Raw genomic sequence first — 72,089 nt, 5'->3', positions numbered from 1 at the left:
TTAAGCCACTGAGCTCCAACTCAGGGATTAAAATACTATTGAAACAACTGCCAATTTCCACAACTGCAAACCCTTTAATTACCTTATTTGAACATAAGTCAATCCAGGCAAAAGTAATTTGAAAATTTCTGAGAGAGGGACCTCATAACATACTATATAAAATCAATAAACCAACAAGAAGAAATATTAAAGAAATGAATCAGGGCAAGAGTCCAGCTAAAAACGCCCCAAAGGTTGAAGCATAAAATAATGAAGTCAATATCCAAACACTATTTAAGGAAATCATCACAGGAGTGAGTAAAGAGTTTGAAAGAATTGTCATCAGAAATGCAGAAACAACAAATGAGTCTCTGGAAGAAAACACTAATTATCTCAATGTTATTAGAGATCTGAAAACATCAAAGACATAAAGGTTCAAGAATCCCAGAGGGTCCCAAACAGAATTAACTCAGACTTAAAGACACATCATATATAGAATGGAAAGGAATAAGAATAAAGAAAGGATCCTGAAGGCTGCAAGAGAAAAACAAAGAGTCACCTACAAAGGAAAACCCATAAGATTAGCAGCAGACTTCTCCAGACAAATACTATAGGCTATAAGATAATGGTAAGATATCTATCCAGTGCTCAATGAGAAAGGCTTTCAACCAAGACTACTGTATCCCGCTAGACTGTCATTCAGACTAGATGGAGGCATCAAAACCTTCTCAGGCAAGCAACACCTGAAAGAATCAACTATCACCAAGCCTGCCCTGAAAGAAGTTCTGAAAGGTCTCATATAAACAGTCAGACCACCATAAATATGCCATATATCAGAACACTCTTTAGTGTTCTACAAGAATGGCATTAAAATATCTTCAATCTTTGATATCAATAAATGTCAATAGCCTAAATCCACCTATTAAAAGGCACAGAGTAGGAAGATGGATCAGAAAACACAACCCAACAATATGCTGTCTATAGGAAACCCACCTAACTCAACAAGACAAACACAGACTCACAGTGAAAGGATGGAAAACTATCATACAAGTCAATGCCCCACAAAAAATGGTAGGAACAGCTATTCTCATATCTGATATGATAGACTTTATAATAAAATTTTTAAAAGATAGGGATGGACATTATTTAATGCTCAGAGGATCAGTCGATCAGGAGGACTTAACAATTATTAACATCTATGCACCCAATGAGAAGCCATCTAAATAGATCAAACATCTACTGAAAGAGCTATAGCAGTATATTAACAGCAACAAAGTAATAATAGGGAACTTCAACATACCACTCTCTCAGATTGACTGATCATCCAGGCAGAAAATCAATAAAGACTTGAAGGAGCTAAATGAGGAGACAGATACACTACAACTATTGGACATTTTCAAAGTCATTCATCCCAAGAAACTGGAAAACACATTCAAGTCCACATGGATCATTCTCAAGGACAGACCATATGTTAGGCCACAAAGACAACATCAGCAAATTCATGAGCATTGAAATCATACTAAGCATCTTCTCAGACCACAGTGGAATTAAACTAACACTTAGTAATCAACAGAAGATTAGTAATAGTACCAAAATGTGCAAACTAAACAGTACACGATTTAAGAACTACTGGGTCAAAGAGGAAATCAAGGAAGAAATCTAACTGTTTTGAGAGTTAAATGAAAATGAAGACATGGGCAGGGGTAGATAGCATAATGGTTATGCAAAGAGATTCTCATGCCTGAGGCTCCAAAGTCCCAGGTTCAATCCCCTACACCACCACAAGCCAGAACTGAGCAGTGCTCTGGTAAAAAAAAAAAAAAAATTGAAAAAAAAATCACAAAAAAAAAAAGAAAATGAAGACACAATCAAAATATTTGGGACACAGCTAAGGCAGTACTGACAGGGGAATTCATAGCCATACAAGCACATATTAGGAAACAAGAAAAAGTACACATAAACAGCCTGACTGCACATATTAAAGACCTAGAAGTAGAACAAAGGAACTTTAAAGCTACCAAATTGACAGAAATAACTAAAGTTAGAGCAGAAATCAATAACAATGAAAATAAGAAAACCATACAAAAGATCAATGGAAGCAAATGTTGGTTCTTTGAAAGAGTGAACAAAATCAACAAACCTTTAGCCAGACTCACAAAACAAAAAAGGGAGAAGACCCAAATAAATTGCATCATAAATGAAAGAGGAGATAACACAACAGACACCACAGGAATTCAGCATATCATGTGAGGCTTCTATGAACAACTATATGCCACCAAGCTAGCGAACCTGGAAGAAATGGATGATTTCCTAGATACCTACAAACTTCCACAATTAAGCAAAGAGGAACTAGATAACATGAGCAGGCCCATCAAAGCTAATGAAATTGAAACAGTTATCAAAAACCCTCCCAAGAAAAAAAGACCTGGACCAGATGTTCTTACAAATGGTTTTACAAAAAGGTTTTTACAAAACCCTCAAAGAAGAACTAATACCTGTAATTTTAAAAGTCTCCCAAAAGATTGAAGACACTGGAATATTCCCTTCCAGCTACTATCACTCTGAAGCCAACATCACTTTGATACCAAAAGCAGACAAGGACACAACAAAAAAAGAAAACTACAGACCAATATATCTGATGAACATAGATGCCAAAATATTGGACAAAATTCTAGCCAACCAGATACAGCAGTATATTAAAGAGTGTTCACCATGACTAAGTAGGGTTTATCCCAGGCATGCCAGGTTGGCTTAATATACGTAAATCAATCAACGTGAGCCCCTCATCCATAAAAGCAAAACCAAAAACCACATGGTCATATCAATAGATTCAGAGAAAGCCTTTGACAAAATCCAAAAATCCTTTATGATCAAAACCCTACAAAAACAGGAACAGATGGAAAATTCCTGAAGATAGTGAAGTCTATATATAGCAAACCTACAGCCAACAACATACTCAATGGCAAATAACTGGAAGCATTTCCCCTCAGATCAGGTACTAGACAAGGCTCTCCACTATCACCATTACTATTCAACATAGTGATGGAAGTTCTTGCCACAGCAATCCAGCAGGAGCAAGGAATTAAAGGCATACATATTGGAAAAGAAGTAGTCAAAATCTTCCTATTTGCAGATGACATGATAGTATACATATAAAAACCTAAGGAATCCAGCAAGAAGCTTTTGGAAATCATCAGGCAATACAGTAAGGTGTCAGGCTACAAAACTAACATTCAAAAGTCTGTGGCATTCCCCTATACAAGCACTAAATTAGAAGAAGGTGAAATCCAGAAATCAGTTCCTTTTACTATATCAATAAAAACAATATAATGTCTAGGAATAAACCTAACAAAAGAGGTGAAAGACTTGTATATTGAAAATTATGAGTCACTACTCAAGGAAATTGAAAAAGACACAAAGAAGTGGAAAGACATTGCATGTTCATGGGTTGGAAGAATTAACATCATCAAAATGAATACACTACCCAGAGCCATCCACAAATTTAATGCTATCTCCATCAAGATCCCAACCACATTTTTAAGAGAATAGAACAAATGCTACAAATGTTTATCTGGAACCAGAAAAGACCTAGAATTGCCAAAACAATCTTGAAAGAAAGAACAGAACTGGAGACATCACACTCTGTCACACTCAAATTGTATTATAGGGCCATTGTCATCAAAACTGCTTGGTACTGGAACAGACACACTGAATAGACACACTGAACAGTGGAATAGAATTGAGAACCCAGAAGTAATCCCCACACCTATGGACATCTAATCTTTGACAAAGGTGCCCAGACCTTTAAATGGAGAAAGCAGAGTCTCTTCAACAAATGGTGTTGGAAAAAATGGGTTGAAACATGCAGAAGAATGAAAATTAACCACAATATTTCACCAAACACAAAAGTAAATTCCAAGTGGATCAAGGACTTGGATGTGAGACCAAAAGCTCTCAGATACTTAAAGGAAAATATTGGCCGAACACTTTTCCACATAAATTTTAAAGGCATCTTCAACTGAACAAATCCAATTACAAAGAAGACTAAGACAAGCATAAACCTATGAAACTACATTAAATTAAAAAGCTTCTGCTCCTCGGAAGTTGGGTGGTAGCACAGCTGGTTATGCACACATGGCACAAAGCGCAATGACCAGCATGAGGATCCCAGTTCAAGCCCCCAGCTCCCCACCTGCAGGGGAGTTGCTTCACAGGCAGTGAAACAGATCCACAGTTATCTATCTTTCTCTCCCACTCTTTGTCTTCTCCTCCTCTCTCCTTTTCTCTCTGTTCTATCCAACAACGATGACATAAACAATAACTACAACAACAATAAAAGCAACAAGGGGAACAAAAAGGAAAATAAATAAATTAATATTTTTTAAAAGCTTCTACTACTCACCTACTTCCTATTACAGTTCTCTCACTCCAAATCTAACCTCATCAAAGCAAGGACTGCAAAATCTGAATAACGGCAAAAGACTGGCATACTTTAACGATGACTCTATCTATCAGGCCACCCCATCAGCTGGGGCCCTATTCAGAGAGTCCTGAGGTTCCCTAACAGACATGATGGGCCTAGACCTTGAATAAATCTCTCTCTCCATTGTTACTGGTCATTCCTAGCAGGAACAACAAAGTAGACCCCTTTGTGGGCCCACATAGGACCTTGCCCTCAACTTAGATCAACAATGTTAGCAAAACAAAGGTCATATATAACAAGCCCATTGTTAAAGTCACACTCACAGTAAGGCTTAAATGCTTTTTGTAGATTATATGACTTATATAAGGATGCTCTAATCCTACACAAATAAAAAAAATCTGTAAGAATAACTTAATGCAGCAAAGTTAAGAACAGAAAATCAATGTTAAAAAAATTAATTGCATTGCTATATACTAACAGTGAACTGCTGGAAAGAGAAATTAAGAAAATAATTCTATTGCAGTTGCATTAAAAGGAATAATAGTAAGATTAGCTCTTGTCTTCTGCTGCAATGCTGGGTAGAATTGTAGGGAAAATATTCGTAATGTAACAGGACAGAGCAGAAATATGAAAACAGAATGGTTTCACTCTTATGTGATTTTAAAAAGCTTACTTACACATCAAATAAACGTGTCATTCTCTGAATGGTTCCAAAGAATCTCTGGTTTTCAGTCCTTCTTTTGCAGGCTGGAGCATTAAAGGACACCACATTTCTGATCAGTCTTCTACGTTGTCAAATGTGTTAGCATACAACAGTTCATAGTAGTCTTACACCTTAATCTATCTGTTGTAACAGTAATGTCTCTTATTTCATATCAAATTTTCTTTACTTGAGATGTCTTAGTCTAGCCAAAGATTCATCAGTTTTATCAATCTCTTAAAAAACAAACAAACAAACAAAAAACCTTTAGTGACTGGGAAGATATCTCAGTGGGTAGAGCTCTAGGTTTGATTCCTAGAATCATGCTGAATGGAACAGTACTCTGATCTCTGTACAGCTACTTAGTTACTCTCATAAAATGAATCTTTGAGAAAGAACAGAAAGGGAAACACAAAGCAGAATTTAACTGAGTTTGTAGTATTGCACCAAAGTAAAATCTTCTGGGTTGAGGTTGAGGGTAGATTTTCAGCTTCACTATAGGGAGATGGGGGTAGGGACACAAACCTTTGGTGGTCAGAATAGTGTTAATATACAACCCTTTTGGGTGGGGGTAAATAACATAATGTTTATTCAAAGAAACTCTAATGCCTGAGGCTCCAAAATACCAAATTCCCTGCACTACCATACACCAAAATTGAGCGGTGCTCTGGCAAAATTAATTTAAAAAAAAAAATTCTGTACAGCAAAAGAAACCACTAACCAAATAAAGAAACCCCTCACTGAATGGGAGAAGATATTTACATGTCATACATCAGACAAGAGGCTAATAACCAAAATATATAAAGAGCTTGCCAAAATCAACAAGTAAACAAATAACCCCATTCAAAAATGGGGAGAGGACATGGACAGAATATTCACCACATAAGGGATCCAAAAGGTAGAGAAGCACATGAAAAAATACTCTAAGTCTTTGATTGTCAGAGAAGTGCAAATAAAAACAGCAATTAGGTACCACTTCACTCCTATGAGAATATCATGCATCAGAAAAGGTAGCAGCAACAAATGCTGAAGAGGTTGTGGGGTCAAAGGAACCCTCCTGCACTGCTGGTGGGAATGTCAATTGGTCCAACTTCTGTGGAGAACAGTCTGGAGAACTCTCAGAAGGCTAAACGTGGACCTACCCTATGATCCTGCAATTCCTTTCCTGGAGATATATCCTAAGGATCCCAAAACACACATCCAAAAAGATCTGTATACATATATGTTCTTAGCAGCACAATTTGTAATAGCCAAAACCTGGAAGCAACCCAGGTGTCCAACAACAGATGAGTGGCTGAGCAAGTTGTGGTATATATACTCAATGCACTACTACTCAGCTACTAAAAATGGTGACTTCACCATTTTCAGCCAATCTTGGATGGACCTTGAAAAATTCATGTTAAGTGAAATAAGTCAGAAACAGAAGGATGAATAGGGGATGATCTCACTCTCAGGCAGAATTTGAAAAACAAGAAGAGAAAACACAAGTAGAACCTGAACTGGAATTGGTGTATTGCACCAAAGTAAAAGACTCTGGGGAGGGGGGGAATACAGGTCCAAAAGGGATGGCAGAGGACCTAGTGGGGGTTGTAGTGTTATATGAAAAACTGGGAAATGTTATGCATGTACAAACTACTGTACTTACTGTCGAATGTAAAACATTAATTCCCAGATAAATAAATAAATTTTTTTAAAGATATTAAGACAACCCCAAGGCTAAGTGGGATTCATTCCTGGAAATGAGGGATGGTTCTGTATCCACAAGTCAACTGATATAATCCACTATATCAACAAAAAGAAATATTTTTAAAATGCATGATTATATAAGCAGGTGCTGAAACATCAATTTAAAAATAATCAACATCCATTCATTATAATGACCCACAAAAGAAAACTATGAATAGCCCAAGCACTTGTAAGAAGAAAGAAGAAACAAAGAAAGAGAGAAGAAGAAAGAAAGAAAAGGAGGTATATCCCACTTCAGTTTATACAACAAATCAACAGTAACTGAAGCAGCATAGTGCAGAACAAAAATGGACACGTAGATCAATGAAACAGAATCAAGAATACAGAAATGAACCCACACATAAAAAACTACACAAAATATGACAAAGGGACCAAAATGATTCAATGAGATAAAGAAGGTCTCTTCAACAAATGGTGCTGGGAAAACTGAACAGCCACATATAGAAAAGTGAAACTAGACCACGACTTAATACCATACTGTGAAGTCAAATAAAAATGGATTGAAGATATGGATATTAGACGAGAAAATCTAAAATCACACTGAGTCATGACTCCCAAGAATCTCTCCATTCCCAAAAAGACCTAGACAAATAGATAAATCCAGCAAACTGTCACAGCACCACGTTAGCTCCACAATGAAATCACATTAAATACACAAACATCCAGGAAATACTATCATTCCATTTAAAACTGTGATAGAACCTACAGAAAAAAGTGCACAGAAGAAATTAAAAAAAAAAAGTACAAGAAAGATATGTGGAGGACATATCAGAGAAATAACTTGGAAAATTCTTTCACAACAAATGGAGCCTTTAACAAAACAGAAAGGCACCCCATTGAATAACAGTATTTTTTACAAACAAAGGGCAAATAATCAAAAAACTATTAAAGAACCATAAAACTCACCAACAAGAAAGCAAACAAGCTATTTAAAAAAAAAAAATGGATAGAAGACATGGTCTGAATCTTTACCAAAGAAGATTCCAGAAGACCACCAGACATAAAAATGCTCAAAGGCACTGATCAGCAGGAAAATGCAAAAAGAGATAATAAGAGATATTACTTCATATCTGTATGAACATAATACATCAGAAAGAACAGAAAACCAAGTGGTGGTGAGCTTGTGGGGGAAAGAAATCCCTCCACATTCTTGGTAGGAATGTAGATTGGTCTAACCTTTGTGGAAAACAGTCTGGAGATTCCTCAGAATACTGGAAATGAACCTTCCTTATGGTCTAGCAAATTTCACATAGTCTAGCAAATCCCTTCATAAGGTTCTGTCCAAAGAAACAGAAGCACCTATCTAAGGTGATATTTGTACACCGATGTTCATAGCCATCTACTTCAAAAATGTGAAGACTAAACAGCATTCTTCCAAATAACTACTGAGTCAATGAAGAAATCAAAAGAGAAATTCAAAAACTATCTGGGCAACAACAAAAATTGAGAGATAAGTTATCAGATTCTATAGATGAAAGCGGTACTACATGATACAAGCCTACATTAAGAAAAAAGAAGAAAAAGAATGATCTCAAATGAAAAAAAAATCTAACATTACAAATGAAGCAACTAGTAAAAAGGGTGGCAAGGAGACCCCAACATTAGGAAAAAGAAGTAACAAGAGATCAGAGGAGACACCAAAGAAACAGAAACCTAAAAGAAAATTCAAGGGGGTGGGGCAGAAGGTAGCGTAGCGGGTTAAGCACACATGGCATGAAGCGCAAGGACCCACTAAGGAACCCCCGGCTCCCTACCTGAAAGGGAGTCACTTCACAGGCAGTCTGCAGTTGTCTTTCTCTCCCCTTCTTGGTCTTCCCCTCCTCTTTCGATTTCTTTCTGTCCTATCCAACAACAGCAAAGGCAACAATAACAATAACAATAACAACAGCAACAAGTGGGGAAAATGGCGTCCATGAGCAGTGGATTTGTAGGGGAAAACGGTTTCCATGAGCAGTGGATTTGTAGTGCAGGCACCGAGCCCCAGCAATAACCCCCTGGAGGCCAAAAAAAAAGACATAAACTGTTTTTACTTTAAAGGGATAAGTAAAATAAACTACTGTCTACTTATTTCTCTAAGGTAGATAAAACTGGTTATCCAAAACAAAAAAAAAAAAACATTTCTCTCATCTGATAAAAAATGCGAGCCAGTCAAACTAAGTAATATGAGGTTCTCAGATACACCAGGCTGTTGGGGATGTCTGTAAGACATGCATGTACTAGTCAGAGTGAATTATGAGACAAAAATATCTAATCTAATTTTTTTATTTTAAATGTCAATAAACATTATATACATGAATAAAAGTTTTTGAAGAATGAATAGAATTGGTAAACCTTTAGCCTGGGTGGGAAAAATAATATTAAGAGAAATAAAATACAAATTACCAACATCAGGAATGAAAATATACGATCATCAAAAGATTCTACAGAAGTAGAGAAGGATAATAAAGAAATGTCTTGAACTTGTTGACAACATAGGTGCAATGAAAACTTGAGAAATACAAACAGCCAAAATTCGTTCAAGAAAACTTAATGTAAATAGCCTTGTTTACAATAAAGAAGTTTATTTGATAGTTTAAAACCTCACATGAAGAAAACTTGATTAGGATTCACTAAGGGGGGGCCATAAAGTTTGCCAGTAGAGCCTACACCTTGCCTGTACCTCAGTTATTAATTCCAGCAAATGTGACAGGTGATGTATAATACCTGGCCTTCTTTCTATCTGTCTATCTAAATGAAAAAATAGCCCAGAGTGGTGAAACTCTGCATACCATGTGCAAGAAGTCAGGTTCGAGGCCCCTGTCCCTTCTAGCGTGACGAGGGGGAGAGGGGTACCTTCCTGAGCAGTGAAACAATGCTGCTTCACTACCCTCCCTCTCTATAGGCCCTTCCTTTTTCAATTTCTCTTTGTCTCTATAAGAGAATAATAAAGTAAAATATCAGACATATCTGTACGTGTCTATTTGAAAGCAATTAATTTAAGTGAATAATAACCTTCCCCTGGAGTAACCCTTTAAAATTCTGCCTCAAAACACAAATGGGAATCTATCTGCCCCCTCTCCTTTTTTTTTCTAAATTCCAACTCTCAAAACTTTTGGCATCTCTCAGCTAATAAAAGTGAGCTCCCAGCTCCCGGTTACACAAAATTCTACCAGGAACACTCATTTAATGGTGTCTACTTGGCCAGGCCTGACATAACCAGTCAGAGTTTTTCTCAGGACCAGAGAAAGTGCCAGAGGAAGAACTGGCAGGCAGCCAATGTCAGGGACAGAGGGGAGCCAACTTCTGAACCAAGGACGCTGAGGCAATGGCGGGGTTTGCAGGCCAGACTGAGTGGCACTCGCACTGTGCAAAAGCCTGGCTTCCAAAGCAGCACTGGTCACTTAAAATACCATCAGAGGAAAACTTGTCATGCACAAAAGAGGGTAAATACCAGGTCTAAATGCCAACTACATTTAGCTAACAAAGGGAAGGTTAAACTTGGCAAGAATTACCAAATTAAAAAAAAAAAATCTACAACCCTTTCAACATTCCAGCAAATGTTGGACATCATCTAGCACCAAGAGAGAGAACAAGGTCAGTAACATACACCACTGCCCCCACCACAGAGGTGAGCCCTCCAAACTGGACTCAGAGGGCACTTGTGACCAAGACTTCCAGTGCAATAGGGAAGCATGTGAAAATCCAGTAATAGGCAGTGACATGCCTTATGTCATGTCAGTTTTAAAATCCAGTGAGATGGAGATATAGATGTCAGCTCCTAGGACAGGCTGGCTTCATCGCCAATGGACATCACGCTGCCAGCACCTGTCCACTCAGCAGGTCGTGTGCCTTCAAGTGGAGGCATTTGCGTGCATATTCCCCGGCCTCTGCTCCCTAAGCAGCATCAGGCATAAAGGGGGTGCCGCCTCTCAGTCTGGGCCAGCACATGGAGAGCAGTCAGGAGAGACTGCTCATAATTATTTGATGCAGATGGTCGCTTTATCAGTATAGACACCAAGCAATCCCATGTAGGGTGTTGAAGGGCTCACCAGTTCTGCTCCTGCACAGACCTTCAGGCTACCAGTCAATATACGTGAAAGGAAAAGCCTTCTCACAATACTTTAGAAGCCCATTTCTGTGACCAGCAGAGGTAGAGAATATTGTCAAAAATGCCAAAAGAACATGTTCTTCTTAAGTTCATGGAACTGAAGAGCCAGATGCAAATGCAGAAGTTCACTTGTTTTAAAATGGAACCATTGGAGAGCACAAAACTTGTCCTTGTAGCTGGCAGGTAAGCCTGTAGCAGGTTCTGAATTGTGTAAAAGGACCCTCACAATAGCACTGAGTTAAAACTTAGTCTCATAATCAACAATTTGTTTGGCTTTGTATGTTAACTCTCTTTTTAGCCACCAGGTTCCAGATGCTAGCATGATGCCAACCAGACTTCCCTGGACAGATAACCTCACCAATGTGTCCTGGAGCTCAGATTCCTCAGAACCCCACCCCACTAGGGAAAGAGAGAGGCAGGCTGGGAGAATGGATCCACCTGACAATGCCCATGTTCAGCGGGGAAACAATTATAGAAACCAGACCTTCCACCTTCTGCACCCCATAATGACCTTGGGTCTATACTCCCAGAGGGTTAAAGAATAAGAAAGATATCAAGGGAGGGAATGGGATGCGGAGTTCTGATGGTGGGAATTGTGTGGAGTTGTACCCCTCTTAACCTATGGTTTTTTTAGTGTTTCTTTTTATAAATAAAAATTTAAAAAATTAAAAAACTTTATCTCTTGGTGTATTGCACCAAAATAAAAGACTCTGGGGTGGGGTGGGAGGAGGGTTCAGGTCCTGGAACATGATGGCAGAGGACCTAGTGGGGGTTGAATTCTGATGTGGAATGCTGAGGAATGTTATGCATGTTCAAACTATTGTATTTTACCACCAACTGTAAACCATTAGTCCTTCAATAAAGAATTTTTTTTAAAAAAACTTGCTCTGCAGCCTCCTTTTGACCATTTACCTGTTCTGGTACAAAGAGGAAACCAGCTCTCAGGAGAGGCTTGAGTCTTGGCTCTCAGAATTTTAAAGGGAAATAGGAACTTAAGAAATGCACATTCCTGAGGCCAGGAGACAGCTCACCCAGTGAGAGTGGATGCCTGATGTGTGTCCTGGGTCAGAGGCCTGTCACCACGCTGGAGCACCAGGCATAGCCCTTGAAGAGCTTCTCAGGTAGTAGAACAGTGCTGTGGTGTCACTCTAAGCCTCTCTCTTTCTCTTTCCTTCTTTCTTTAAATACTCTTCTCTCAAACAATTTTTATTAATGATTTAATATTGATGTACAAAATTTTAAGAACACAGGTATAATTCCATACTGGTTCCACTACCAGAGTTCTGTGTCCCTATCCCCTTCATTGGAAACTACAGTAGTTCTCCCAAGGTCACAGATAGGGGTTATCTAAACTAACTTTTAAACACATTTGAACAAAGTCTTATCAAAAAGCCAGAAACTTGGCCAGAGATATCTCACTAGAAAGAGTGACAGCCTTTTCATGTACACACACGAAAAGTGCTATGGCACTGGGGAAAATTACAGTGTATTGTGCAGTCCTTTCTCTCTCTCTTTCTCTCTCTTTCTCTCTCTCTGTGTGTGTGTATACATGCATATGTATACATATACATATCTATACATATTTTCTTTAGTCATCTCCAGGCTTCATTACTCTGAGATAACTTTTTCAGATAGAAAGAGACAAAGAGGCCCCACCTCCAGAGGGAAAGCTTCACAAGTGGTGAAGCAGGACTGCAGGTGTCTCTCTGTCTATCCCTTTCTGTCTCCTCCTCCCCTCTCGATTTCTGGCTGTCTCTATCCAGAAAATAAATAAATAAATAAATAAATGGAATACTTTAAAAAAAACTTTTAAGAGACAAAGAGGTGGAGGACAGTACAAAAGCTTCCTTCAGTGCAGTGGGGGGGGGGCAAGCTCAAACCTGAGTCGTACACTATCCAAATGAGCAATTTTGCCAGCCCTCTGTTTATGCTGGCTCTTCAAAAAGTAGATAAATAAGTAAAGAATTTTTTAGAGGGAGGTGAAGAGAGGACATTCAGTAGTGGCATCACATATGCATAAGACCATGAATTGATTCAGAAAGAGAAACAGAGAGAGAGAGAAAGAAAAAGTCCAGAGTTTTTCAAACATGTTTCAATAATCTCATCTTGCAAATAACATCTTTAAGTGAATTATAATGTATAGAACAGAAAAAGTATAACTGGTTTTGAAGAAGGGTCTGGGGCCCCAAAACTCCATCTATCTCCTCCTTCTGGTCCTAAGGTGCCACACAAAGCCTTCAGAAGTAAACAGGACCTCCCTAAATCACAGTTCAGAAAGCACTGACTAGAAATTTTCTCACTATGGAGAAGGACTAGAGTCCCCTCACCCCACCCCACCTCACCATAAATAGAGTGACTTGTAGAAGGTCAAACAAAATAAGCTCTTCCAAAGTGTCAGGGGAAAGAGAAAAAAAAAAACAAAAAACTTGAGACCCGTAATCCAATCCCCAACTCTCTCTGCCAGGTAGAAACTCTATGTGATGCCAAAGTGTTTCCAGCAGTGCTATTCTTGGACAGAGAACAATTTGCTTGGGGCAGGGAGATAACTCACCCAATGGGACATACAAATCACTATGCAAAAGGAATGGGTTTGGGGGCTGGGCAGTGACTCATCAAGCTCCAACTTGGGTTCGAGCCCCTGGTTCCCCAGCTGCAGGGGTGACTTTACAAGAGGCAAAGCAGGTCTTCAGATGATTCTCTCTTTTTTTTTCTCTCCCTCTCCTTTCTCAATTTCCTCTGTCCTATCCAATTTTTTAAAAAAGGAAGGAAAAAATGTCCACCAGGAGTAGTAGATCCCTAGTGTTGGCACCAAGCCCCAGTGACAACCTTAGAGTAAAAAAAAAGGATTGGATTTGAACCCCTAGCACTACAAAGGAATGCCAACACAACACCAGGAAGAACTTCATGAATGGTGGAGCAGGGCTGTGCTGTATCTCTCCTCTATCTGAAGTTAAAGGAGGAAAAAAAGAGCCCACTGGCACTGGTAGAATCATGTGGGTACAAAGTCCCAGAACCAAAAATATAAAATGAAAAAGAATTATAAGGGACCTGGAGGTGGTATGCCTGGTTGATCACACAGTACAGTGCATAAGGGCCTGGGTTCAAGCCCTACTCCCCACCTGCAAAAAGAAAGCTTCACAAGTGGTAAAGCAGGTCTATAGATGTCTCTCTGCCTCTCTCCTTCTCTATCACTGCCCCATCTCAATTTCTGACTGTTTCTATCAAATAAAGATTTTTTTTTTTTAAAATGGGGTTTACAGTCAACAATATTTATACCCCTTCCTCGTATTAGGGAGTTACTCTCTTCCCTGATCCAGCTTTCTGTCCCTTTTCCAACCATGACATCATCTCCCCAGACAATAACTTGCACCTGCATATCAGATTGCAGGATCAGGCAAAAAAAAAAACAAAAACAAAAACAAAAAACTAGTATAGCTAAAGGCCCTTTGAAATATAACTAAAATATGTCTACTAGCTATCTACAAAATGGAGGATCTCCCCCCCTCCCCAGCACTTCATCTGCACTATTCCAGCCTTTAGGTTGATGATTGTTCAACAATTTGTTTGGTTTTATATGTTAACTCTCTTTTTAGCCACCAGGTTCCAGATGCTAGCATGATGCCAACCAGACTTCCCTGGACAGACAACCCCACCAATGTGCCTTGGAGCTTTGCTTCCCCAGAGCCCTACCCTACTAGGGAAAGAGAGGCAGGCTGGGAGTATGGACCCACTTGTCAACGCCCATGTTCAGTGGGAGAGCAGTTACAGAAGCCAGACCTTCAACCTTCTGTATCCCACAATGACCTGGTTCCATACTCCCAGAGGGTTAAAGAGTAGGAAAGCTATCAGGGAAGGGGATGGGATACGGAGATCTGGTGGTGGGAATTGTGTGGAGTTGTACCTCTCTTATCCTATGGTTTTGTTAATGTCTCCTTTTTTAAATAAATAAAAAAAATTTTAAAAGAATGATAAGGACTAGGTCCACCTTCAACTCCTAGTTCTCTTACATACACACTAGGATCCTCATTGAGTGGGCTATGACAATTGCAAAATTTCTCAAAAATAAACCTTCACCTCACCAGCTCCATGCCACTAAGAATACTCGGCTGCATATTTCATGCTGAATTTACAAACAGTTCCCACCTTCCTAGGGAAAAAGAAATGGAGAGACAAAAACCTGGAGCTGATCAATAAAGACAGACCAACTGAAAGAATACCAGACACTCCTTTCCTCCATACCCTCTCTTCAAGAGTATTCAGCTGTCAGAGCTAATGAAATTATTACACTTAGCCTGACCTTTTGCAGAGACAGCAAGGACTAAAAATACAATGATTATCCCTATTCCCAAATGGAAATTCCCCAGGATTCTTATCCATAGATCTCCTGAGCCTTTTAAAGTCCTAACAAAAACACTCACCATTCTTAAAAAGTGCCAGCCCTCTAGAAAGTGTGACTTCAGCTTGAGTGCAGGGTAATTTATATACCAGCTCAGTGTTCATGACTAAGATACTACAGCCACATTTACCCGATGGTTCCCATAAGGATCTTTGCTCAGTGCGAGGCTGCATACATCTTTCCATGAGTCAAGCCAACATCAGTATCTTTTTTAAAAGATGGTAAAACTCTTTGACTGGGACTCGAGGCTGGAATCAATCAGTTTGCATTCAAGTGAACTGTCTTGAGTGTCAGGCTGTCCCTGGCATGTGCAGACCTGATCCCAACACAGCTGGTTCATAAGAACATAGCATAGGAGCCTTCAAACAGGACAGGCAGGCTTCCCCACTACTGGGATGCCAGTGACAGAAAGGAAAGTGTCATGTGGTCATAACTTCAAACATAAGCAGGCTGTGCCTTCCACATAGAGATAGACAGCAGCCTGAGCACAGAGCTCTTAATTTTTTTTATTTATTTGTTTGTTTATCTATTTATAAAAAGCAAACACAGACAAAACCATAGGATAAGAGGGGTACAACTCCACAGAATTCCCACCACAAGAACTCTGTATCACATTCCCTCCCCTGATAGCTTTTCTGTTTTTTAACCCTCTGGGAGTATGGACCCAAGATCATTGTGGGATACAGAAGGTTAAAGGTCTGGCTTCTGTAATTGCTTCCCAGCTGAACATGGGTGTTGACAAGTGGATCCATATTCTCTGCCTGCCTCTCTCTTTCCCTAGTAGGGTAGGGCTCTGGGGAAGCAGAGCTCCATGACACATTGGTGGGGTTGTCTGTCCAGGGAAGTCTGGTTGGCATCATGCTAGCATCTGGAACCTGGTGGCTGAAAAGAAAGTTAACATATAAAACCAAACAAATTGTTGAACAATCATCAACCTAAAGGCTAGAATAGTGCAGATGAAGTGTTGGGGAGGGTCCTCCATTTTGTAGATAGCTAGTAGACATATTTTAGTTATATTCCAAAGGGCCTGTAGCTATACTAGGTTTTGTTTGTTTGTTTGTTTTTGCCTGAGCCTGAAATCTGATATGCAGGTGGATCCTAATTATTGTCTGGGGAGATGATGTCATGGCTGGAAAAGGAACAGAAAGCTGGATTAGGGAAGAGAGTAGCTGCCAAGTATGGGAAAGGAATATAATAAGTATTATTGACTGTAAACCCCATCTATTTGATTTGGTCTGGGGCCCATATTCAGTTTAGAAGCATACGTCACACTGCAACCCTGTAGATCTGAGCTCACATTCTGTGGTCATGAGTAGGAACATTCCAAGCTGCCCCAATATCAGGACCTATCTTCCTCAGGTCATAGAGTATGTTCTCCAGCCTCCCTTCAGAGGATGGATCTTACTCTACTATTGTTGATCCAAGTTGAGGGCAAGGTCCTCTGGGGAAACCCACAAAGGGGTCTATTTTGTTGTTTCTGATAGAGATGACCCATAACAAGGCAAGAGGGACTTACTTGAGGTCTATACCCATCATGTCTGTTCGGGAACCTCAGGACTCTGAATAGGGACCCAACTGATGGGATAGCCTTCTTCTTCTAGCATTTGCCCTTCTTCCGTAGCCTGATAGTGACTAAAGAGTCATCATTAAAGTATGCCAGTCTCTTGCCCTTATTCAGCTTTTGCAGTCCTTGCTTTGATAAACTTAGCTTTGGAGTGAGTGAGAGAACTGTAATAGGAAGTAGGTGAGGAGGGTATCTAAGTCTACTTAGATACTATTTCATTAGGAACTTTATACTGACTCACTGAAGACTATTGTGTACTTTTGCTATCAGGTATATATTTTACCCTAATTTATGGATACATATGAACATATGCTCTATCTTATGGGACCTGGTCTATATCTAGGTTTTGGGGCTTTGTTAGGAAGTGAACCACCTGGAATGGAATTACAGAATACTATGAAAGGAAAGGTCTCACCAGAGCAGTGAGGCTGAAGGGTTGACATTCCATGCCTGACATCTCTGGACAGACTGAGGCGAAGCATGCTAAGGTAGCACTCATTGAGTTGATTAGGTTGGGATCAGCAGATGCAATTTCATTTGGTATGAATTGAAAGAAGCGTGCAGGAAAGTGAGCCCCACCCTAGAGGTTCCAGGACTGGAGTAAATACAGGCTCTACTAAGGAAATGGGAGGTTCCTGCTGTCTTAGTGTTTAAGAAAACAATAGGTCGTTATTGCTATAATCACGTTATTTGGCAATTGAGTTAACTTTGAAAAATCCCTTTGTTAGGATTTGTTGTATCATACACAACATCACCATAATTTATGTCCCTTAACATTATTTGTATATAGTTGTGCCAATGGTTGCTTCTGTTCTCCCTGGTCTAGGCTTTTAAGAGAATCAACATATCAAAGACTCAGCCTATGTATTAAAAAGACTCAGTATATGCTTTAAAAAGTTTGAGATGGGAGTTGGGCGGTAGCGCAGTGGTTAAGCACACATGGTGCAAAGCACAAGGAATGGTGTAAGGATCCCGGTTCAAGCCCCCTGCTCCCCACCTGCAGGGGAGTCACTTCACAAGTGGTGAAGCAGGTCTGCAGGTGTCAAAAAAAAGTTTGAGACATACACTCAATTTTTCCCTTCTCTTATTAATTAAATAGTGATTTATATGACTACACATTAATAAGAGTATACATAAATACCATTCCTACCACCAAAAGACTTTCCCATCCCATCCACTACCCTGCCCTGGGAAGCTCTTAATTTCTAAGGTGAATCTAGACATATGTTGCCTAGGAGTGATCTTCCACAGTCTCCCAAATGTCAGGAAGAATGTTTGTCAAGCACTTCTCTCTCTTTAAGAATAGCATTCCCTACTTTTTTTTTTCTGTTTTTTTTTTTTTTTCATGTGTTCATTCCTGACATTTATGGAACTCTTCCTCCACAAAGGTACTAGTCTGCCTGGAGATGGATTCACCACTCCCACATCAAGTATTCAGTGTCAACAGACTAGTATTAAATAACCATTGTCAAATGTATGTTCAAAGCACAGTTCCTCTTCAGGAGAAAGTCAAGGGCACTGGTGCAGAGTCAAAGCCTACACAGTGTCAGGTCCTTGCCACGACCTTCACAGCCATTGTTCCAGTCACAATTCCAAGAAATTGCAGACCTATTTTACAGGTGAGGAAACTAAAGAGACATAAAATCCAAAGCATAAATCCAAGCCTTTCTAACCCCATTGAAAGTCCTTGCAATTTTTTTTTATTTATTTATACCCTTTTGTTGCCCTTGTACTTTCATTGTTGTAGTTATTGTTGCTGTTATTGACGTCGTTGTTGGATAGGACAGAGAGAAATGGAGAGAGGAGGGGAAGACAGAGAGGGAGAGAGAAAGACACCTGCAGACCTGCTTCATCACCTGTGAAGCAACTCCCCTGCAGGTGGGGAGCCGGGGGCTCGAACCAGGATCCTTACGCCAGTCCTTGCACTCCACACCACACGGGCTTAACCCACTGTGCTACCACCCAACTCCCACAATTTTTATAAATATATTTGCTACTAATTTAAGAATGGCTCTACATTCTTCTACACTGCTGGTGGGAATGTAAATTGGTCCAGCCTCTCTGGAGAGCAGTCTGGAGAACTCTCACAAGGCTAGACATAGACCTTCCATATGACCCAATAATTTCTCTCCTGGGGATATACCCCAAGGATTCCATAATGCCCAACCAAAAAGATGTGTGTACATCTATGTTCATAGCGGCACAATTCATAATAGCTAAAACCTGGAAGGAATCCAGGTGCCCAACAGCAGATGAGTGGCTGAGAAAGCTGTGGTATATATACACAATGAAATACTATGCAGCTATTAAGAACAATGAGCCCACCTTATCTGACCCATCTTGGACAGAGCTAGAAGGAATTATGTTAAGTCAGCTAAGTCAGAAAGATAAAGATGAGTCTGGGATGTCCCCACTCATCAACAGAAGTTGAGAAAGAAGAACAGAAAGGGAAACTAAAAGCAGGATCTGATTAAAACGAGAGCAGGGCACCAATGTAAAAACCCTGTGGTGAAGGGGAGGGTGGCCATTGGGCTTCCCAGCACGATGGGGGGCGGGGGGGGGGTGGGGGGTGGGGATTGGACACAGTCTTTTGGTGGTGGGAGTGGTGTTTATGTAAAATAAAAAATAATAATAATAGTAAAAAAGAATGGTTCCCAGGATGATATTACAAAGCATAGTTCCACACTGCACACATCACTAATGTTCTGTGGTCTCCAGGTTGTAACAGCAATCACCAGAGTTCGCAAAGCCTTAAAGGTAACTTGACTACTTTTTTTTTTCTTACCAAGTTCATGTGTTTCAGTTCTCCATATTACACATATCTGGCAGTTGTCTTTCACCTTACTAAACATGGTCAACTCCAATTCTGTCCATTCTGTCCAAAAGAAACATTATCACCTATTTGAACTGCAGAGTAGTATTCCACTGAGTATATATCCCACAACTTCTTTTTCTAGTCATCTGTTGACTGGGCATTTAGGCTGCTTCCATCCCTTGGCTACTGTGAATAATGCAGCTATGAACATCGGGACACATATGTCCTTTTGAATGAGTGTTTTTGTGTTCTTCAGATATGGGTCTAAGAGTAGTATCTTTGAATTATAAGGGATTTCCATTTCATGACTCCTAGAAATCACAGGCCTTATGCTAAGGACTATAACATAAGAGTAAGAGTAATGTGCTACATAAGATATTCATAAAGAATGCCATTATAATTCCATCCAAAGAGCTTAATTTTTCTTTGTGGGTCTGTTGTTAAAAGCAATAAATGATATCAAAAAGAGTTTGGCAATTTCTCAGAAAGTTAAACCTAAGTGCCACATGACACAGCAGCAGTGCTCTTAGGGGTATGCCCAAATAAACAGTATATTTTATACATGTGGCCAGGAAATAACTCAGCTAGTAGTGTAAAGGGCTTGCATGTCTAAGACTCTTGTCATGATCCCCCAATATGGCACTTTCTAGAAGATACTCTGGTCTCTCTCTCTCTCATGTGAAACTCTATCATATAAATATTTTTAAAAATACATATGTATACATAAATATCTATAGCAGGATTCCTCACAGTAAGTCCAAAGTCAAAATATTCCAGATTTCTATGAAATGATGAATAACTAAGAAAAACATAGAATATCCAAACAAAGGAATATTATTCATCGACCAAGAGTGAAGTCCTGATACATCTCCAAGATGGCTGAACCTTGTAAGCATTATTTATACTAAGTGAAGGAGGTAGTGTATACACAGCCTTATAGAAACCACTCAGTTGTGTACCTCAGGATAGTGGCTTGTCTGGTGTGTACATTATATCTCAGCTGAAAGAGAGAGAGAGAGAGAGAGAGAGAGAATGGATTATAAGCAGTAAAGATGCCAGCAAGGAGTCTGTATGCCAGTGAGCATTCTTCTTCCTCCTCTCCTCTAGCTGCTCTGAAGAGCCCTGTGACAGTTCCTGCAGCATCAACTGCTCACAGCAGGGAACTGAGGTCAGTCTGAGGAGAACCCACCATCCCCTAGGCAGAAGCTAGGAGGACAAGCTTTGGCAGGGTTCGAAAGCAGGTGACATCCATCTTTCTATTCCAGCATTCCTTTCCCTGAGTCAGCCTAGCACTGAGTGTCCAGAGACTTTGACCTTGATCTTCCTTTTTAACTTCAGACAAGTTTTCTTGCTATTTCAAATCAGCTAATTGTCCGATGTTTGGGACTTTATAAATTAATGGAAGGAGAGAGGAATCTCCCTTATCTGTTCCCTCTTCTCATATAATGATAGCTGCCTACTTAGCCTTGGGGAATACTATATATCAAACAGACTGCAGTCGGATGCAAATACAAGGCCCATCAGCGTTCATGTGGTGAGCTTTGAGGTGGACAGTCATAGGAGACCTGGAAGTCCCCTTCTAAGGAAATACGACTCCATCGGGGGCACCCAGGAAGCTGAGAAATATTGCTCCAGAAGGGCCGGCTGGGTGCTTCAATTCATTAAGTCATAGATCTTCTAAGCTGCGAGAGTCTTCTGCATCATTTAATTTAGGTCCCTTGTTTTAGAAATGAGAAAACGGTGCCCCTGGCTCTTAATTTCTTGTCCCTAAGACACAAGCTAATAGAGGCATAACCCCATTCTTTCCTACGTGCTGTTTTTACCTAGCACACTGCTTCTCTGGAATCCTCTCTTGTTTGTAGAAATCCTAGGCCTGAATTGACCAAAACAAAAACATCTCTGTCCTAACATTTGCATTATTCCAATTCTCTCTAAACCTGTTGTGGGCCAGATTTGAAATTTCACTCATTTGGGACTTGTTTGTAGTTTCAAACAGAGCAGGTTCCTAATTAAATGAAAGATCAGTGTGTATCATTTAGTGGTAGGTAAATGTCCTCGGCATCTTTATTGTGAAAGTCTTAGCCCAGGGAACCATTCCTCACCATCATATCACCCGTCTCATAGGATAAGTTTATGTGTTTTAAAATCATTGTGACTAGGGGCCAGGTGGTGGCGTACCTGGTTGAACGCACACGACAGTGCACAAGGACCCGAATTTGAGCTCCCACCCCCACCTGTAGGGGGAAGCTTTGTGAGTGGTGAAGCAGTGCTGCAGGTATCTTTCTGTCTCTCTCCCTCTTAATCTATTTCTACCATCTCAATTTCTGGCTATCTCTATCCAATAAAAAATATTTTAATTTAGAAAATAAAATAAAATTATCATGGCTATAGAAACCTTTGATTAACATTTAGATGGAGGCCAGGCAGTGATCCACCTGGTTGAGTGCACACATTACAGTGAGCAAGGACTCAGATTCGAACCCCTGGTCTCCATCTGCAGGGGCTAAGCTCTACAAGTGGTGAGTAGTGGGGCAGGTGTCTCTCTTTCTTTCCCCCTCTATTATCTCCCCCTTCCCTCTCAACTTCCATCTGTGCCCAATAAATTAAAAATAAATAATAAATAGTTTTTAAAGAACCTTTAAACTTTTTAGAAAAAAAAAAAATGCAGCCCCGACTAGTTATAAAAAAAGGAAGTTTATTTACACACAAAGACAGGCATCAGGCAAGGCTTATCTGAGTTTTAAAAATGTCCCCAAAACTGCATGTCCCTTTTTCTGTTTCCTGACTCCACTTTCCTCCATGTCCCCACAGTCTTGCCCAATTCTAGAATTTATGCAGTTACCTCTCTAAAACACACCCCGTAAGTTCTAATCTAAATACAAAGATTAAATTTCAGTGTCTTGGATTAACCCCACAGAGATTTTTTTTCTCTCCTTCCATTGAGATAGTGTCAGATTGTCATTCTCTTTGTCTTACAGCAGATTATTTAACAAAAGGCCAATAAACATGGAAGAAAATTCTACTACTATTTTGCCTGCATTTACTAATAAAGATATCTCAACAGCAGACCCCCACCATCATAAAAGTGGCTTTCTTACTTGGCTTGAACCAAAAGCTAATTAAAGGGAGAGAAAAAACGAAAAGAAGAGAAAAGAAAGGAAAAGAAGGAAAAACTTAGAAGCATCCTCTACAAGGTTCATACGATATTTTCTTTAGATTATTCTCTGGAATCTTGAATTGCTAATTATAATACACAGTTTGAGACCTTGAAATTGCTCTAGTACGAAAGCTGACTAAAGCCTCCTGCTATCTATGAAGATCCATCAAAGCCAGAAAGTATGCCTTGTCACCCCCCACAAGAGGAAATTGCTGGAAAACACTTTTATTATATAGATTTATTTGGCTTAACAGCTACATTCAGCCCCAGGCAAACTGAGGAAGGAAAAGTTTGATCTTCACTATTGGCAGCACTGCTCACTCAAATCTCCTTTTAGAGGAAAATTTCTCTCACCATCAGGACTCCTGACCATCCCTGCACCCCATGAATGGCCTCAGGTTGCCCCCAGAATGTCTCAGATTTCCCTCTTCTCATCTAAAAAAATGTGTTGAATTTATTTAAATATGACTAGAATACCTAAAATGTGGAAATATTTATAGGATCAGTTGGACAGCTGTTATTATTATTATTTCTTTTTGACTACCCAAAATTAACAACTCCCCAAGGATTTATCTCTTCCCTACCTCAGACAACTTCTGTGGGACTTTCAGTCAAGGAATGTTCCCTCAACAAATGAATACTTGTGTGATTTAAGGTAGTCAGTCAATGTGTCCTAAAGGAGACCGATCAGATATATATATTGTAATTGCTAAGATGGCAGAGATAAAAAGAGTATTTTCCTTCTTCCATGTTTACCCTGTGTCACAAGTACCACGTAATACTGATAATCATGGTGTCCACTCTTGGGCCTGAGAATGAAGCCATCCCAGAAGAAACAAGAATTAAAATAGGGAGAGATATGATCCTGATGGCATGATTTGAAGACTAGCTTGAACTGTACCTAAATTTTATTCACAGACTTTCCATTTACCAAAATAGTCTCTCTCATTGGGCTAGTCATCATTCTTACTTTCAATCTAAGAATCTTAACTGATGTAACAAACTTATAATGTATTAGCACTCTACTACATAATCAGTCTAAAGAGCCACTGGAATATGGCCCAGGTAAGAAAATTTTAAAGTAGCCATCCATACCCCAAGCTTCCTAACAGAGTTTATTGTTTCCCAGAATTTTGAAACTAGCTGCTATGGGATTCCAGTGCTTTGATCGCTTTCTTTCTTAATCCTTGCATCTCCATGCTAATTACATGACACTTGTTTCTTCTGGTCCCATTCATTGATTTTCTCTGCACAGTTTGGCTCATGTCATTTTGAAAATTTCTTATTTCCTTCAACAGACCATGTATTTTCAACTTTTATTCTTCTCCTTCTGAATGTTAATACAGGCTCCCCCAAAACTGGTCCCTAACTATTATCCACTCAATCACAATGAGTTTATAATCCATTCTGGGTCACTACCAACTGCACCCCACCCCATTTCTCTTTGAGAACTCATGGCTTCTTTCCTTGCAACACAACTCTTTATGACATAAAGAAACTTATTTATAGAACTTTTCTTTGCAATTATTATCAATTGCCGTTTTCTCATTTCTAAAACAAGGGACCTAAATTAAATGATGCAGAAGACTCTCGCAGCTTAGAAGATCTATGACTTAGTGAATTGGGTGATGGCGCACCTGGTTGAGCACACCTCTTACAATGTGCAAGGACCTGGGTTTGAGCCCTCGCTTCCCACCTGCAGAGGCCGGGGGGGAGGGCTTTCTCTTCTATCTCATTTACTATGTATTACATTGACATTTCAGGCTAAGTTTCAAGGGTAAGGAGATATTACCCAGACTTTTGGTTCTCGATCATTTTATGGGTTTGCAGCTGAGAATTTTCCCACATATTTCATTGTTAATTGGAATACAATTAGTACTCCACTAGACCAGTATAATCATGAGTGTGACACACACACACACACCCCATTCCCTTTGCTATATTGTCTGCTTGTCAGAAGCAAGTTAAAGGAACTACCCCACTCAAAGGAAGGAAAAGATGCAAAGGCATGGGTTATGGGAGATCATCTCAGAATCCTGCTTTCCTTCCATGCCAGGTCTTGGATTGGCTGAGTAGCTAGATTTGTTACCCACAAGTTGAACTATTCCTTAATGATCTGACTCTGTCGGGACTTTGATCAGGAGACCAAAACCTAGTACCTAATATTCTTCCAGAACTAGAACATGTCTTTATGTAGCCATGGAGTCAGACTGTTATTGGTTCCTAGTACTAGTACTTCTATTCATTGCACAGACCCAACTGCTAGAAGAGAGAAGTTCAACAGCCCACCTAGCAGAACAGCCTTGCAATGATTTACTACATGATGGGGAGCATCTTATTCAGACTTTAGGTCAAGAAAATTGAGGACTATGTAGGCAATATCCAAAGTCAAAGGAAGAGCAAAGGAAAGAATCAAGTTAAAAGTATCATGATAAAAGGCAAGATGTGTTTGAACACTCTGTGCTCATGTCTCTCTGCTGTTCTTTGTCCTGTCCGTGTCTGGATCACTAACATGATTCCCTAGCACTTCAAGAGTTGAGACCAAAAATTATCATTTTAAGATGTGTACAAATAAGAAACTAAATAATGACAACAAAGACAAAACTTGATAAAAGCAAAATACAAGTAAAGAATTTTGGGAATTTAGAGTGGGACAGCTCACCTCCTCCCAGATTGCTCAGAAAATATTGCAGAAAAAAATACAAGAATTAAAGTGGCTAGAGAAATAGAGTTGAAGGAGCCCAGTGGTAGCATAGGGAGCATACAGCATAGGAGGTGAGGGACACACAGCAGAGCAAGGATCCCCTTTGGAGCTACCCTCCACCCCCTCACTCCCTCCCCCACCTCCCCACCTACAGGGGGGGACTCTTCAAAAGCAGCAAAGCAGGTTTCCAGGTATCTTTTTCTCCCCCTGCTCTCATAATTTCTTTATATCCTATCAAATAAAATGGGGAAAAAAATGATGACCACTAGGAACAGCGGGTTTGTAGTGATGGCACTGAGCCCCAGCAATAACCCTGGAGGGAAAGATAAAGAGAAATAGAGTTGAATGTCAATGGTGGCAAGGGTATGTATAAAGCAGTAAAATGTATATTCACAAGGATATACAGCCAAGACAACAGAGGGCCTATGAAAATACTTTTTAGGCCTCTTTTCCAAGCAGACAAGACCTAGTATCTCCCATTGCTTGGGGCCCTAATCTCTTTCTTCAGATCTGATAAACTAATCCTTGCTAAGTTGCAAATGGATTGATGAGTGGCATATTTGCATTTTAATAGGGACCTTCTGGACATAGAGCCTTAAAGTAAAGAAAGAGCTACAAATACTGGTCATTTCTGGTCCTGTGATAAATTAGTAAGGAGAGAAGTTATAGGACAGATAATTTTTCATTTTCTCATGAATTACTCTTTTGCATGTAAAGCTGGTGCTTATCTCCAAGTTCCAAGTTTAGTGATACTTGGTCTGTCTGGTAAATCATGTTTCTCATAAGAATACTAGTAACTCTATACCAGGTACCAAAAACACAGCTACCTAAGTAAAGTTTACTTACACACATCTGTTGTTTCTAAATGTTTCTTAGATAAAAACTGTATGTGAGTCAGAAATACCCTTTGTGCCATGAATTTATCAACTGTGCTGGACAGGATGAGAAAGTCCCATAAATACCTTAAAACATCATAAATCTAGCATGTTGCTTTAGAATTTCTTGCTGTTTTTCTGGAGAAATATTAAGTAACATAATTGAGAACATTTTTTTTCTCAATTGTGGAAAAGTATATAAGTAAAATCTTTATACTTAAATTTTTGGTATCTTTATTTATTGGATATAAACAGCCAGAAACTGAGAGAGAGTGGGGAGATGGAGATAGAGACAGGGGCAGAGAGACACCTGCAGCACTGCTTCACTGCTCACAAAGCTTCCCCCCCTGCAGGTGGGGAGTGAGGGCTCAAACCCAGGTCCTTGCACATTGTAAGAGGTGTGCTCAACCAGGTGTGCCACCACCCAGCCCCAACTTGAAGGTGTTTAAGTAGTTAGTAACTGCATCGCTCTGAAAAGTCTACCTATTCAGAGCCATGAGGCAGAAGCAACTACGATTATTTACAGTTTTCTTGCTCTTAGCTCACATTTATTTCATTAAAGCACATGTTAGTATCTGATCAAAGTTAAATGTTGTCATTTAACCCATACTGAAGTAGGAATGTTGATGGTGTGCATAATACACAGAACCCTCTGAGGTCAAGACAAAGAACAAATGATTGTTGGGCAATAGGAAGTGGTTGCTTTGGGTCCTAGCTCCACTTAATTATGGCAGTAATACATTCCCTAACTTTTCTGGAGTTTTCTATCCCCCCAGGCAAAATGTAGGCAGTGCTTGGTCAACCACAAAATAGTGTCATAATAGCTTACCAAGGTCTCTTTTGAAGCCCCAACTAAATACAAAGTTTAAAGTATTAATTATTTTATATTATTTCACTCATTGCAATTCAGTTCTCAAATTTAAGGGCTATATACAAGATTCCTTTTGTAGGCATTCTATGAAGACTTCAAAACTAGAGGATATAATTAAGTATATAATTAACTTTACCACATCCATATGATCAAAAAATTTACCTCCTCCAGTGACCTTTATTGGAAAATTGATTAAAGTCAAAGCTCAAATGGCAGTTGTGGGCTACAGAGCAGTACCTGATGTTACTACAAGTGTCGCCAGTTCTCAACGTGTAGAGACCTTTAAAAAAAAATTTTTTTTTTAATTCTCAGAAGAGTGTTTGTAGACCTAGTACTTTCCCAGGAGTTTAACATATGTACAATTTCAGACCAAACACATTTCTTTTTAAAAACCCACATATCAAACTTGTGCACTGCATCTTAATGCTGTCTGTGCCCCAGTATGTAATTTGTTTGGGTTTTTCCTGTTGCTTTTGTTGTTGTTGTTGTTGCCTTACTTTGAATAAGTAAATTAACCAATGAATGCCTGAGGACATGCAGCACATGTTCCGGGTTTGTGACACAGGAGGGCATAAAAACAAGGATGGTTAATATCTGCTAATAGAACTTCCCATCCCACCAGGGGGCTTTCATTTCTTTTGTCTGCACGACTTAAATAGCAAAGCTACCCCTTTAAATGACATGAACCTTTTGTCCCTTTGAGATTTCAGTTATCAGGCCACAGTCTGTCAGTTTGAAACCATTTCCTTCCCAATTAGTTTGCAGTCCGGTGATGTGTCCTGCTGTTTTGCAGATTCTCTAACTTTATCTGACCTTCAGCATCTTCTGCAGTGCTCTCTGTTTAACATCCAGAAAATAATCACAATCAAAGCAAAGGCACCTGGTGTGTTTGCTCAAGAATTTTGTGCTTGAAACTTTATTGTTAGAGAAGATTTGGGATTGTCATTTGTAAATTGAAATTGCCCTCTGTAACCAGTATTCTTGCTCTTCCTGGGGATGCAGGAATAAAAACTAGGGAAATCTCCCATACATTTAGGGCATTAACTACAGAGCAAAGGAAGAACACCCTTATCTCAGGAATCTATCTCTGCAACCCTTTCTTGTTTGCAACTGAGATTTGGGCTATTAGCCCTGAAGCTAATCCATCTCCCTTCCTTCCTCTTCCAAAATTATTGCCTGCGGACAGACAACACAAAGACCTAAACATTCTTTTTTCACACCCTTCCCTTTACCAGCACCACCCACTTACAAAATTCAGCTGGACAGCAAAAAGCAACAGTGTAAGTGGAGGAAAAGAGTCCAGTGCAAATGCATCATTTGTGTGAGAGAATCTCAGATTTAAACAATGCAAAATAAATACTAACTCCCTAAAATACCCCTGCAATTTGAAGTCGAATGCCAACAGTGTAAACTGCAATATCTTATAGCAGTCAAGCCACAATGTAAAAAATAAATAAGTAATAAATAAATAAAACAAATAACTGTGAGTTCAGACCAGCAGGGATGCAGAGGTTACACAAGTTTCTGTGCTAAGAATGGATAGACATGGGCCGTAGGTCAGATCAGTGGGGTTTATAGATAACAGTATTTACATAGTTCTCCCATATTCAGGAGCTACTTTCTGCCCTGATCCAGCTTTCTAGTTCTATTCCCAACTCTGACACCATCTTCCTAGACAATATTTCAGCCCTACTGCATGTTAGCCAATGGGCTCAGGGAAAAACTAATAAAGTCATGGGCACCTTGAAATATTCCTAAAATAGACTTTCTAGTTTTTTCCAACATGAAGACCTCAAATCTCATCTGCTCTATTCTGACCTTAAGGTCCCTGCTTACTAGCAATTTGTTCTGCTTTATATCTTAGTGCTTTTCAGCCACCAAATAGCAGACGTTACCATGATGCCTATCTGACTTCCCTGGGCAGACAACCTCACCAGTGAGTCCTAGAACTCCACCTCCCCAGACCCCTGCCCCAGTTGGGAAAAACAGAAACAGGTGGGGTCATGGATCAATCTGTCAAAGCCCATGTCCAGCAGAGAAGCAATTAGAAAAGCCAGACCTCCCACCTTCTGCACCCCATAAAGATCTTTGTTCCATACTCTCAGAGGGATAAAGAATAGGAAAGCTTCCAATGGAAGGAAAGGGATGTGGAACTCTGGTGGTAACAACTGTATGGCATTGCACCTCTCTTATCCCACAATTTTGTCAATCATTATAAAATTACTAATAAAAAAGAAATAGAAGAAAAGCAGAAAAAAGAAATATAAGGCTATAATTTTTAAGTACTGGGTGAGGGGCTGGGGGGTAGATAGTATAATGGTTATGCAAAGAGACCCTCATGCCTGAGGCTCCAAAGTCCCAGGTTCAATATTCCACACCACCATCTCCATCCAGAGCTGGGAATTTCTCTGGTAAAAACAACAACAACATAATAATAATATATAATAAAATAATAAAATAAACTAGTACTACTACTAATAATAATAATAGAGACTGGGGACATAACATAGCAGTTCAAGCAGACTTTCATATCTGAGGCTTAACAGTCCCATACTCAAAGCTAGACCAGGTGCCATAACTGTAGCACAATGTCATCAAGGTGCCCTGGGAATATAGGAGATACAGGAAATACAGAATTGTTTGAATTTTTTAATTAGAAACTCTAGTGTTTAACTTCGAAGCAAAACAGAAGCTTATTTAGAAGAAATTTGCCATCTTGAAATTTCAAAAGCACATAAAAGCTTACCATTATGTTTCAACCTTGTTCTACAATTGAGGAAGCCAAAACATAAGGCAGTCAAGACACCCAGTCAGGATGAATGAAATGACCCCACAGCACAGGCACATGTAATTGTGAAGGCCAACTCCCCAAATCCCTCCCTTCCTTTTTTCAATCATTAAAACAAGAAAAACAGGTCCAGGTGGTAGCTTGGTGGGTTAAGTGCACATGGTGCAAAACACAAGGACCCACGTAAGGATCCTGGTTTGAGGCCCTGGCTCCCTAACTGCAGGGGAGTCGCTTCACAGGGGCTGAAGCAGGTCTGTAGGTGTCTATCTTTCTCTCCCCTCTCTGTCTTCCCCACCTCTCTCCATTTCTCTCTGTCCTATCCAGCAATGATGATGACAATAATAATAACTATAATAACAATAAAAAAGCAAAAAGGGCAACAATGCTCATAACAGCACAATTTGTAATAGCTAAAACCTGGAAGGAATCCAGGTGCCCAACAGATGAGTGGCTGAGAAAGCTGTGGTATATATACACAATGGAATACTATGCAGCTATTAAGAACAATGAACCCACCTTTTCTGACCCATCTTGGATGGAGCTATAAGGAATTATGTTGAGTGAGCTTAGTCAAAAAGATAAAGATGAGTATGGGATGATCCCACTCATAAACAGAAGTTGAGAAAGAAAAACAGAAAGGAAAACAAAAAGCAGGATTTGACTGAGTCTGGAGTAGGGCACCAAAGTAAAAACCCAGGGGTGGGGGGGGGGAGGAGGAAGATGGCGGACTGAGAAGCTGCTAACAGCGAGTGCTCTGATTGCATCGTCGGCAAAGGTAGGATTTTCTGCCTTTAGCAGGCCAGTCAATAAGGGGTGACACCAAAGAGGTGATTATAATTTAATTTGGGTTAAGAATTAGAGTAAAGGTGACACGGACTAGCGGGTCTCCAGATTTCCCAGGCAGCGCCGGGCAAGGCGAGTGCACCAGGCATTGTCCTCCGCCCGGGAAGGCGGCTCCTCCGCCGGTTGCAGAGCGCGGCGGGCAGAGGACCCGGAGAGAGCACGTTAGCTCGGGGGCTTTCTCTTGGGAGTCTCCAGGGTCCACCGCGACACTGAGGGTGGATCCGCAGACTTCTTGAGTATAGCTCTCATTGGATCAAAGGACTCGGAGCTAGTTTCCACTTTCCAGAAATCCTTTAAGAAAGTCTGGAGGGGGGGTTTCCCGGAAGCTGCTAGCCTCTGAGCTCCGCACGCACTCCCCTGGAGACAATAGGATTTTCTGCCTTTAGCAGGCCAGCCAATAAGGTGTCCTTAGACACCAAGGAGGCAATTAAAACTTAATTTGGGTTAAGAATTAGAGTAGGGAAAAAAATTCTTTTTTCTTCCTTTTAATTTTCAAGCATACATCCTTCCCACCGCCCCTCCCCCCCACAAGCCGTCCCTGGGACCAGGTCCTAGCAGGATACCCCATACCACCAAACAGGGTGTTTTTTGTTTTTTTTTTTTTGAACTCACTGATATGCATTTGGGAAGTTCCTTACACTGCTCTTTAATTACAACTCTTCCTCTTATCTTCTCCCTTTTCTCTCTCTTATCTCTCTCTTTTTTTTTTTAATCTTGTCATACACTTCTTTCTTCTCTGCCTTTCTGAATTTGTGAATTACTTTGGGGAAGAAATATGACTCAGAGTGGACTCTCTATGTGTGTATCTCTGCTCTAGTTCCCTTTTCCCTCTTGTTACACCTAGAATATACACTGGATAGTAGATTTGCATAACTGTCTATTCTTGCTATCCTCTCTTTCTTTTCTCTTTCTTCACTGGGATTTGGTTACTATTTTTTCATGGACTGGAGAAATTGTTTGGCTAACTGGTAACGATTAAACTACTTCAATACTTACTTCAGTTGCTACTGTAATTCCGGAGGTTGGTGAGTGCAATTGTCATAAAGGTATTTAGTACAGTGTTACTTGTACTCAAGACACAACAACTGAGGAACAACAGAGCATAAAAAAAAGAGAAACACATAAATAAAAATAAAAAATGGGTAGATTAAAAACAAATAAAACTGCTACTCCAATGAATGAAGACAAGAGCCCAGAAGAAACCACAAATCAGTCAGAAGTAACCATAGATAAGAAAAGTATGCAAGCAATAATAAACTTATTAATCACAGAAATGAAAACAACATTGGAGGAAAGGAATGGCAGTATTAGGGAAACAACAGTTGAGACCCCCAAGGAAAATACTGATTATCTTGAGGCAATTAGAGAACAGAAAGCTGAAATAGCTGTAATGAAGAAAGAAGCTGAGGCAAGGGAAAGCAGACTAACAGAAGCAGAAAACAGAATTAGTCAGACAGAGAATGAATTAGAGAAAACTAAGAAAGAGGTGAAAGAGCTTAAAAAGAGATTGAGAGACACTGAAAACAACAACAAAGACATATGGGATGATCTCAAAAGAAGTAACATACGTATAATTGGCCTGCCAGAGGAAGAAAGAGAGGAAGGGGAAGCAAACATTCTAGAGGAAATAATACAAGAAAACTTCCCAGACCTGAATAACAGAAAGGATATCAAGGTTCAAGAGGCCCAGAGAGTACCAAACAGAATCAACCCAGACCTAAAGACACCAAGACACATCATAGTCACAATGAGAAGAAGTAAGGATAAAGAAAGGATCCTAAAGGCTGCAAGAGAGAAACAAAAAGTCACATACAAGGGAAAACCCATAAGACTATCTGCAGATTTCTCCACTCAAACTCTAAAAGCCAGAAGGGAGTGGCAAGATATCTATCGAACCATGAATGAAAAAGGGTTTCAACCAAGGATAATATATCTTGCTAGACTTTCATTCAAACTAGATGGAGGGATCAAAACCTTCTTAGACAAACAACACTTAAAGGAGGCAACCATCACCAAGCCGGCCCTGAAAGAGGTACTAAAAGACCTCTTATAAACAAGAACATCACTATAATACTTGCAATATATCAGAGTAAACAAATTGTTTTTTAGAACAATGGCACTACAATACATTAAATCCATAATATCAATAAATGTCAATGGCTTAAACTCACCCATCAAAAGGCACAGGGTGGGGGGATGGATCAGAAAACATAACCCAACCATATGCTGCTTGGAAGAATCCCATCTGTCACAACAAGATAAACACAGACTTAAAGTGAAAGGATGGAAAACTATCATACAGGCTAACGGTCCACAAAAAAGGGCAGGAACAGCCATTCTCATCTCAGATACGATAGATTTTAAATTAAATAAAGTAATAAAAGATAGGCAAGGACATTACATAATGATTAGAGGATCAATCAGACAAGAAGACTTAACAATTATTAACATCTATGCACCCAACGAGGGACCATCTAAATACATTAAGCATCTACTGAAAGAATTTCAAAAATACATCAATAGTAATACAATAATAGTGGGAGACTTCAATACCCCACTCTCACACTTAGACAGATCAACAAAGCAGAGAACCAATAAAGATACAAGAGAATTGAATGAAGAGATTGACAGACTAGACCTCTTGGATATTTTCAGACTCCTCCACCCCAAAAAACTGGAATACACCTTCTTTTCAAATCCACATAACACATACTCAAGGATAGACCACATGTTAGGCCACAAAGACAGCATCAATAAATTCAAGAGCATTGAAATCATCCCAAGTATCTTCTCAGACCACAGTGGAGTAAAACTAACATTTAACAACAAACAGAAAATTATTAAAAGACATAGAATTTGGAAACTAAACAACATGCTCCTTAAGAACCACTGGGTCAGAGACTCACTCAAACAGGAAATTCAAATGTTCCTGGAAACTAATGAAAATGAAGACACCACCTATCAAAATATTTGGGACACAGCTAAAGCAGTACTGAGAGGGATAGCCATACAATCACATATTAAACACCAAGAAGAAGCCCAAATGAACGACCTTAAGGACTGCACACCTCAAGGACTTAGAGGAAGAGGAACAAAGGAACCCTAAAGCAACCAGAAGGACAGAAATCACTAAAGTTAGATCAGAAATAAACAACATCAAAAATAAAAGAACCATACAAAAGATCAATGAAGCCAAATGTTGGTTCTTCGAAAGATTAAACAAAATTGACAAACCCCTTGCCAGACTCACCAAACAAAAAAGAGAGAAGACTCAAATTAATAGAATTGTAAACGATGCAGGAGATATCACAACTGACACCACAGAAATCCAGAGAATCCTGCGAAACTTCTATAAAGAACTATATGCCACCAAGCTAGAGAATCTGGAAGAAATGGAACAATTCCTAGAAACCTATGCACTTCCAAAACTGAACCAAGAAGAACTACAAAATCTAAATGCACCAATCACAGACAAAGAAATTGAAACCGTTATTAAGAATCTCCCCAACAACAAAAGTCCTGGACCAGATGGCTTCACAAACGAATTCTACAAAACCTTCAGGAAACAGTTAATACCCATACTTCTTAAGCTATTCCATAAGATTGAAGAAACAGGAATACTCCCTTCCACCTTTTATGAAGCCAACATCACCCTGATACCAAAAGCTGATAGGGACAGAACAAAAAAGGAAAACTACAGACCAATATCTCTGATGAACATAGATGCCAAAATATTAAACAAGATCTTGGCCAATCGGATACAGCAACACATCAAAAAGATTGTTCATCATGACCAAGTGGGATTCATCCCAGGAATGCAAGGCTGGTTCAACATCCGTAAGTCAATCAATGTCATTCACCACATCAATAAAAGCAAAGCCAAAAACCACATGATTATCTCAATAGATGCAGAGAAAGCCTTTGACAAAATCCAACACCCATTCATGCTCAAAACTCTACAAAAAATGGGAATAGATGGGAAATTCCTCAAGATAGTGGAGTCTATATATAGCAAACCTACAGCCAACATCATACTCAATGGACAGAAGCTGAAAGCATTCCCCCTTAGATCGGGGACTAGACATGGCTGTCCACTGTCACCGTTACTCTTCAACATAGTATTGGAAGTTCTTGCCATAGCAATCAGGCAAGAGAAAGAAATCAAAGGAATACAGATTGGAAGGGAAGAAGTCAAGCTCTCACTATTTGCAGATGATATGACAGTATAGACCGAAAGACCTAAAGAATCCACTAGAAAATTACTAGAAGTTATAAGGCAATATACCAAGGTATCAGGCTACAAAATCAATGTACAAAAATCAGTGGCATTTCTTTATGCGAACACTAAATCTGAAGAAGAAGAAGGCATCCAGAAATCACTCCCATTTACTGTTTCGGCAAGATCAATAAAATACCTAGGAATAAAGTTGACCAAAGACGTGAAAGACTTGTATACTGAAAACTATGAGTCGCTACTCAAGGAAATAGAAACTGATACCAAGAAATGGAAAGATATCCCATGCTCATGGATTGGAAGAATAAATATCATCAAAATGAATATTCTCCCTAGAGCCATATACAAATTTAATGCAATACCCATCAAAGTTCCACCAAGCTTCTTTAAGAGAATAGAACAAACACTACAATCATTTATCTGGAACCTGAAAACACCTAGAATTGCCAAAACCATCTTAAGAAAAAGAAACAGAAATGGAGGCATCACACTCCCAGACCTTAAACAATATTATAAAGCCATCATCATCAAAACAGCATGGTACTGGAACAAAAATAGGCATACAGACCAGTGGAACAGAATTGAAAGCCCAGAAGTAAATCCCAACACCTATGGGCATCTAATCTTTGATAAGGGGGCACAAAGGATTAAATGGAAAAAGGAGGCTCTCTTCAATAAATGGTGCTGGGAAAACTGGGTTGAAACATGCAGAAGAATGAAATTGAACCACTTTATCTCACCAGAAACAAAAATCAACTCCAAATGGAACAAAGACCTAGATGTCAGACCAGAAACAATCAAATACTTAGAGGAAAACATTGGTAAAACACTTTCCCACATACACCGCAAGGACATCTTTGATGAATCAAACCCAATTGCAAGGAACACTGAAGCAGAAACAAACCAATGGGACTACATCAAATTGAAAAGCTTCTGCACATCCAAAGAAACTATTAAACAAACAGAGAGACCCCTCACAGAATGGGAGAAGATCTTCACATGCCAGACATCAGACAAGAAACTAATCACCAAAATATATAAAGAGCTCAGCAAACTTAGCCGCAAAAAAACAAATGACCCCATCCAAAAATGGGCAGAGGAAATGAACAAAACATTCACCACAGAGGAGATCCAAAAGGCTAACAAACATATGAAAAACTGCTCTAGGTCACTGATCGTCAGAGAAATGCAAATTTAGACAACATTAAGATACCACCTCACTCCTGTAAGAATGCCATACATCAAAAAGGACAGCAGCAACAAATGCTGGAGAGAGAGGATGTGGGGACAGAGGAACCCTTTTACATTGCTGGTGGGAATGTAAATTGGTCCAGCCTCTGTGGAGAGCAGTCTGGAAAACTCTCAGAAGACTAGACACGGACCTTCCATATGACCCAGCAATTCCTCTCCTGGGGTTATACCCCAAGGACTCCATAACACCCAACCAAAAAGAGGTGTGTACTCCTATGTTCATAGCATCACAATTCATAATAGCTAAAACCTGGAAGCAACCCAGGTGCCCAACAACAGATGAGTGGCTGAGAAAGCTGTGGTATATATACACAATGGAATACTATGCAGCTATCAAGAACAATGAACCCACCTTCTCTGACCCATCTTGGACAGAGCTAGAAGGAATTATGTTAAGTGAGCTAAGTCAGAAAGATAAAGATGAGTATGGGATGATCCCACTCATCAACAGAAGCTGACTAAGAAGATCTGAAAGGGAAACTAAAAGCAGAACTTGATCAGATTGTAAGTAGGGCACCAAAGTAAAAACCCAGTGGTGAGGGGTAGACATGTAGCTTCCTGGGCCAGTGGGGGGTGGGAGTGGGCGGGAGGGATGGGTCACAGCCCTTTGGTGGTGGGAATGGTGTTTATGTCCACTCCTAGAAAAATGTAGACATATAAATCAGTAGTTAATTAATATGAGAGGGGGAAATCAATTGTATGTCTCAAAGTTTCTCAAAAGACAAACTGAATCTTTTTAATATATAGGCTGTGTATTTGATATGCGGACTCTCTCAAAAGCCTAGACCAAGTAGACTAGAAGCATCCAATAGCACAGCTATATACAAGATACTGGGTACTGTACAGCAAACCATAACAAAGGGACTTTTCAAAGTTAACCCAATTAACAAATAAAGTGATGATAATATTAACTATCGATTGTCTTTTTGAACCCTAAGACAGCAGGAACCTCACATCTTTACTATAGAGCCCCTACTTCCCCCAGTCCTGGAACCCTTGGATAGGACCCACTTTCCTGTATGCATCTCCCAATCCGAACCAAATAATATTGCATCCGCCGATCACAACCTAACCAAAGCAACGATTGCCACCTCAATATGCTTCACCTCAGACTGTATCCAGAGACTTCACGTGTGGAATGACAGCCCTTCAACTTCATTACTCAGGTGAGACCTTTCCTTTTATAGTACACTCTAATTTCATCCCAGGTAGTTCACTTTCTAACAAAGTCCCATAATCTAGATATACACCAGTTTCTGTGAGACAGAGCTTATGTGCACACGTATCCATAAACTACTGCAAAATATATACCTGAAAGCAGAAGTACACTAGAGTTTGCAGTTCCAGATGCCACCTGGATGCTGGCTAGGCTTCCCTGGATTGAAGACCCCACCAATGTGTCCTGGAGCTCAGCTTCCCCAGAGACACACCTTACTAGGGAAAGAGAGAGGCAGACTGGGAGTATGGACCGACCAGTCAACGCCCATGTTCAGCGGGGAAGCAATTACAGAAGCCAGACCTTCTACCTTCAGCAACCCTCAACGACCTTGGGTGCATGCTCCCAGAGGGCTAGAGAATGGGAAAGCTACCATGGGAGAGGGGTATTATGGGGATTGGGTGGTGGGAATTGTGTGGAGTTGTACCCCTTCTACCTTATGTTTTTGTTCACTAATCCTTTCTTAAATAAAAAATTTAAAAAAAAAAACAGGGGTGAGGGTGAGGGTGTGAGTGGATGTTCGGCTACCCAGGGCAGCTTGTGGGGAGGGGGTGTAGGTGGGATGGGACACAGTCTTTTGGTGGTAGGGATGGTGTTAATGTATACTCCTATTAATATGTAGTCATATAAATCACTATTTAATTACTATGAAATGAGAAAAAAATTTATTATATGTCTCAAACTTTTTAAAGCACAGACTGAGTCTTTTTAATACAAAGGCTGAGTCTTTGATATATTGATTCTCTTAAAAGCCTAGACCAGGGAGAACAGAAGCAACCATTGATAAAACTATATACAAATAATGTCAGAGGACATAAACTATGGTGATGTTGTATATGATACAACAAATCCTAACAAAGGGATTTTTCAAAGTTAACCCAATTACCAAATAATGTGGTTATAGCAATATCTATTGGCTTCTTAACCCTAAGACAGCAGGAACCTCCCATTTCCTCAGTAGAGCCTGTATTTACCCCAGTCCTGGAACCTCTAGGGTGGGGCTCACTTTCTTACATGTTCTCTCAATTCATACCAAATGAAATTGCATCTGCTGATCCCAACCGAATCAACACAATGAGTACCACCTCAGCATGCTTCATTTCAGACTGTGTCCAGAGATGTCAGACATGGAATGTCAACCCTTCAGCCTCATTACTCTGGTGAGACCATTCCTTTCATAGTATTCTGTAATTCCATTCTAGGTGGTTCACTTCCTAACAAAGCCCCAAAACTTAGATATAGACCAGGTCCCCTGAGATAGAGCATATGTATCCATAAATTAGGGCAAAATATATACCTGAAAGCAAAAGTACACAATAGTCTGCAGTGAGTCAGTATAAAGTTCCTAATGAAATGGTATCTAAGTAGACTTAGATACCCTCCTCACCTGCTTCCTATTACAGTTCTCTCACTCACTCCAAAGCTAAGTTTATCAAAGCAAGGACTGCAAAAGCTGAATAAGGGCAAGAGATTGGCATACTTTAATGATGACTTTTTAGTCACTATCAGGCTACCCCATCAGCTGGGGCCCTATTCAGAGAGTCCTGAGATTCCCGAACAGACATGATGGACCTAGACCTCAAATAAATCCCTCTTGCCTTGTTATGGGTCATCTCTATCAGGAACAACAAAATAGACCCCTTTATGGGTCTCCCCATAGGACCTTGCCCTCAGCCTGGATCAACAATAGTAAAGAATATTCCATCCTTCAAAGGGAGGCTGGACAACATATTCTATGCTACACCTGAGGAAGATGGGTCCTGATATTGGGGCAGCTTGGAATGTTCCTACTCATGACCACAGAATGTGAGCTCAGATCTACAGGGATGCAGTGATCACATAGGCTCCTAAACTGAATATGGGCCCCAGACCAAATCAAATAGATGGGGTTTTCAGTCAACAGTATTTATACCCCTTCCCCATATTAGGGAGCTAGTCTCTTCCCTGATCCAGCTTTCTGTTCCTTTTCCAGCCATGACATCATCTCCCCAGACAATAATTAGGATCCACCTGCATATCAGATTTCAGGCTCAGGCAAAAAAAAAAAAAAAAAAAAAACCTAGTATAGCCCTTTGAAATATAATTAAAATATGCCTACTAGCTATCTACAAAATAGAGGACACACCCCCCAATTCTTCATCTGTACTATTTCAGCCTTTAGGTTCATAATTGTTTAACCATTTGTTTGGCTTTGTATGTTAACTCTCTTTTCAGCCACCAGGTTCCAGATACTAGCATGATGTTGACCAGACTTCCCTGGACAGATGACCCCACCAATGTGTCCTGGAGCTCTACTTCCCCAGAGCCCCACCCCACTAGGGAAAGAAAGAGGCAGGCTGGGAGTATGGATCGACCAGTCAATGCCCATGTTCAGCTGAGAAGCAATTACAGAAGCCAGACCTTCCACCTTCTGCATCCCACAATGACCTTGGGTCCATACTCCCAGAGGGACAAAGAATAAGAAAGCTATCAGGGGAGGGGATGGGATATGGAGATCTAGTGGTGTGAATTGTATAGAGTTGTACCCCTCTTACCCTATGGTTTTGTCAATGTTTCCTTTTTATAAATAAAAAAATTAATTAAAGAAAGGAGGGAAAAGCAAATTTAAAAAATTAAGAAAAAAAGAAACAGGAAAAACTGGAGAAGTAGCAGAAAAAAAGAAAAAAGAAAAAAGAGGTCTAAACAGTGAGATTTGCTTTACACCCAGGAGAAGGTCCTACATTAGAAATGACAGTAACAGAAAATATTGGAGAGGATGTGGGGAAAAAGGAATACTTCTGCACTGCTGGTATGAGTGTAGATTGTTCAACCCTTGTGGAAAATATTCTGAACACTCCTCAGAACACTAGAAATGGACCTTCCCTATGACCCAGCAATTCCTTTCCTGGCGATCTACCCAATAAAACAAAAGCACCTATCAGAAGATATTTCTATATGCCTATGTTCAATTTGTAATAGCCAAAACTTGGAAGCAATTCAGATGTCTAACACACAGTAGGTTAAAACAAATTTGGATATTAACTCATTTGTTAAAAAGGGTGAAGTCATCTCCTTTTTGTCATCTTGGATGGAACTTGAAGACTTCATGTTAAGTGAAGTAAGTCAAAAAGAGAAGGGCAAATACCACATGATCTCACTGATAAGCTGGACTTAATAGGAATAAGGAGAGAGAAGACAAAGTAAAACTTGAATGGTGTATTGCATCAAAGAAAAGGATTCTGGAATGAGGAAGAGGGAGAGCTGAAGAGAAACATGGGATCCTGGCACAAGGTGATGTAAAAGGAGCTAAGTGGTGAGTGAAGGTTTCTGCAAACAGCTTCCACAGAAAGATGAGAAATTATACCCATGTGTTCACAACTGCACTGTAAATCGTCATATCCCTACTAAGAAAAAATGAGTTTTCAAAATGATCTGTAGGACTTCAAAAATATTCAGTTTCATTTCACTTGGAATACACCCTTGTGGCATTTAAATAATTCACTTTTGCTTGGTAAATGCTCTAAATAGGAGCTGGAATTATAATTTAGCCTTAGAAATGTATTGGACAATGATGTAAACCTAAGAAATATCAACACGGGTCAAAGCTAAGCATGCAGGCTACACAAAGAAGACCTAAGTGAGCTTATTGTAACTAGCAGCATTAGCCTGAAAGTCAGAACTGCCCTGTATTTCCATCTGTCAGTCAGAAAACATGAAAGCAGGTACTTAGATTCCAAAGTGAAAACTAAAAAATAGATTTTGTGCTACAAAAATGTATATTACTCCAGCATAATTATCATCAATGATGTCAACATCAAATTTTAAAATAGAGCTCTATTTTTAAAAAGCTCTGTTAAAAAAAAGAAAGACAACACCAAATATCAACAAGGATACAAAGAATCCACAATTTCTGTGTTTAATTACTGAAACTATAAAACAGGACAACCCCTTTAAAAAGTCTGAAAGTGTTTTATAAAACTAAGCATATGTTTTTACCTCATAACTGAGCACATGGCTATTTTTATAACCCAACAGTCCTTCTCCCAGGCCTTTACCCAAAAGCATATCTTCATTACTGATTTATTTTATTTTATTTTATTTTATTTATAGCCCTAAGACTGAGAAAAACCATTCACTGGGAAGCTGGGTAAACAATAGCAGGGTTGGAGGGTGGCTGAAAAGAATGAAAGTGATGAAAGGGTACAAACTACTAGTTTAAAAGTACATAAGCCAAAGAGAAATGATGGATAGCATGGGCATTATAACCAGTGATATATGGCACTGAAAGTTTTTAAAAGACCAAGAAAAGATGGTCGACCTGTAGACATATTGTAGTGATTATTTTACAATGTATATAAATGTGAAATCATTATGTTCTATAACTAAAACTAAAAGAATGGGTCATGTCAAGAGTATTTCAAAATAAATCAACAAAAATCTCCACCTGAGGAAGATGGGTCCTGAAATTGGGGCAATATGGAATGTTCCTACTCATGACCACAGAATATGAGCTCAGATCTACAGGGATGCAGAGGTCACATAGATCCTAAGCTGAATATGGGCCACAGATCACATCAAATCGAAGGAGTTTACAGTCAACAATATTTACACGTTTCCCATATTTGGGAGCTACTCTCTTTCCTGATCCAGCTTTCTGGTCCTTTTTCCAGCTATGACATAATCTCCCCATATAATAACTTAGATCCACCTGCATATCAGATATGTCAGGCTCAGGGGAAAAAAAAAAACTAGTAGAGTCAAGGGCTCTTTGGAATATAACTAAAATAGGACTACTAACTATCTACAAAATGGAGACCACCACCCCCCCCCCAACTCTTCATATAAACCATTCAAGCCTTTAGGTGAATGATTAGTCAACAATTTGCTTGGCTATATATGTTAACTCTTTTTTTCATCCATCAGGTCCCAGATGCTACCATGATGCCAACCGGACTTCCTTGGGCAGATGACCCCACCAATGTGTCCTGGAGCTCCACTTTCCCAGAGCCCTTCCCCACTAGGGAAAGAGAAAGGCTGGCTAGGAGTATGGATCCATCTGCCAACGCCCATGTTCAGTGGGGAAGCAATTACAGAAGCCAGACCTTCTACCTTCTGCATCCCACAATGACCATACTCCTAGAGGGCTAAAAAATAGGAAAACTATCAGGAATTGTACCCCTCTTATCCTATGGTCTTGTCAGTGTTTCCATTTTATAAATATATATATATATACATATATATTTAAAAATCCAGTCACTGTGCACAAAAATCCTATGTCAAAAAACTATAACCAAATATTAAACATTAAATATGCACATTATGGGTTATTTAAGGAGAAGCGTGCTGATGTCTGCAATATACTTTGAAATGAAACACAATAAGGTAGACTTAGGTGGTAGAGACATAAATAAATTATGGGTAAGTAGGTAGATAGGTAGGTAGCTAAAGATAGATCAAAATATTAATAGCAGAATCAAGGTAGTAAGAATACAGTGTTCACTGCAAAAACACTTTCTACTTTGCTATACATATGAAAAGCTTTATAATAAAATGTGAAGGGCAGCCTGGATGGTGGTGCAGTGGCTAGAGTGTCGGACTTGGAAGCATTAGGAATTAAGATCAGTCTTTGGCATCACATGTGCCAGAGCAATAATAGCCTCTCTCTCTAAGTCAAGTGGGGGTCTGGTGGTAGCGCAGCAGGTTAAGTGCACATGGCACGAAGCTCAAGGATCAGCATAAGGATCCCAGTTAGAGCCCCCAGATCCCCACTTGGAGGTGGGGGATCTCTTCATTGGAGTTGAAGCAGGTCTGCAGGTGTCTTTCTCCCCCCCCCTTCTGTCTTCCCCTCCTCTCTCCATTTCTCTCTCTGTCTTATACAACAACAACAATGGCAGCAATAACAATGGCAACAAAATGGGGAAAATGGCCTCCAAGAACAATGGATTCTTAGTGCAGGCACCAATCCCCAGCAATAACCCTGGAGGCAAAAGAAAAGAAGAAGCCAAATGTGGGGGCCAGGCAGTGGCACACCTGGTTAAGAGCACACATTACACTGCTCAAGGACCCGGGTTCAAGCCCCTGGTCCCCACCTGAAGGATTCATGAGTGGTGAAGCAGGGCTACACGTGTCTCTCTGTCTCTCTCTATCTCCTCTTCCCCCTCTCAATTTCTGGCTGTCTCTATCCAATAATAAATCTATAAAATATATATTAAAAAAGAAGTCAAATGTGAAGGCAAACCCTTTGTGATATAGAGCTATACTCAGTCTGTATTAGTTTACACTTCCTCCTGGTGTCTCTGTCTGTTTCATCTCTCTTTTGTACACACATAACACTATTCTCTAGGACTTTCCAATCCCAGGTGAAAAACTCATTAATTTGAAAGTGAGAAGATTAGTAAGAATTTTCTCTGAAGGCCCTGCTAGCTTATACAGGAAGATACAAGGTGGGTCTTTAGCAAGTTGGTACATTCTGATCAGCCTGTGTCTATCCAGTCTGATCCTTAATCTTTCCTCCTGCAAATCTATCATCTACTTCTGCAAGTTGGCATAGAGTTGAAATGACCCTGGTGATGCTGGTCAATCCCTGATTCCTGCAAAGTGAGGGCCAGGCAATACAGAACTTAACTTGGTAACAAGTGAACTTGAACATACCACGTAGCTGGTCATTTAGGGAAAATTGCTGTAGAAATGACCTATTGGAAACATTCATTTTAATATCCTAGTCCTTTTGGAGTTTATCAAATATAGCAATCTGGATGCAGTGTGGGAGTCAAAAAAAAATGTATGCTTTGTAAAAATAGGAAAGCTATCAGGGGAGGGGATGAGATAGGGAGTTCTGGTGGTGGGAATTATGTGGAGTTGTACTCCTCTTAACCTATGGTTTTTATCAGTGTTTCCTTTTTATAAATAAAAGTTTTTAAAAAAATCAAAACAGACAAAGCAGTGGCATCAAGCTGGGGGCAGTGGGGGTACAAGTGTCCTTTGTTGTTTTTTTTTGTAATTTTTCTAATTTTAAACGTATACACAGGCTCATGCACACCACTGCCTTTGCATTAGGGAAAGGATATCTTGAACATGGGTTAAACACTCCTAACCACTTGCTCTCTTATTTTCTGAGGAGCAGTCCCACCCCTCACCCCTTAACAGCATGTAACTACGTCAGCAGCACTCCCTTGGCCATCATAGGACCTTGACATGCTAAATAATAAGCACTCTGTTTCACAATGGCACTACTGCCAAAAGGAAAAAAAAAAAAAAAAAGGAAACCCTTTATATCACGCCAAGATTAAATCCTTCCTCTTGTTTTATGTGAATTCCTATTTCAACATTACAAATTCATACAGGAAATCATATCAAATTAGTCCAAAGTGTGTATGGTCATCATACATAACGCACTGGCGTTATTGCTGGGACTCAGTACCTGTACCACAATTCCACCCTTCCTGACAGTCAGTTTTTTTTTTCTTTTCTTTTCCTTCCCTTCCCCCCCATAACTAAGAGGAATAGAGAGGGAGAGAGAAGGAGAGAAAGTGAGACACCTACAGCTCTGCTCCACCATTTGTGAAGCTTGTGCCCTGTGGGACTGATAACTTGAACTTGAATCCTTCCTCTTGGTAGTTTACACTCTACTTCCCAGCCTCACATGCCATACTTTTTAAAAAGATCCACTTATTTAATAATCAAAATAAAGAGAGAGTGGAGGAATAAATGAGGACATCTCTCTGGCATTTATGATGCCAGAGATTGAATTTACAGTTATATATATATATATATATATATATATATATATATATATATATATATATATATATATCAGTTTGCATTTCTACCCAGGCTGTAGTATATTGGGTTGTCAGAAGTCATGATGTATTTTGTTCTGTTTTTTTTTCTATGCAAAAATGCAGCATGACTTTTTCCAACAACCAAATAAATCTTGTTCTTTTGAGCACACATATTGAAATACATAGTTTCCATTGAGACTTTGCTCCTATCCCCCTCCCCCATGCTGCAAAGTTCTCTAAGGACCCACTCATCCCCAAAACAGGAAAGCCTGGGGTACTGACAGTCATAGACAAAACTACCAGTCTGGGCTGACTGAGGGTGCTGCCTATTGTTGCCTCCTTGTCTGTTGAGAGCTTCCCCTTAGCAGTTTCATAAGCAGTGCAAACTGCTTTGGGACCACAGCCACTGATGGGAGGATCTAGATGACAGGTTCAAAAGGAAATTCATAGTCAGGAAATCTGAGAATGGAGAGCTAAGGTAGGTTGGCAGTAGCCATTTTGTGATGTGGTAACTTGTGTGTTGAATATAAAATAAATAACACAAAGACTCGATGCATTATTTTCTCTATACAGTTGTAGGCCCTGATGTATTTAGATGGCTTCTCACTGGGTGTATGAATCTTAATAATTGTTAAGTCTTCTTATCCTCTGAGTACTAAAGAAACCACTACCCAAACCAAGAGACCCCTCACAGAATGGGAGAAGATCCTCCATACATCAAACAAGAGGATAATAACCAAAGTATATGAAGAGTTTGCCAAACTCAACAACAAGAAAACAAATAACCCCATCCAAAAATGGGGAGAGGACATGGACAGAATATTCACCACAGAAAATATCCAAAAGGCCGAAACACATGAAAAAATGCTCCAAGTCTTTGATTGTCAGAGAAATTCATATAAAGACAACAATGAGATGCACTTCACTCCTGTGAGAATGTCATACATCAGAAAAGGCAGCAGCAGCAAATGCTGGAGAGGTTGTGGGGTCAAAGGAACTCTCCTGCACTGCTGGTGGGAATGTCAATTGGTCCAACTTCTGTGGAAAACAGTCTGGAGAACTCTCACTAGGCTAGAAATGAACCTACCCTATGATCCTGCAATTCCTTTCCTAGGGGTATATCCTAAGGAACCCAACACATGCATCCAAAAAGATCTGTGTACACATATGTTCTTAGCAGCACAATTTGTAATAGCCAAAACCTGGAAGCAACCCAGGTGTCCAACAACAGATGAGTGGCTGAGCAAGTTATGGTATATATACTCAATGTACTACTACTCAGCTATTAAAAATGGTGACTTCACCATTTTCAGCTGATCTTGGATGGACCTTGAAACATTCATGTTAAGTGAAATAAGTCAGAAACAGAAGGATGAATAGGGGATGATCTCACTCTCAGGCAGAAGTTGAAAAACAAGTTCAGAAAAGAAAACACAAGTAGAACCTGAACTGGAATTGGTGTATTACACCAAAGTAAAAGACTCTGGGGTGGGTGGGGAGAGAATACAGGTCCAAAAGCATGACAGAGGACTTAGTGGTGGTGATATTGTTATGTGGAAACCTGAGAAATGTTATGCAGGTACAAACTATTGTACTTATTGTCAAATATAAAACACTAATCCCCCAATAAAGAAATTGGAAAAAAAAATTACGCTAGGACTAGTGTCTGTGTATGGCACATCATATGTAAGTGAAGGAAAATTCTTGTTCTAAACCTAGCTGTGATCACACAACTCTCACTCCTTCATGCAAATCTTACTCATCTGTCTGCAAAACACCTATTGTTTCCTAGAAGTTAGCTGCCAGTGTATAAACCAAGGCACAAGAACATAGTCAAAAACACATAAACACACTAATTAATTAAAAATTTAAAATAAATTTTAAAAACCAGTTCTATCAGTATACCTCTCTCCCCAAATGCCTCCTTTTATAAAGTGAAGTCAAAGAATTCTCCATCTTATATCATCAAAAAGGATACCCAAAAAGATAAGAGATAGACATTAAAATACATACTAAAAGGGCCTCTTTTCTTATAATTCCATGGCAAAATGTCTGTAGTTATTCACTTTTGGAGACCAGTGCATTCATTAATTGTATCAATAATGCCCATTCTAAAACCAATAAGAGAATCAAGACAAGGCTCTTTATTTGCCTTTCTTAATTAAATCAGTGGAGTATGCATACGTTCTCCTTGCTTATGTTTAAATGAGGAAATATGGCGTTCTTCATGTAGATATCCACAGGGAGAAGCAAAAAATGGGGTAGGTGATGCTATTGTGCTTGAGTCACTAAAAAAGAAGGTGATGCCATTAAACAGCTTCACAGAACATGGGAAGAAAAGTACCTGGATGCTGACACAGACAACTGCTTAACACTTGAGATACATGTGCTTGTGAGTAAAATCAAGCTGTCAGTGTCGAGAAAGGCTGATCTTTCCATAGATAAGGTGCCTCTGGAATTTATTCACTCTTCTAAAAGTCACTATGATTGCAATGATTCTGGAACATAAACACTCTTCTCTAGAGCAATGGCTCTCAAACTCTTATGCTGAGGACTTCCAAAGAACTGACCATGGCCTAACAGGTGCCTCGTGTTGCTTAACTGCACAAAACTCAACAAAATACAAATGAGATGTCTTCAGAAACTCATTAAGCCTCATGTGCATGCAGACAATTATGGACAGGGGATGGAAAAGAAGTGAGGGAGAGAGTCTCAGGACTTAAGCCAAACTTTGTGACAGCTAGTATCCTTTTGTGGCTTACACAGCAGAGTACTGTCATTGTCAGTGACAGGAAAGTGTGTCTGGGTGCTTAACCTGAGAATTCAGGGGCAACAAAATATTGAACTGCCCATAAAGACTTGAACTCTTTCATCTTGGAACTACTACTACCTTCACAGCAATCACTGAGAAGATTGTAGTTGTTCTCAAAGATACTTTGTTAGTGTGAATTAGAACTATTTATAATTAACATATTAGAAATTAAGACTACAAAGGGACTGGGCAGTGATCCACCTGGTGTTTGTTTGTTTTGTTTTTTGTTTTTTACCAGAGCACCGCTCAACTCTGGCTTATGGTGGTGTGTGGGACTGAACCTGGGACCTCAGAGCCTCAGGCATGAGAGTGTCCTTGCATAACCATTATGTTATCTACCCCCACCCAACAGTTCACCTGGTTGAGTATACATAATACTACATGCAAAGACACAGGTTCAGGCCCCTGATCCCCACATGTGAGGGGTTGCAGAGAAGGCTTCATAAGCAGTAAAGCAGGGCTGCAAGTGTCTCTGTCTCTAGCTCTTCATTTCCCCTACCCCTCTCAGTTTATCTCTCACCAATCATTGTTTTAAAGGAGAAAAATAGCCACAGAGAATAATAGATTTGTCATACAGGCACTGAATCTCAGAAACAACCTGGCAAGAAGAAGGAGGAGGAAGGAAACTAAGACTACGAAAATCTTACTTATTAATCTTTCCAATCAAAACTAAGTCTTGTTTTTTTTTTCCTCCAGGGTTATCACTGGAACTCAGTGCCAGCACTACAAATCCTGGTGGCCACTTTCTCCATTTTATTGGATTGGAGAGAGAAATTGAGAGGAGAGGGAGAGAGACAGAGAGATACCTATAGACCTGCTTTGCCACTTATGAAGCTACCCCCTTGCAGGTGGGGAGCCAGAGGCTTGAACTGGGATCCTTGCAATTAGTACTGCGTGCACTTAACCAGGTGCTCCATCATCTGGATCCCAAAACTAAGTGTTTATAATACTGTTTGAGAATCAACTATAGTATTATTTCAGAAGCTAGCTCATTTTATGTAATACATGATGACAAGTTTAATATATTAAAAGATATTCATTAATTAAAAAGAGAACTGGAATATCAATACATGTTATGCAAAAGATCAAACTCTGGACTTGCCTGAGTCCAACACTTCTTCATCTGCTGCACAATATTACAGATCTTAAATAGCATTTTAAAATATAGACAATTTCTCCAGAAAAAAGAAAACATGTAAAGAAGAACCTCAGCACGTGCACACACGCAATAAAGTTTAACGTAAAAGTCATTTTCCAATTTTCTTTCATAGCACAATGTACAGAAATTTGCACACTTTCTTTGCAAAGCAGTACAGTCAATTGGTGAGTAAAACATTCAATAACATGGGAATCTTCCATAAGCTCCTGAAATTTTTCTTTCAGCTATTCACATTGCATATGCTTATTTCTGTGAGGTTCAGCTGGTGTGTCAATTCTTCTAGCCTTAGCAAGATTACTTGTATTTTTAATGGGGGCAAACTGTTCTTCTTTTAATATAAACAGCTATAACTTCTGTATTGCTCATCATCCTTCCTATCAGTGATCAGCAGTCTAGGAATTTCATAAGCTCATCTAGCATGTTACTTAATTATTTTGAACTTTTGTTGCACCTTGCCTGCCATAGCTTCATTGAATCCCCGCATTAACTTTTCTTGGTGGGGGGAGGACAAGGGCAAGTTTTAACTAAGTTTCACAAGTACAAAGTCTTTTAAGATCAAATAGCTTCTGAGTAGTTCTAACATAGATTACTGACTTATTGTGAAAGGATGTGAGTCAGAAGTAGCTAGTTGGAAAAGATGCATGGGACAAGGTTGTGGAGAGGGCCACAAGTCTTCAGACCCTCTCTGTAAGTGTCACTCTGCCCACATTTCCACATGCCCACCTACCCCGTCTCCTACATTGAAGGTAACAATTGTAATATTAATATGCTGCTATTTTCAAAGAGCAATAAACCCATTTCACACTGACAAAAATCAGCCCATAATTTGTAAACAGAATATAAATCTTTATTTGTAAAACTGTGCTTTCCGGGGGTCAGGCGGTAGCACAGTGGGTTAAGCGCAGGTGGCGCAAAGCACAAGGACCTGCTTAAAGATCCCAGTTCGAGCCCCCGCCTCACCACCTGTAGGGGAGTCACTTCACAAGTAGTGAAGCAGGTCTGTAGGTATCTTTCTCTCCCCCTCTCTGTCTTTCCCTCCTCTCTCCATTTCTCTCTGTCTTATCTAACAACAATGACATCAATAGCACTAATAATAACTACAACAATAAAACAACAAGAGCAACAAAAGGGAATAAATAAACATTTTTTAAAAAACCGTGTGCTTTCCAAAACAAAATAGTAATAATAATAATAATAATAAGAAGAAGAAGAAGAAGAAGAATAAGCAACACTAGTTTACATTTTGGCAAATCCCTTTAACACCTCTTCTAGTCAAATGTGACTAAATTCTCATATAGATAATTTAATTCAAATTCTCATATATTCTCTGCCTCTGATTCTATTTGCTACAATGTGTTGCTTTAATTCCTACATTTGGAAAATAGAATGTCTCATCACTGTCCTGATAGGGTCTGGGAGATTTTCAGAAGCCCCCAGACCATTTGAGAACCACAACACTAAAATTAATTATCCATTAATTTTAGGGAAATAATGGTTTACAAGACAATTGTTCCATGGATACAATTTCTCATCTTCCCATGACAGTTGGAAACTATCCACTCCTACCACCAGCTTAAGTCTTCCTCCACTGTCATGCTGCAACTGACTATTCCTTGCTCATTTTCACCCTGTGTTTTACCTTTCCCTGGAACTAGGGAACTCTTACAGTCATAAGAGAAATTCATAGAGAAGACATTCTTCCTGCCACCATCTCTCCTCTTGTGACAGTACTACAGTTGTTTGTGTTTTATCTTTTCCTGTTAGGTCTTGAGGAAAAGCCATGTCTGAGAGTATCTTCCATTGGAAATGCCATCCCCATTCACTGTCAAAAAGAACACAGAAAAAAAAAAATCGGTCTTATAATTTGCCTCGGATATTCTCTACAATGAACATACTCTGAGAACTCAGGGTAACAGCAGACGGCTTATGACAAATGCAACCACCCAAACACTGAGTATGTCTTTTCCCATTAAAAAATAAGAAGAAGAACCATCACACCTTACCTGTACTTCCTTAGTATCACATAGCAGTCGTCTCAGGTGTGTTTATTGGGATGTTGGTACTATTAGAAAGTTCAAGGACTTCTGTGTGAGACTCATCTGAAGAGATAAAGAAAATTTCTCAGGAAAAGATACAGAAACTATCCAGAAATGTAGGAAGCAAAAGCAAAAGTCAAAAATCCAAGAGGTGAAGCAAAAGAAAGGTGAAACACGTGTGTGCATGCGCACACTTTTCAAGAGTCCCACCTACAAGTGCAAAGTTATTATCTTGAAAATAATCTTATAAAAGTAAATATTTGGGTGGTTGGGCACCAAGTTAAGTGCATGTAGTACAAAGTGCAAGGATCCCTGGCTCCCCACCTGCAAGGAGGTCGCTTCACAAGCCGTGAAGCAGGTGTCTATCTTTCTCTCTCCCTCTCTATCTTCTCCTCCTCTCTCAATTTCTCTCTGTCCTATACAAAAAAATAAAATAAAGATGAAAATAAATGACCACAGGAGCAATGAATTCCTAATGCAGGTACTAAGAACCAAGCAATAAGCCTGGAGGCAAAAAAAATTGAAATTAAACTTTTAAAAAATTATAATAAAGGTACATATTTTGGGCCTAGAAAGGGAGTAAAAATTACATTTCAGGGGAGTAGGGCAGTAGCTTAGAGGGTTAAGTCCAGGTGGCGCAAAGCTCAAGGACCAGTGTAAGGATCCTGGTTTGAGCCCCAGGCTTCCCACCTGCAGGGGAGTCACTTCACAAGCGGTAAAGCAGGTCTGTAGATGTCTATCTTTCTCTCCCCCCTCTGTCTTCCCCTCCTCTCTCCGTTTCTCTCTGTCCTAGCCAACAACAACGACATCAATAACAACAACAATAATAACAACAACACTAAAAAAACAAGGACAAGAAAAAGGGGATAAATAAATATTTTTTTTAAATTACATTTCAGAATTATGAAACCCTGTCATGCATAGGAATACCGCAACAGCAAGTGAGGAAGCTCTGGTGCTGAGGTACACTGTCTGTCCCTCTGTGACCTGGGAGAGATGAAATTTTGTGTGCATCAAACTCCAGTGCCATGGAGAAGGAAGAGGAGGAGAAGGTGAAAAAGTAGTCATCATCTATGGGCAGATGATATCTCCAGTGATTCCTGGAACCTTACCTCCCCAGAGCCCTATGCCACTAGGGAAAGACAGAGACAGGCAGGGAGTGTGGATTCACCTACCAATACCCATGTCCAGTGGAGAAGCAATGACAGAAGCCAGACCTCCCACCTTCTGCACCCCATAAAGAATTTTGATGCAGGGTGAGGATAAATAGCATAATAGTTATGGAAAGAGACTCTTATATCTGAGGCTCCAAAGTGCCAGATTCAGGTCCACACACCACCATAAACCAGAGGTGACTAGTGCTCTGGTAAAATAAAATAAAATAAAATAAAATAAAATAAAATAAAATAAGGAGGAGGAAGAGGAGGAGGAGAAGGAGAAGGAGAAGAAAAGGAAGAAGAAAAGAAGAAGAAGAAGGAGAAGGAGAAGGAGAAGGAGAAGGAGAAGGAGAAGGAGAAGAAGAAGAAGAAGAAGAAGAAAAGAAATTTGATTCTTGATCCGTACTCTCAGAGGAGAAAGTGATAGAGGAAGTAAACCAGAGAAGGCTCTGCAACCCCATTCCACCAGGACTCAAAGTGTTTCCTGCCAAGAATCTTGTGTTTATACCATCAATGAGAGGGAGGTGAATCTGGAAAACTCCAGAGGAAGCAAGGCATTGTTTCTCTTCTCTAAGAGAGAAAAACAAAACAAAACAAAAATAATAATAACAAAAAAAAAAAAAAGGAAAGACACCAGGAAGTAGTAATAGGTATAGGGGTGACTTAGAAAGAAAGGTGAAGCAGGACACTGAAAAAATGGGAGAAAAATATATACACACACACAATATAGATAGTTATACAATCAACCCATATCTGTGACCTTGGGAAAACTACTGCAGTTTCCAGTGGAGGGGATGAGGACACAGCACTCTGGTGGTGAGAACCACATGGAATTATATCTCTATTATCCTATAATTTTGTAAATCAACATTAAATCAATAATAAAAATAAATAAAGAAGTAATTCAGGCTTCCGGAGGCAGGGGTATGGGAGCAGCAGCAGCTGTGATCCTCTCCTCTCCTCTCCCTGGTCAACTAGGAACACCAAAGGAGACCACCTGAGGCCACAACAAGACAGGACTAGAAAGACTTCAGGAACCCATCAAATCACCAGTGAGTGCAAACGAAGTGTGGCTCCCAGACAGAGAGAGGCCTAGGGAGAGATTAAGTGGCTGGTAACAGTCCAGCACTTTACCAGTTGAGACATAACCTCCAGTCTGTTTCACCAACAAAAGACAGCTGAGGGGAGGAGAGGACTCCCATAAGACTCCTCACCAAATGCAACTGTGAGTCTCCATTGCTACTGCCCTCAGAAGCTAGAGCAGCTGAAAGAAGGACCTCATAACACACTATGTAAAATAAATAAACCAACAAGAAGAAATATTGGAGAAATGAACCAGGGCAAGAGTCCAGCTAAAAGCCCCCCAAAGGTTGAAGCACAAAATAATGAGTCAACATCCAAACACTGGTTAAGGAAATAATCAAGGAGTGAGTAAAGAGTTTGAAAGAATTGTCATCAGAAATGCAGAAACAACAAATGAGTCTCTGGAAGAAAACACTAATTATCTCAAGGTTATTAGAGAGCTGAAAACTGAAATAGCTGAGCTATGAACACAACTAGGTGAACAAGCAAAAACAGTATCAGAACAGGGGAACAAAATAGATGAACTCCAGAAAATAGTAGAGGGGAGAGAGAATAGAATAAATGAGGCTGAAGACAAAATTAGCAAGATCAAGGACACATTAGAGACAACTAAAAAAGAAGAAAGAGATCTCAAAAAGAGATTAAGAAATTCTGAAAACAACAACAGAGACCTATGGAATGACTTCAAAATAAATAATATATGCATTATTGGCTTACCAGAGGAAGAAAGAGAGGGAGGGGAAGAAAGCATTCTTCAGGACATAATAGCTGAGAACTTTTCTAGCCTAGACAACATCAAAGACATAAAGGTTCAAGAAGCCCAGAGGGTCCCAAACAGAATTAACCCAGACTTAAAGACACCAAGACACATCATATTTAGATGGAAAAAAATAAGGGTAAAGAAAGGATCCTGAAGGCTGCAAGAGAAAAACAAAGAGTCATCTACAGAGGAAAACCCATAAGGCTAGTAGCAGAATTCTCCACACAAATACTCCATGCCAGAAGAGAATGGCAAGATACCTATCAAGTGCACAATGAGAAAGGCTTTCAACCAACACTACTGTATCCTGCTAGACTGTCATTCAGACTAGATGGAGGCATCAAAACCTTCTCAGGCAAGCAACACCTGAAAGAATCAACTATCACCAAGCCTGCCCTGAAAGAAGTTCTGAAAGGTCTCATATAAACAATCAGACCACTATAAATAGGCCATCTATCAGAACACTCTAAAAATCTATAAGAATGGTGTTAAAATATCTTCAATCTTTGATATCAATAAATATCAGTAGCCTGAATTCATCTATTAAAAGGCACAGAGTAGGAAGATGGATCAGAAAACACAACCCAACAATATGCTGTCTACAGGAAACCCACCTAACTCAACAAGAAAAACACAGACTTAAAGTGAAAGGATAGAAAGCTGTCATACAAGCCAGTAGCCCACAACAAAAGGGCAGGAACAGCTATTCTCATATCTGAAATGATAGACTTTAAAAATAAATAAAATTCAAAAAGATATAGATGGACATTACTTAATGCTCAGAGGATCAGTCAATCAAGAAGAGTTAAAAATTATTCATCTATGTACCTAATGAGAAGCCATCTAAATACATCAAGCATCTAATGAAAGAACTAAAGCAAAATATTAACAGCAACACAGTCACAGTAGGGACTTCAACACCCCCACTCTCAACTTGACAGATCATTCAGGGAGAAAATCAATAAAGAAATGAGGGAGCTATGTGGTCTGGGAGGTGGCGCAGTGGACAAGGCTTCGGACTCTTAAGCATGAGGTCCTGAGTTCAATCCCCAGCAGCACATGTACCAGAGTGATATCTGGTTCTTTCTCTCTCTCCTATCATTTCTCATGAATAAATAAATAAAATATAAAAAAAAAGAAATGAGGGAGCTAAATGAGGAGATAGATAAACTAGAACTACTGGACATTTTCAGAGTCATTCACCAGAAGAAACAGGAATATACTTTCTACTCAAGTCCACATGGGTCATTCTCAAGGATACACCATATGTCAGGCCATAAAGACAGCATCAGCAAATTCAAGAGCATTGAAATCATCCCAAGCATCTTCTCAGACCACAGTGGAATTAAACTAATACTAAACAATCAACAAAAGATTAGTAATAGTCCCAAAATGTGGAAGCTCAACAGTACACTAAATAACAACTGGGTCAAAGAGGAAATCAAGGAAGAAATCAAAATGTTTTGAGAGTTCAATGAAAATGAAGACACAAGCTATCAAAATATTTGGGACACAGCTAAGGCAGTACTGAGAGGGAAGTTCATAGTCATACAAGCACACATTAGGAAACAAGAGAAAAAACAAACTAACAGCCTAATTGCACATCTTAAAGACCTAGAAGAAGAAGAACAAAGGAACCCTAAAGCAACCAGAAAGAAAGAAATAACTAAAGTTAGAGAAGAATTAAATAACACTGAAAGTAAGAAAACCAAACAAAAGATCAAGAAAAGCAAATGTTGGTTCTTCAAGAGTGAACAAAATCGACAAAACTTTAGGCAAACTCACAAAACAAAAAATGGAGAAGACCCAAATAAATCGAATCATAAATGAAAGAGGAGATATCACAACAGACACTGCAGAAATTCAACATATCATGTGAGACTTCTATGAAAAGCTATATGCTACCAAGCTAGAGAACCTGGAAGAAGTGGATGATTTCCTAGATACCTACGAACTTCCAAAATTAAGCAAATAGGAACTCGATAACAAGAACAGGTCCAGCACTGCTAATGAAATTGAAACAGTTATCAAAAACCTTCCCAAAAATAAAAGTCCTGGACCAGATGGTTTTACAAATGAACTCTACAAAACCTTCAAAGAAGAACGTATACCTCTACTTTTAACAGTCTTCCAGAAGATTAAAGACACTGGAATACTCCCTTCCAGCTTCTATGAAGCCAACATCACTGTGATACTAAAAGCAGACAGAGACACAACCAAAAAAGAAAACTACAGACCAATATCTCTGATGAACATAGATGCTAAAACATTGAACAAAATTCTAGCCAACCAGACACAGCAGTATATTAAAGAGTGTTCACTATGACCAAGAGGGGTTTATCCCAGGCATGCAAGGTTGGTTTAATATACGTAAATCAATCAACATGATCCACCACATCAATAAAAGCAAGACCAAAAAATCACATGGTCATATCATTAGATGCAGAGAAAGCCTTTGACAAAATACAACATGCCTTTATGATCAAAACACTACAAAAAATACGAACAGATGGAAAATTCCTGAAGATAGTGGAATCTATATATAGCAAACCTACAGCCGACATCATACTCAATGGTGAATAACTGGAAGCATTTCCCCTCAGATCAGGTACTAGACAGGGTGGCCACTATCACCATTATTATTCAACATAGTGTTGGAAGTTCTTGCCATAGCAATCAGGCAGGAGCAAGGAATTAAAGGCATACAGATTAGAAGAGAAGTACTCAAACTCTCCCTATTTGCAGATGACATGATAGTATACATTGAAAAACCTAAAGAATCCAGCAAGAAACTTTTGGAAATCATTAGGCAATACAGTAAAGTGTCAGGCTACAATATTAACATACAAAAGCCAGTGGCATTCCTCTATGCAAACACTAAGTTAGAAGAAGTCAATTCCTTTTACTATAGCAACAAAAACAATAAAATATCTAGGAATAAACCTAACCAAAGAAGTGAAAGACTTGTGGAGGTTGGGCGGTGGCGCAGTGGGTTAAGCGCACGTGGCGCAAAGCGCAAGGACCGGTGTAAGGATCCCAGTTCGAGCCCCCGGCTCCCCACCTGCAGGGGAATCACTTCACAGGCAGTAAAGCAGATCTGCAGGTGTCTATCTTTCTCTCCTCCCCCGTCTTCCCCTCCTCTCTACATTTCTCTCTGTCGTATCCAACAATGAACAGCATCAACAATGGTAATGATAATGACCACAACAAGCTGCAGCAGCAAGAGCAACAAAAGGGGAAAAAAATGGCCTCCAGGAGCGGTGGATTCATGGTGCAGGCACCAAGCCCAGCAATAACCCTGAAGGAAAAAAAAAAGAATTAAAAAAAAAAAAAGAAGTGAAAGACTTGTATACTGAAAATTATGAGTCACTACTCAAGGAAATTGAAAAAGTCACAAAGAGGTGGAAAGACATTGCATGTTCATGGGTTGGAATAATTAACATCATCAAAATGAATATACTACCCAGAGCCATCTACAAATTTAATGCTATCCCCATTAAGATCCTAACTACATTTTTTAGGAGAATAGAAGAAATGCTACAAATGTTTATCTGGAACCAGAAAAGACCTAGAATTACCAAAATAATCTTGACAAGAAAGAACAGAACTTCCAGATCTTAAATTGTATTATAGGGCATTGTCATCAAAACTTCTTGGTACTGGAACATAAATAAACACACTGACCAGTGGAATAGAATTGAGAGCCCAGAAGTAAGCCCCACACCTATGGACATCTAATCTTTGATAAGGGTGCCCAGACTATTAAATGGTGGAAAGCAGAGTCTCCTCAACAAATGGTGTTAGAAAAAATGGGTTGAAACATGCAGAAGAATGAAACTGAACCACTATATTTCACCAAACACAAAAGTAAATTCCAAGTGGATCAAGGACTTGGATGTTAGACCAGAAACTCTCAGATACTTAAAGGAAAATATTGGCAGAACTCTTTTTCGCATGAATTTTAAAGACGTCTTCAATGAAAGAATCCAATTAAACGAAGACTAAGGCAAGGATAAACCTATGGGACTACATCAAATTAAAAAGCTTCTGCAGGTGGCTCTGTTGCACAATGGATAGCATATTAGACTTCTAAAAAGCTTCTGCATATCAAAAGAAACCGCTACCCAAACCAAGAGACCCCTCACAGAATGGGAGAAGATCTTCACATGCCATACATCAGACAAGAGGATAATAACCATAATAAATAAGGAGTTTGCCAAACTCAACAACAAGAAAACAAATAACCCCATCCAAAAATGGGGAGAGGACATGAACAAACTATTCACCACAGAAGAGATCCAAAAGGCTCAGAAACACATGAAAAAAATGCTCCAAGTCTTTGTCAGAGAAATGCAAATCAAGACAACAATGAGATACCACTTCACTCCTGTGGAAATGTTATACATCAGAGAAGGTAATAGCAGCAAAGCTGGAGAGGTTGTGGGGTCAAAGGAACCCTCCTGCACTGCTGGTGGGAATGTCAATTGGTCCAACCTCTGTGGAGAACTGTCTGGAGAACTCTCAGAAGGCTAAAAATGGACCTACCCTATGACCCTGCTATTCCTCTCCTGGGGATATACCCTGAGGAACCCAAAACACACATCCAAAAAGATCTGTGTACACATATGTTCTCAGAAGCACAATTTGTAATAGCCAAAACCTAGAAGGAACCCAGGTGTCCAACAACAGATGAGTGGTTGAGCAAGTTGTGGTATTTATACACAATGGAATACTGCTCAGCTATAAAAAATGGTGACTTCACCATTTTCAGCTGATCTTGGATGGACCTTGAAAAATTCATGTTAAGTGAAATAAGTCAGAAACAGAAGGATGAATATGGGATGATCTCACTCTCAGGCAGAAGTTAAAAAAACAAGATCAGAAGAGAAAACACAAGTAGAACCTGTACTGGAACTGGCATGTTGCACCAAAGCAAAAGACTCTGGGGTGGGGGTGGGGGGGGAGCAAAGAATACAGGTCCAAGAAGTAATTCAGTATTCATTCATGTCTAGAACCATCTCATTATATAAATAAACAATTTATATTTGTTTTCCAGGTAGTCTTTGCCCAAATCGAATCATTGGGTAACAGAAACATGTGACTATTTCACCAACAGCTCTTAACACTGCAGTCTCTTTATTGGTGATTGTCACCAATTTCCACAGATTTGAGAATCCTGGCAGTCCATTTTTATTGAGTTTTTTTTTTTTCAAACGGACATTCATTTTATTTTTTTTAATTTTATAATCTTATTTGATTGGGACAGCCAAATATTGAGAGGGAAGGGGAAGATAGAGAGGTAGAGAGAGGACACCTGCAGACTTACTTTACCACTTTTGAATATCCACCCCCCACCAGCCGGTAGGGACCAGGGGTTTGAACCTGGGTCCTTGCACATTTTAATATGTGAGCTCAACCAGGTGCACCATCACCAGAACCCTCAAATGAATATTTGAGCACTTATAAAATAAATCTATCTTCATCATGGAGTTTCCAAATTTTAATACCAAGCAACACATCTTGATTTTTACATCTAAGATATATAAGGAAATTCTTTTATGTCATGTTTTGTTCAAGTGCTTTGTCACTCAGTTCACAGCTCTAGAATGTGATTAATCTACAAATCTAAGTATTTGCTGTGAGATGAGTTCCAGGCATTTTTCTCTTTCTTTCTTTCTTTTTTAATTTTATTAGTGATTTAATATTGATTTACAAAATTATATCTCTATGGGGGTATAATTCCACACTATTCCCCACTACCAGAGCTCTGAATCCCAATCCCTCCACTGCAAGTGACAGCAGTTCTCTCAAGGTTGCAGACATGGGTTAACTATCATCTCTACAACTATCTGTCTATATTTGTAAATAACTAACCCCTTTTTCCTCCAAGTCCAATCCTCTCTTCTCCAAGCCACACATAACCCTATTACTACATCCAAATGTTCCTCCCTTTTTCCTTCTTTCTCTCCAAGTCCTGATGGAGTTGGAGTTCAGAGCCCTCTTATCCTCACCCTCCTATCATTTCTCCCCCACTGAGAGTATGGCTCAAAATTGGCTTTGGAGTGTAGACTGTAGGAATTCTGACTTCTATAACTGCTTCGCCATTGGACATGGGCATTGATAGGTTGATGCCTCCAGTCAGGCATGGTTCTTAATGAATGTGCATGATAAATATCCCAAACAAGACAAGTGGTTCTTTCTTCAAATATTCAAATGATAGCATTAACAGTTCTCGCTATAATATCTTATTGCTGAGCCATCAAAAGTACATGTATGTCAACTCTCAGTGATGGTTTTTAATGTTTGCAGGTGCCTCAGCCACTCACGGTTACAAACGCTGTCGTCTGTTCTCATACCTCCTTGCTCCCTCCACAGAAAAAGAGGTAGGTTTCTGCCTCATGAACAAATTAATCCCAATTCGACCAGTTTGTTTTTCATTTGTTTCCTTTTCTTTAGAGTTGAAGTTTTAATCTTACCAAGGACTGCTTAGGGTGACACTACAGTCTCTGCTCTGAAAAGCATGTAAACTCTTAATAAATGGGGATGAGGTTAAGCTTTAAGAGTTTCTGCCAATTCTCAAGTCACCTTTCACAACCACCAAGCTCAAGCAAGTAGTACTTCTTTTATCAGATTGTCCACTTCAGTTCAACAGATTGTTATCAACCCCGAAGAGGATGCTCCCTTCCTACCTCCCTGCTTTTCTTTCTCTCCAGCTGCCAGTCATCAGGGTCAAACTTTGCTCCTTCCTCCTGGTATGTGGGTGAGAGGTGGCCCCTACATGTATTTGGGTGTGGGCATTAATATAAGTAAGATAAGGCCCCAACTGAGTCCAACCTAAATTGCTCTTCCCTAAGATCTTGTGTTAAATAGCTGGCTGTTGTTTAAAGTTTTGCTGTTTGTTTCCAAATCAGTTTTGGGGTACTCCAGAGTCCTTGTGCCCTTTGGAAGTCCTAGATATTGGGGGTAGGGGAGTGGGGGGTGAGGAATGGCTTCCTGGAGAGTCACTCCTGCAGCCTGAGAGCCAGTCCCAGGTGATACCTCTTTAGAAGGGCATTCAAAGAACATTCACATTAACTGACAAGGCTCTTTGAAGAAGTTTGTTTTTTTGGTTTTTTGGGTTTTTTTTTTCCCAGTGTGTTTTTCCAAGGGAAGATTCAGATCGCTGCTGTGGTTTGTTTAGTGCTTTAGCTTTAGTTTACAGCTACACTTTTGCAGGAAATCAGTCAACAAATATTTAATCAGCACCTACTATGTATCCATCACTTGGAGAGGTTCTGGGTAAAAAATAAGGGAGACTAAAGCAAAAGCTTTGCCCTCCAGGAGAATGTGACCTATTTAGAAAGGCAAAAATAAAAAAGTGAACACAAAACAATTAAATGGTACACTGTGTAGGTCTAAATAAGGGAAAGAGTAGTGGGAAGCCATCTCCTTGAAGAAATACACTTCATCTTCAGACTTAAAAGATGGATAGATTTTAAACAAGAGAAGAGAGGTCACTAAAAGCAAGAGGAAATTGCATAATTAGGGGCACTAAGGAGACAGCACCAATTAAAAAGAAGATAGTACCCTAGGAAGCCTTTAGAGGTTAGAGTGATTAGAGACCTGAGTGTGGAAAATCCAGAGACTTCAGTGAATCTAATCTGAACAAAATTCTTGAAATTTTCTATATTTTATGAATTTAGACTCCACTTCTAGATTATTTCCCTAAAAAACAACCCATTGTCACCAAATCCTGTCTAGAATTACTTGATCTGGATTTTGCCTGAAATGCGAATGACCACAGTCCTTAATGGCATTTGCCATATTATTAAAGCAATCAAACAACTAAAGGTAAAGACTTTCGTTTTAATAATTCTCTAGGGCAATTGTTTTTGCCCTGACTCCTGTGGGCCCTAGAATCCCAAAGGGCTGGTTAGGATAAGAAAATGTGCCTGGATGCCTCAAGGACTACTCAGTTTTTATCCACTTGCTATTGGATTTCCACTTGGGATTTTCAAACACAAATAAATCACTGGTGTGAAGAAATTCTTGCTGACCTGTCATTTTGTATCACTGAAAGCACTTACGTCCTCTTTTTTTTTAATGTTTGATTTATTTTAAATAATGAGAGATGCACAGAGAAACACCAGAGTGCTGCTCAGCTCTGACTTACGGTGGTGCTGGGAATTGAACCCTAGAGCTTGGAGCCTCAGGAATGAAAGTCTTTTGTATAACCATTATGCTATCTCTCCAGCCGTGAAACCTTCTCTTAAGGAGACACACAAATCCCACTATAATTATAGATACTTCTGATCCATTCAGTCTCTTTATTGTCCAAGAACTTATTGAGGGCGCCTAGGTACCAGCTCACCTAGTGAGCATCATCAGTGAGGCCAGCAGCTCAGAGGTAGTATTTGAGTATGAGACTCTGAGCTCCATAAAGTTTCTGGAGACCCACCTGGCCATGAGCGGAGGTTCCTCCTCGGTTCATGACTGGTCAGACGAAAAGAAATTTTCACAGGACACGAATTCAAGGGTGCTATTTCTGGATCCTTTATTTAGTTATGCAGAGTACAGATTTTAGAAAAAGGAAAGGGACTCAGGAAAAGAGATGTCCCGAGGGTCTTTGGACCCAAAAATCCTTAGGTCGTGTTACCAGTGCCTACAAGTAGAGAGAAAGAGAGAGGAGCAGGAAACCAAAGACCTCTCTTCATCCTTCTTTTGCCGGTTAGACCCCTTCTGAGGTGACCCTGGCGCTCGCTTTTCATTGGCTCCATGAAGTAATCCCTCCCTTTCCCTATAGTGCAAAATAGCCCTCCATCAATTAAAAATCCGCTCTTCATATGCAAATCTCTATGCTGTAAGTGTGTACCCCTGTTTCAAGAGTGTGAACTTAGAAAAAAAGTAACCCTCGGGCGCTCCTCTCCCTGAGTGCTCCCTCAAACAATATCACTGCACTTAACATAAACTAGATTAGTAAACTTGCACTTTGAACACTGGGGTAAGAACACTGACAGAAGGAGACTGAACAGGGAGTTTGGACGTTAGTGCAGCGGGTTAAGCACACATGGCGCTTTCTGCTCAAGGATCCGGGCGGCTCCCCACCTGGTGGGAAGGAAGTCACTTCACAGGCAGTGAAGCAGGTCTGCAGGTGTCTATATTTCTCTCCCCCTGTCTTCCCCTCCTCTCTCCATTTTTCTCTGTCCTATCTAACAATGACAAAAAAACAAACAAAAGGGAAAAAACAAACAAATATTTTTTAAAAAGGAGACTAAACAGTCATTGTCAGTCATTGCAATGATGATGAGGATGGCACTGAACAATTTCTGTGTTCCAAGCATTATGTAGCAAATATATACATCCTCTGGTTTCTGCCACCATTCTGAGGCATATTATTTTTTAAAGACATTTATTAATAATAAAGAGACAGAGAGAAACAGAGCATCACTCTGGCACGTGTGATACTGGTGATGGAAGCTTAAATCTCACTTGGATAAGTCTAGGACTTTAACCACCATGCCACCTCCAAGCCAGAATGAGACATTATTAAACTGAGATCTAATTCTTATTAGACTACCAGACCTGAAGATAGCTTACCTAGTAGAGTGCAGACTTCCCCCCGTCATGAGGACCTGAGATAAAACCCCTTGCTTCCACCAAGTAAAGGGAAACTTCAGTGTGGTGATGTCTGCCCCCCTTTCTGTCTCTGTCTCTTTCTCTCTCCCCCTCTCTGGCTTTCAACCTCCATCTAAAAAATAAAATGAGACAAACAAAAACATCTTAACAGGTTCAGGTGCAGTGGAATTGTGCAGGCAAGAAGCTCCAGTATCTTAGTGGCAAGGAAAAAAATAAATAACTAAAAACTTTAAAAAGACAGAGGCCAGGCGGTGACGCACCTAATTAAGTGTACATAGTATGAAGCGCAAGGATCCCAGTTTGAGCCACCAGTTCCCTGCCTGCAAGGGGGGTCATCTCACAAGCAGTGAAGCAGTTCTGCAACTGTCTTTCTCTCTCCTTCTATTATCTCTGCCTCTCAATTTCTCTCTCCCTCGCTGTCTCTGTCTCTCAATTTCTCTCTGTCCTAGCCAAAAAAAAAAATACAAAAACCTGGCTGCCAGGAACAGTGGACTCATAGTGCTGGCACCTGAGCCCCAGCAATAACCCTCCTTGGGGGAAAAAACAAAATTAAAAAAAGACAGTGGACTAAGACCATGCAGCTAGAAAGAGGTAGAAGCTCACTTCAAAGATCATGTTCTTAACTACAGAATTAATTTTATTTATTAATTTTATTTATTTTTTTATTGCCACCAGGGTAATCACATAGTGCCTACACTATGAATCCACTACTCCTGGTGGTCATTTTTGCTTATTTATTTATTTTGTTAACTATTTATTTGACAGACCAGCTAGAAATTAAGAGGAAAGAGAGGATAGAGAGGGAAAGAGAAAGAGAGCCACCCGCAGACCTATGTCACCACTCATGAAGAATCCCCCCTGCAGGTGGGGAGCAGGGACTTGAACCTGGATCCTTGCAGGTAGTATTATGTGTGTTCAACCAGGCCAGCTTCTACTTATTTTTAATAAATTAACTAATTAATTAATTACTGTTTGCTTGGTCCATGCATGAATAAGTCTACTTCTCTAGGGTCAAGATTTTTTTTTCATTCTTTTTATGTTCAAGAAATGAAGAAAACCAGAGAGGGAGACACAGCTCCTCTACCCAAAGAACTTCTGTTGGTATCATAATAATCCCATGTGATGCTGAGCCTCAAACTCAAGGTCTTATCCACAGGAAGGCATGGCCCCTACTGTGTGAGTGAATATCTCATAGCCTCCACAAAAATTAAATTACTTTGTTTTATGATAAATGCACACTATCAGAAAGTCATTTCTTTTTTAAATATTATTTTATATATGTGGAAAACTTCTCAATATTTTCCCTACAAAAGCACACAGACTTCCAAGTTAAATAATTATGCTTCTGTGATTTAATCAAATAAGCATATATCTTGAAAGGACAAAAATAATAATAATAATAACTATCCTTCTGGGGTCAGAGAGATTGTTCACCAAGTAGGGCAAGTGCCTACTTGTTCACCAAGTAGGGCAAAGCCTCAAATCTGAGCCCTGGTACCACATGAGAAGTGCCTTGATAACAGAGGAAGTTCTGGTGCTGTGAAATTTCTCTCTCTCTCTCTTTCCCTCTCCCTCTCCCTCTCCCTCTCCCTCTCTCTCTGCCTCCCTCTCTCTCTCTCTGCCTTTCTCTCTCTCTCTCTCTCTCTCTCTCTCTCTCTGTGTGTGTGTGTGTATCTGAATGAAAAAGAAACCAGGAGTGGTGATGTGTATAAGTGTGAGACTCTGTGTAAAAATACTCTCACCATATTTTCTCTTGCCTTGTTATCCAGTATTACCCTCTTTTTCAGAGTCCACTGTCAGGCAAGAGTCCATTTGACTCAGTCAAATCTAAAACAACAAACCAAAACCAAAAACTGAGGACAAGACTTAAAGACCACTTTTTAAAATTATTATTATTATTATTATTATCATCATATTTATTTATTGGATAGAGACAACCAGAAATCAAGGGGAAAGGCAGTGACATTCTCCTTCAATACTCAGGTTGGGGAAATAGCTCAACCAATACAGCACTAGACTTGCATAACTGAGGTTTTTGCTTCAGCCCTTGGCACCGCATGTATGAGAGGAGGACTCTAGTCCATCTCTCTTTTTCATTCTGTCTCATGTGAAACTCTATCATATGCAATAAAGAAAATAAGCCTGGGAGTTGGGCGGTAGCACAGCAGGTTAAGAGCAGGTGGCGCAAAGCATGAGAATGGGCGCAAGGATCCCAGTTCGAGCCCCTGGCTCCCCATCTACAGGGGAGTCGCTTCACAAGCGCTGAAGCAGGTCTGCAGGTGTCTGTCTTTCTCTCCCCCTCTCTGTCTTCCCCTCCTCTCTCCATTTCTCTCTGTCCTATCCAACAACGACTACAACAATAAAACAAGGGCAACAAAAAGGAATAAATAGATATTTTTAAAAAAGAATCCTAAAATAAACACTCCAATATTCAGGGCATGCAGTGTCTACACACAGAGCAATCTTCCCAACTGCTGTGTATTTCTCTAAACACATGACTATTAACTTCATCACATAGCTAGTGACACATACCCTGTAACAAGGTTAGTTCAGAACTCAAACTCAGAAATCAGATTATTGGCTAACAGGATTTGGATACTTGCTGCTATCTTGCTACAATGAAAGAAAAAAAGAAAGAAAAAAGATAAAGAAGCAGCAGCTCAAAATTGCTCCTGGAATAGGAGGTTTCTCACAAAATTGCTCAGTTGCACCATAAGTTACCATTACTCTTATAGTCACCAGGAACAAAATCAAGCACACTTTGCAGAAGTCAGCAAAATTAACTGGGCCCTAAGCAACTCCTGAGTTGTTGGTTTCAGGAAAACATTATCAGCTGAGATAGGCAGAAGGAATTGAGAGTAGGAGGCCATCAAGATATTCCTTCCTAGAGTTGCTTCAATAGCCTATCAATTCCACCACAGAGATGTAAAAACATTTGTCTTTTCCCCATAAATCGGGGTGAAATGAATCAAAACAAAACAAAACAAAGAAGTCCACTATCAGCCTGTAACTAGATTAGCATAAATTGAAAGAGAGTCAGGATGTGTGATGGGGTGGGAGAAAATAACTCACATAAGTGGCCTACTAATTTCAGTCAACTTCATTCTAGCTGATAAACTGTGAAATTTCCATAATAACATAGAGTACAGAAAACAAGCAGCATTTTTATTTGATAGGAAAATTGCATCCTGTTACTGAATATAAAATTCTACAGCGTGTTCAAAGATATTTGCAAGGCACTGAAAATGTAGACATATGTTTTCATTTTTTTTAATGCAGTTGTAATGTAAATAATAAATCCACCACAATTTGGCTGGGCCAGAGCCTGCTGGCTTCATTAACTTGGCAACCCAGAGACACAAACGCTCTACTTATCTTGGTAGGCCCTCAGCCAGAAGTCCTCTATAATTCTGGGGTTGCTGATATATGCCCTTTGCCTCATTTACATTTTCTGTCTTGCTTAAGGGTCTTCTGGGGTTCCCTATTATTATTTGCACCACATTTAACCACTCATTGCTTTTTGATGGTCTTCTTTCTCCCTTGCCTATATGCTTTTTAGATCTCTTCCTACTTTGTTCACTTGCTCGACAACAAATCCAGTCTCCTCTCAGCTTCTCAACACTGTCCACTGGTAAATTTATTAAGAAGGGAACGGGGTGGTAGCACACTGGATTAAGCATACATAGTGTGAAGTGCAAGGATCCCGGTTCAGGCCTAGAGCCCCAGCTCTCTACCTGCAGGGAGGTCGCCTCACAAGCTGCGAAGCAGGTCTGCAAGTATCTGTCTTTCTCTCCCCCCTCTGTCTTCCCCTCCTCTCTCAATTTTCTCTCTGTCCTATTCAACAACAGCAGTAGCAACAGTAACAACAATAATAACAGCAACAATAACAGTGCCAAAAACATGGCTGCCAGGAGCAGTGGATTCAAAGTGAAGGCACCAAGCCCCACAGTGATAACCCTGGAGGCAAAAAGAAAAAGAAGAGAAAAAAAATTATTAAGAAATACACTTCTCCCTTCCCTGTATTTATGCTGTTTGAAATATGGCTTTGTAATCTCTGTCACTAAAAGGACAATTGTTTATATTCTTGGGCCAGCAGCAAACTGTGGCAGTAACCGAAGACTAATTCAAAACTAAAATAGTTTAGGAGGCCTTTCATGTTTCCACTTTATCCTGTAACTCTGTAGGAACTCAATTCCTGTGAGCTTCCTGCAGAATGAGAGACCAAACCAAACAGAGAAGAATCATGTTGTCCAAACCAATTGCTGCCCATTTAGGGACATCTAGTCAACTCACAGGTTATAACAGGAACATGAATAAGATAAGGCCCAAACTGAGTCCAACCTAAATTGCTCTTCCCTAAAATCTTATGTTAAATAGCTGACTGTTGTTTAAAGTATGTAAGTTTTAGGTGATGTTGACAGCAACAACAAACCGGTAATCAGCACTATCTTGTTTCCATCTTGTTTATCTGCACCCCTTATGCCTAACAGATGCATACTTCTAGGAATTCCAACACAGCTTGAAAAATGACACTCATAATTTTCTGGATATATGTGGTGTCATTTGTGATATCTCCTCTATCATTTACAATTCTATGAATAAGAAATTATGTTAAGTGAGCTAAGTCAGAAAGATAAAGATGAGTATGGGATGATCCCACTCATAAACAGAAGTTGAGAAAGAAGAACAGAAAGGGAAACTAAAAGCAGGATCTGATTAAATCGAGAGCAGGGCACCAATGTAAAACCCTGTGGTGAAGGGGAGGGTGCCCATTGGGCATCCCAGCGTGGTGGGGGGGGCAGGGTGGGTGGTGGGGATGGGACACAGTCTTTTGGTGGTGGGAATGGTGTTTATATACATTTCTATTAAAGTGTAAACATATAAACCACTATTTAATTAATATGAGAGGTAAAAAATTGATCATATGTATAGAACTTCTTAAAACACAAACTGAGTCTTTTTAATACAGAGGCTGTCTTTGATATGTTGATTCTTTCAAAAGCCTAGACCAGGGAGAACAGAAGCAACCAGAAGCACAGCTATATACAAGATGCTGGGTATTATACCCCAAACCCTAACAAAGGGACTTTCCAAAGTTAACCCAATCACCAAATAATGTGATGATAAAAATAACTATCCATTGTCTTCTTGAACCCTAAGACAACAGGAACCTCACATTTCCACTATAGAGCCTACATTTCCCCCAGTCCTGGAACCTTAGGGTGGGGCCCACTTTCCTGCATGCTGCTCTCAATTCAAATCAAATAATATTACATCCGCGGATCACAACCTAATCAATGCAACGAGTGCCACCCCAGCATGCTTCACTTCAGACTGTGACCAAAGACTTCAGGTGTGGAATGACAACCCTTCAGCTTCATCACTCAGGTGAGACCTTTCCTTTCATAGTATTCTCTAATTCCATTCCAGGTGGTCCACTCCCCAATAAAGTCCCCAAACCTAGATATAGTCCAGGTCCCCTGAGATAGAGCATAGGTTCACACGTGCCCATAAACTAGGGCAAAATATATACCTGAAAGCAGAAGTACACAAGAGCCTGCAGGGAATACCCCCCAACACTTCATCTGCACTATTCCAGTCTTTAGGTACATGATTGTTCAACAATTTTTTTGACTTTGTATGTTAACTCTCTTTTCAGCCACCAGGTTCCGGATGCCAGCAAGATGCTGACCAGACTTCCCTGGACAGACGACCCCACCAATATGTCCTGGAGCTCCACTTCCCCAGAGCCCCACTTTACTAGGGAAAGAGAGAGGCAGACTGGAAGTATGGATTGACCAGTCAACGCCCATGTTCAGTGGGGAAGCAATTACAGAAGCCAGACCTTCCACCCTCTGCAACCCACAATGACCCTGGATCCATACTCCCAGAGAGATAGAGAATGGGAAGGCTATCAGGGGAGGGGATGGGATATGGAGATTGGGTTGTGGGAATTGTGCGGAACTGTACCCTTCTTCTTCTATGGTTTTGTTAATGTCTCCTTTCTTAAATTGAAAGAAAAGAAAAGAAAAGAAAAGAAAAGAAAAGAAAGAAAAGAAAAGAAAAGAAAAGAAAAGAAAAGAAAAGAAAAGAAAAGAAAAGAAGAGAAGAGAAAAATGACACTCACCAACCAAACAAATCATATCTTCTACTAGTCTCCCATTTGAATGTGTAGGTTGATAGACAGTCATCAAGCTAAAAGGGTTATGGATACTATTCTCCATTTTTTCCACCAACTCCCACAGTCCTTTACAGTTTTCCTTTCCTGCCTTCATATCCTTGAACATGGCAATGAACCTTTCAAATTACCCACTATGAAGAAATTCACTTAAAAAAAAAAAAAGCTATTTGGGAACCAGGCTTCAACTCAACCAGTAAAACACATATGTTACCATGTACAAGAACAAGGGTTCAAGTCACTCATCTCCAACTGCAGGGGGGAACTTCATAAGAGATGGAACTTCATAAGAGATGCTGGTGTCTCATCTTCTCTCTCTCTCTCTCTCTCTCTCTCTCTCTGTATTTCTATCACTTTACCTCTATCTCTCACATCAAAAAGAAAGAATAGGAGGAAGGAAGGAAGGAAAGAAGGAAGGAAGGAAGGGAGGGAGGGAAGGAGGGAGGGAGAAAGGGAAGGAAAAATGAACTCCAAGCATACTGAAGACTTATAGGCACCCTGGTGGGGAAAAAAAAGAAAAGAAAAGAAAGAAAGAAAGAAAGAAAGAAAGAAAGAAAGAAAGAAAGAAAGAAAGAAGTCCCAGAATCCCTTTCTTCCCCATCTCCATTACTTAGTCCCTCCAACACTAACACTTTAAAGGAAAGAAGGGAGGAAGAAAGGAAGAAAGGAAGGAAGGGAGGGAGGGAGGGAGGAAGGAAGGAAGGAAGGAAGGAAGGAAGGAAAAAGGGAAGGGCTGAGTGATAGCCCACACAGTTGAGCACACATGTTAACATGTACAAAAATCAGAGTTCAAGCCTGCAGGGCAGAAGTTTAATGAGTAATTAAGCAGGTCTACAATTGTCTCTCTATCTCCCTCTCTACCTCCCCCTTCTCTTTCAATTTCTCTCAATCCTATCAAAAAGAGAGAGGATGATAAAAAGAGAATGGAAGAACGGAAGAAGAGAGAAAAAATGATCGCCAGGAGTGGTAGATTCATAGTGCACCAGAGACAGCCCTGGTGAAAAAAATATATATGTATATATATTTTTTTCAAATTTCCTATAGATGACTTTATACACTTGTTAAGCTTCTCAGTTTTAGAGTTGAAAAATAGTTGATTTCTGCCAATGGTGAGTTATGTAAAGTTCAAGACTGGAAAGTGTAAGGTACTGAGTCATAGCAGAGTGGACATTCAGAATGTCCAGCAATGTGAAATTCTTCCTTGAGGTAAAGGATTTTTTTCCATTGATTCTCAGCTAACTTATCAATTTCACTTTTGACAAAAACCACTAAAATCTAACTTAGCTATAGTGAGGTGGGGTTCTCATTTTATGAGACTTATATCAATTAAGTTATATCATCTATGTGTGCTATCTACAAACAGATAAAACCCAAGATAAAACCCATTATGGTGAGGGCTATTATTACCTGCTCTGCCTCCAATTAGGAAACAAAGAAATCTGTGTTGTGTTTACTTCACTGTAACTTGGTAGTGCTCAGTTAGCATCAATTTCCCATTTCAATCACTCCTGGTTCTTTCTCTTCATGTCCGAAATAGTGCTTCTGTTACTAGAAGATCCCCTTCCCCTCCCCCCCCCCCCCCCCCCCACGGAATCCACAGATCCTTTAGGCTTTTGCTTGAGGTTGGTGGATATCCCAGAACATTCAGAGTGCTAAGCAGAACAAATGTTTATTACTATGAAAGTATATGGGACAAAAGAAAAGGAAAGAGTGCATATACGTGCATATGATCTCCAAGAAAGCCTAAATATTTCCACTTTAAGACCTTTAATGACATTGAACTAGATAAGACCAAATACCCAGAATCCCTTTCTTCCCCATCTCCATTACTTAGTCCCTCCAAAACAAACACTTTAAAGGAAAGAGGAAAGAAATAGCAA

Source organism: Erinaceus europaeus, chromosome 15 (assembly GCF_950295315.1).
Source record: "Erinaceus europaeus chromosome 15, mEriEur2.1, whole genome shotgun sequence".
Taxonomy (NCBI): domain Eukaryota; kingdom Metazoa; phylum Chordata; class Mammalia; order Eulipotyphla; family Erinaceidae; genus Erinaceus; species Erinaceus europaeus.
Note: the sequence above shows the minus strand (reverse complement) of the source record.